At 38.7% G+C, this 64,527-nt stretch overlaps 4 protein-coding genes across 9 annotated transcripts; 1 reads left to right on the plus strand and 3 right to left on the minus strand.

Moving 5' to 3' along the window:
• Positions 1–526: 526 nt before the first annotated feature.
• Positions 527–18,315, minus strand: LOC121237256 (protein TIC236, chloroplastic-like). Of its 2 annotated transcripts, none has more exons than XM_041133922.1 (13): positions 18,188–18,315; positions 16,381–16,521; positions 7,905–7,967; positions 7,434–7,664; positions 7,248–7,331; positions 5,990–6,147; positions 4,284–4,785; positions 3,364–3,534; positions 3,162–3,221; positions 2,626–2,748; positions 1,454–1,728; positions 882–947; positions 527–683 (listed from the first exon to the last, which is right to left on the minus strand). In XM_041133922.1, exons 2-11 carry the CDS (start codon positions 16,387–16,389, stop codon positions 1,699–1,701), a joined length of 1,431 nt encoding a protein of 476 aa, XP_040989856.1. In that variant the 5' UTR covers positions 16,390–16,521; positions 18,188–18,315; the 3' UTR covers positions 527–683; positions 882–947; positions 1,454–1,698. The 2 variants fall into 2 exon arrangements, with proteins under 2 accessions (XP_040989856.1, XP_040989857.1); XM_041133923.1 differs by having other exon boundaries at positions 1,454–1,765.
• A 520-nt stretch (positions 18,316–18,835) lies between these two features.
• On the minus strand, positions 18,836–23,278 carry LOC121237253 (pentatricopeptide repeat-containing protein At1g09900-like). Of its 4 annotated transcripts, XM_041133916.1 has the most exons (5): positions 23,160–23,278; positions 22,376–22,429; positions 19,807–21,955; positions 19,572–19,715; positions 18,836–19,491 (listed from the first exon to the last, which is right to left on the minus strand). In XM_041133916.1, exons 2-3 carry the CDS (start codon positions 22,413–22,415, stop codon positions 19,917–19,919), a joined length of 2,079 nt encoding a protein of 692 aa, XP_040989850.1. In that variant the 5' UTR covers positions 22,416–22,429; positions 23,160–23,278; the 3' UTR covers positions 18,836–19,491; positions 19,572–19,715; positions 19,807–19,916. The 4 variants fall into 4 exon arrangements, with proteins under 4 accessions (XP_040989850.1, XP_040989852.1, XP_040989851.1 ...); XM_041133918.1 differs by lacking the exons at positions 22,376–22,429; positions 23,160–23,278 and having other exon boundaries at positions 19,807–19,975; positions 20,078–22,335; XM_041133917.1 differs by lacking the exons at positions 22,376–22,429; positions 23,160–23,278 and having other exon boundaries at positions 19,807–19,987; positions 20,078–22,335.
• Positions 23,279–24,204: 926 nt separating this feature from the next.
• LOC121237257 (psbP domain-containing protein 5, chloroplastic-like) lies at positions 24,205–55,333 on the plus strand. Its single transcript, XM_041133924.1, has 10 exons — positions 24,205–24,439; positions 24,534–24,700; positions 24,835–24,943; positions 25,061–25,110; positions 25,297–25,364; positions 25,450–25,548; positions 26,313–26,372; positions 26,459–26,513; positions 54,449–54,498; positions 55,131–55,333. Exons 1-10 carry the CDS (start codon positions 24,360–24,362, stop codon positions 55,227–55,229), a joined length of 837 nt encoding a protein of 278 aa, XP_040989858.1. The 5' UTR covers positions 24,205–24,359; the 3' UTR covers positions 55,230–55,333.
• Positions 34,542–36,629, minus strand: LOC121237258 (protein TIC236, chloroplastic-like). 2 transcript variants are annotated; one of them, XM_041133925.1, is made up of 3 exons: positions 36,186–36,629; positions 35,594–35,856; positions 34,542–34,819 (listed from the first exon to the last, which is right to left on the minus strand). In XM_041133925.1, exons 2-3 carry the CDS (start codon positions 35,835–35,837, stop codon positions 34,557–34,559), a joined length of 507 nt encoding a protein of 168 aa, XP_040989859.1. In that variant the 5' UTR covers positions 35,838–35,856; positions 36,186–36,629; the 3' UTR covers positions 34,542–34,556. The 2 variants fall into 2 exon arrangements, with proteins under 2 accessions (XP_040989859.1, XP_040989860.1); XM_041133926.1 differs by lacking the exon at positions 36,186–36,629 and having other exon boundaries at positions 35,594–36,037.
• Positions 55,334–64,527: the final 9,194 nt, after the last annotated feature.

Below are 64,527 nucleotides of genomic sequence, written 5' to 3' on the forward strand. Positions count from 1 at the left end.
GATTCTTCCAACAAACCTCTATCTCCTTAGCAAACCAAACCACCATTCCGCCAGATAGATATAAAGACATAGTATGTTTTCTTCCCTTTTCTGTAATACAGAACACATTACCTCCTTTTCTCCTAATTCAAATACCTTGGATTCTATACGCAAACTCCTATCCATGTCTAAAATAAGAACTGACAAACAACAGAATACAACCAAACTAAAGAAGATGATAAACAACAGGATGATTAGACGTCATTACCAGTGAATACATCAAGGAACACTCTTAATAGCAAGCTGTCGTTGTCTTCCTAAGTTATTACAGCTTTTAGATGTATCTCGAGTAAAAACTATGACTAAAAACTGCTCTGTTTTCAAAAGTAATATTTGCATTGGTTGTAAAATGAGAATGTAAAATGAACCCTCATAATTCCAAACACAGGTTTTTACGCACCCAACATCTTGTGGTCCAGATGGTAATGTAATTTTGGCAGTCTATATTTTTAACCATTTAACTTCATTCAACAAATACATCTATGACATTTGAACAAGCATATAAAGATATCTACCATTGTGTCTCCATTGCCTCCACCACTTGCATCAAGAGACCCATGCCAGCGACCCTTAAGTTCAGCCAAACCTGGAAGACTTACATCTTCAAGAATAACTTCATTGGAAGTGTAATGCCCCCGCATAACCTGAATATTGTACAGACGATATAATGATGAAACCTTGAGTCTTGGGTATCCCTCTACACCATTCATCCTATTTCTAATGAAGGGAGCAATATAAAAGAATTCTACAGGAGAACAATAGAAACAAAGTCTATCTGGTTTTGTGAGAACCAAGCCAGGTCATCAATAATGCAGCTTTGGATAAGAAGTCACATGGAGTACCTCAAGCAGTCCTTGAAGATTTTCAGCATATAATCCCACTGACTGCAAACTCTGAATAAAAAGGTCCTGCATGCAGGGGCCATAAACATGCATAGTCAGAATTCTAATTTTCTTTTTAATACTGAAGAGTTATGATTTATAACAAGCAAAATTACATTTGTAATAGTGAAGGATATTAAAGACTTTAAAAACATAGTAGATCTAGTTACATATTACGAAAAGAATAAGTAAACAATTAGCATCATGCATCCCAATTTGCATCCACAACATCGGGGCAAATCATCTCAAACACAATGCTAAACATTAGTTTTGCTATGTTATGGAAGGGTGACTAATGTTTTGTTCATTTGATACTTCCACTTATGGAGGAAGGGTGTGTTGCAGAACAGAGGACATTGAAATAGATCCAAATGATGGAGAATAACAGTAGTCAGCCATGCTCTGTAAGATAACAACATTTAATGCTTTGTGCCAACATCAAAGCTTAGAAACTTGGAAGTCGATCTCAAACCTATGTGCAGATGATTATTATTATATGTATTCAATTACAACACATTTAAGTAGAATACAACCTTCGATCTGGAACGAACAGCAGGATCCGTGATTCGAGAAAGAAGTCTGGCAAGTGGAAGCACCTCAGCAACCTCAGCAGTAGGGACTTCGAGTCTCATTCTCCATCTTCCCATAGAAGATATGACACTACCCAGATGCCCGGCCATTGCCCTTTTCAGCAAGCCACCCCCTTCCTTGCCAGCAGGGGTACGGTCTCGGGTACCAGGCAAAACATATTCACCTTGAAGCTCGTAACGGCTGTTACTTAGTTCCAGAACAGTTTCTCAACAGTGATCTAATCAACCAGTGCAACATTAGACAGGTCATTCATACTGCCATATATACACGAAGAAATTAATTATATAGGAACTAACGCTCATAACAAATGAACATGATTCGATATAGTTACTTTGCAACCCTCACTTTGTTCCAGAACAATTTTATCATCAGTGTTATAAGAGTAATGTATCATCTTCCAATGTCATTGTTGTAAGACAATACTAATAAGCAATTTTATTTTTGGAAAAACAAGAGTTCCTGAAAATTGTTTATAAATAGAACTATTACTCCTTGAGTTACATAATCTAGGATGATTTTGACACAGCATTAAAGATATCTACTGAACTAAAGACAAAAAAACATAGCATGCATTATTTTTTGAAGGAAATCTCAGAAGAGTTGTCTTTAAACTGAAAATATAACAGCAAGGAAAAACAATCCTTAGCATCAGGGTGTAGAATGCAAAATCTTACTGACCAATGCGATGTAGGCCTACTTTTGAAGCTTAAGATTTGAAATTGGACAGACATCTGATATCAACTACGTGAACAACAGATTACTTCCTTAGCTTGTTTACTTTGTAGGATAGATATTTGAAAACAGGTGGACATCTAAAATTTTGATGTACTGTTTCACCTCTTAAGCAGTTTCTCTTTTGTAATTTTCATCTGTATTATCATATTTGCATTTGGAAGGGGTTAAAGGTGATTAAGGTAAATCCTACAAAATAAGATATCCAAGACTTTTTACATGATAATAGTTGGAGAAGAAGCTAAAGCCATTAGGAAGTGAACCAACAATGTATCCAGCTTACTACAGGACAATGACAATATAGAATTACTATCATCATCTATGGCAATAACAAAAGATCAAGAGGAAGATTCAAGGTAAGAGCTATAGCTCAAGTACTCACAACATCCCCACTCCATCTAGCAGCCACATCTAGGGCTTCTCCTAGCACACCACTGAATTTTGGCCGAAGCACAGATAATACACCATGACCTCTTCTTTTCTGAAGATTAAGCTGAATTTCTGCCTGAAAGTAAAAAACCAGCTACTGGCTGAGTAACAATTTCAATTTCAAATTGCTACTGACAGAGTTAATTAAAATTTTCACCTATAATAGCGTGGAAAGAAGATAAAACACACCACCATTGATAACTACCAGAATCTCAGAACTTAAAAAAAAAAAAAAATACACTTAGGTTATTTATTATCATATTTGCATTTGGAAGGGGTTAGAGATTATAAGTTCATAACCCTTATTAATGCTATATGATCTTGAATTTGGAATATTTTTGACTGGTAAACCCACCTCATTATGATCCAATGCACATTAAAGACGATAAAAGAACAGCAATTGACAGAGAATAATTTTTTTTATAAGTCAAATAAAGCTTCAGACATAAAGAATAAAAATAAAATCAAGAGATAAAGGGGACAACTTACTCTTTGAATTGTTCCCCGTAGTGACACCAACTCCAATTCATCAAGTGGCAGATTCCGTACCTGCAAACAGCTTACACAAAGTCATGAAAAATAAATAACTCATATTCTCATATTATTGTTGCTCTTATATACAAGCAAACCTAATAGCTTGGAAAAGGGAAATAAATTAAATTGCTATAGAAATAACAAAAAGTAGAGGCACCTCCAAGTTAGCAGAATGAAGTGGTTGGAAATAAACATTGGCTCGTAGTTGTCCTTTTTGAAGGGAAAAAGACAGTAATTTTCCATTTTGGGAATTATTTTCACTACCACGCTGCAGTGGCCCTACAACCTCCACTGCAAGGCTTTCATCTGGCCTACCTGAGGCATCCAACTGCATTGCCAGATAGAGTTAAGATTTCAGTATGACTTAGTAAGCAGAGCAGCACAGAAACAAAGAATTTTTTTTTTTCAACGATGCGCGACACACTAACAAATTAGCATATATTTGTGACTGATAATACCTGTCCTCTCACTCTAGCAAATTGCATATAAACAAATTAACAGATGAGTCTACCTAGAACAAATTTCTTAGTGAATCGGTCATGTAGGCACAAAACAGTGGCATATAAGCAGTGTTTCTTCTGCCTTTTTCTCCACAAGGAGATAAAGCTTACCAATACAAAAAAGTAACATTTGCACATCAAGAAGAAAACTATATGGAAAGATGGTTGGATTCTGAAGATGCTCAAGTGTACATGATAATGGTGTGACAATAACAAACCAGTAGCACAAACATGATCAAAACAGTGCTACTAAGGGCTACTTGACATCCCACCATCTGTTAACACAGGCAGTGCCATGTCACCCGCAATAGAACATAACTATTTGATTCCTTGGGGCTGTTGATGTCCCTTGTGACATACCGCAAAACCCACAACTTTCGATGTTAAATAGCTATTAATTTCACACAGAAAGTCAAGAACCTCTTTCAGAAGATAAACTTGTTTATGATACATTACTGGTGTAAGTAACCCAAGGAATATAACATATTTCAACCAATAAAACTAATAGGTGAGGCTCAATTTCTGAAAAGAAAAAACTTGTGTAAAAGTCTCTCTCTCTGTTTTTTTTTTACATTACCTTGATACACCCGCGTGACATGCCCAACTGTCCCGCCAGCTGAGGTGCTAGAATCAGCTGATTCAGCTTGAGACCAGAAATTAAAATGTCACCAACAAGACTATCTGTTTTTCCATTATCTTGCATTTCCACAGGTTGCATATTTGTAATACTACTAGACTTGAAAACCTTTCCCTGAAACTTAATCTTTCCGGTTGCTTTCAAATGCATGGGTCTTGGACAGTCAAAATTATAAGAAGATAGTAAACTAAAAAACTCAAAACCACGCATGCGTAAATCTAACTCAACCCCATCAATACTAAATGGCATGACACTATTTGCATGAAACTCTTTTCTGTTGAGCCAGTATTCATCAAGATAGGATGTCTGAATATTCGTGAACAAGTCAAAAGCAACAGATGAAGAATCAACTTTGATGTAGTTATGTGAAATTATGATATGTCCTCGAGCATCACTGAAGGAACCTTCAGCCGTTGGAGCAACCCATTTAATGTCAAACCTCCTGCATTAAAAAATAACAATGAACAAGCCAACCTGAAGTATTATCAACATCCATAAAATGTAAACATTAGGTAAGCTAAAATTTGGTCCCTCTATGTTTAAATTTGTCATTAATTTAATGACTGCAATTTCAATTTTAAAAACGTCAACCCTGAAGTTCAGCATCATCAATTTGGTTTTCTTGTCAATTCCCACTAGCACAAGGGAAACGAAAAACCAAGATTTGCTTTTCTTTTTTTTTTTTTTTTTTTTTTTTGGGGTGGGGGGGAGAAAGATATATATGCACTCTCTCGATCCTTCCCAATTTGAACTGGGTCAATGAAATAAATGACCAAATACATAGATTAAAGTGAAGAAATAGATGTAGTAATAGCACCTGTAAAAAATGACCCATTACTGCTTCTCTGTAATTATTTTATTTTTCTATTTCAAAACTTGTCTGCTCTATCTCCCCCCCCCCCCCCCCCCCCCCCCCCCCCCCCCAATCCGCTTGTCATCTTACCCCATATCTACTCCTCCCTTCCCTGTGCTCTCCTTTTGTTCTCTTTCTCCTTTTTCTTTGTAATTTCTCCACTGCATTGAAATCAGACTTGAAACACCAAACCTATCCTTTCTCTTAATTTTTCCATCTGCTATTCACTTCTCAAACCCACAAACAACCAAACACAGAAACCCCTCACACTTGCTGACAAACATGGTGGCACAGAAGGCAACAATGTGAACAATTGCAAAGATGGAGATCACCCACATATTGCCTCAGTGGCACCAAGAGCCATACTTGAAGAAGCATATCCTCTAGCCTTGGAGAGTTCAGGAAGATCTGCGAGTATAGGGTGGTGTTGGAGGTGGAGAGGGCATGATTTGGTTATGGGTCAAACTAGTCGGTGAGTGAAAGGGTGGAAGTTGGGCTTACGTGGGGAGAGAAAGCAAAAAGATGGGAATGAAAAACACATCTAAAGGCAGTAAATTAAGGGAAAATGACAAAAGAATCAGACTGACTGATTCCAAACTCTCCGGTTGGCATTGCTAAATTTGAAATTATTACAACCAACTCGACAAAAATCCCAAATTTAGAGGGACCGAGTTACAGTTTGGCTTAAAAACTAGTGCATAGAACTTATAGCCAACAGCACAGGATTTTTTTTAAAGAAAAATGGCATGGGAACAATTTAATCAACAAAAAATTAAAAGCCTAAGAATCTTACGGCCTCAAAGGAGATCCAGACAATTTCGTTTCTCCATTTAAATCCCCGAATTTGAGTGGCATCAGATGAAGATACCCAGGTATATAACGGTGCATGATATTATCGAAAGACATATTTCCAGAGAAATTCACATCTATTGCTGCATCATCCACCTCACCCTGCAAAAACAGAGTATTCTACATAAAAAAGAAATAAACTTGATTAAAGGAAAAAAAAAACTCAAGTGAATAATCACCACAGATTCCAAACAACAATTTCCCAATAACTAGTCAGGTGACTTGACTAAAGTTAAGACATGTTACTTTACACCCATGTCTAGTCGGACTATAGAGAAATGACTTCCATCCAAAATGGGTCTAAAAAGGGTGTAGAAGCCATATAAAACACAGTATGATCGCGTAACAACCCAAGGAAAACCCAAGCAATGTCTAGGTCCATACTCCAAAAGGACTAGTCAATGTTATAATTAAAGCCACTTGAAATTATTATGAAGGGCATGAATTTCTCCTTGCCAAGTAATGTGGGATCCCACTCAACCCCTTATAATCAATTCGAGGCAGTACAATTTCCCCTTGTAATCCTGATGTCCTCATCAGGCTATTCCATCATAGGTGGTGGCTCAAGTCACACACTTCTAGTTGGGATTGACTTTGTACCATTTGTACGACTCAAGGAAGGCTAAAGTCATCTAGACCCATACTCCAATAGAACTAATCAGTATCATAATTGGAGCCACTTAAAATCATTATAAAGGATGAACTCCTTCCCAAGCTACTTGGAGTCCCTTCGCCACCTTTCTTATAATCAATCCGGGACATTACAGATCGGGTCACGATAAAGCCCTAGAGAAGATCCTCTTTTGAAACCCATTAAAGGGAAAAAATGAGTTGCCTTGCCAACCAAATATGACAATCAGAAGTAATGGCAAATAAATAAAATCAATCCATGGATACAGAAAGCGGCGGACTGAGGAGAAACAGTTAAGTCTCTACTCCTCATCAATTGGTGAAACTGACTGCAAATCCATGCATTTGTTAATTCATAAACAAGCACAATAGGCTATTTCTTGATAAGAAATATCCTATTGTACTTTTTGAACAAATACATGGATTTTTAAAAGATCTATTATCAGACTTGTTAATAGACAAGTTACTGCTGATTACTATATTACCGATCAAAAAAATTGACAAGTATTTGTACTTGTTAATTAATAAATGCATGAATTAACAAGTAGGCTATTTCATAAGCAGTCAGATACCTCTGGGCAAATCCATGCATTCCCTGCCCCTCGAATTTCACCTCCATCCATGAGGCTAGCTCTAATTCCATACAAGTCAGCAACCTATCATATGTGAAGAAATTTACAGGATCTATTATCATACTTGCATAGAAAAGAAGTTACCCCTTTTTTGTAAATTTGCTTACCATCCCTGACATTACTTACACAATTATCAGTGTTAAAAGTGAAATTGGCCGATAAATATGAAAATGGAACACGGTCAAAAGCTGCCACTGCACCAGCTTCTTTGCTTTTCAACATTACTTCATAGGCAGAGGATGCAGGAAAATCAGACACTGAATGAGATATCTTCCTAGAAACCATTCCACTTCCCACAAATATAGGAGCATCCAGTGGGCCTTGACAGTTGAATACAGCAGTTACCGAACCGGCCAACTGCAGCACATACAGAAAGAAATGGAGATGAAAACAAAGTTGACTGGTTAGGATGAACTAGTATGCCTGTATTCCTTGCAAGATAAAAAGACAACAAAAACAAAAAACGCAAATCACTTAAGTTTGATTAAGAGAAAGATAAACTAGAGCATATACCATGGATATATAGTACATACACCCTATATTTAAGCATCGGCACTTTTAGATATTAGACCAAATGGAAAATGAAATCACATTTACCAGGAACAATAAAGGCTTCATCTTGAAAGTTTTCATCAGGGCATTTACTTCAACACATGGAACCTGAACATAAAAGTACACAGATTATTAGTTGGATACCATATTCATTAGAAAATGACAGAAAAATGAGCTATTTTAAGCTCAAGCAATGCCTTGATTTGGGAATATGATTCTGTTCAAATCGGCGAGTTCATGGATATGGGCCCTTGACCTAGAGATCCACCATATATCCACTGCTAGACATAAGAATGCATGCACACAAGCAAAAAGTAAACTTATGTGGACCTTCTTATGTTTTTCCACACTCCAATTCCATAAGGACCGCTCGCTTCATTAGAACACCCTCTACCCCATGTACTAACATACTTAACTTCCACCACCAATCACCATAAGTGCCATAGACATTTGCCCAACAAAGCATGATTGAATGCCAGCAAAGTTCTAACTCCCAACCCTCTTGAATAAACCGGAGTACAAATCTTGGGCCAGCTAACTAAATGAAACTTGCATTTCTCACCAACTCCAACCCATTAGAAATCCCTCTGAAAATACTCTATACGGTTGGCCACACCAACAGGAACAGGGAATAGAGGCATAGCAAGTGGGCAAATTAAATAATGTCGTTTCCACCGTACAAATCGACATTCTAAGAATCAAAGTCCTAACAACCTTATTTTTTGTGTTATATAACATAGTAATTATCCTTTTGAGATTGGGGCAGATGGCCAAGTGTGCTAAGAATATTTCTAGTAGAACGTCTTTCAAAATCCCTGGAGAGGTAATTGAACAAACATCGAATAAAATAATACCTGAGGGATCACAAGCAGCTGCATATTTATTCCATAAGGACCTAACCATTATCTTATCTTTACATCAAACAAACCGGTAGATATAAATACTTATTTTCAGAAGAGATCAGACAAAACTAATAATAAAACCAGAACCATGAGCAAGAATTGTAAAGTTCAAGTTACAGCAGCATGTATTGACCACCGAAAAGCCATAACAAGTTTCATGTCAACACAAATTTGCAGCATCTAATTATTCACCTGATAAAATTACTTCACATATATGGAAACTGATTATTTATTAACTGAAGTATTAATATATATGCCAGAGCCTAAAGCAACATTAGATGTGAACAATGAACCAATGAATTTTTCTGGCATGAGTTGAATTTTAGACTAGGTGTTTAGGATGTTGACCTCTAGGCGTTTGAAGGTGGAATCGAAGACCTTCATTTTTTCAAAGGAGGGAGGAAATTATTTTCGAATTTCCGAGAGGAGCAGAAGGATGGTTAAGTTTGTTTCTCTTAGAGTGCCGGTGTTGTCATGGGTGACAAAGGTGTTGGAGGATTGGTCGGCACACCCTTGGCGTGATGGGTTTTTCAGAAAGTTGCAGGAGGGTAATGGAGTTGTGATTATTCAGCGTCATGCTATTTCGAGGGGTATTTTTTGTCATTGGTTGAGTATGGGAATGGGAGCAAAAGGGGCTCTTTGTTTATTCCTTAAGGTTTACATGGTAGAGGTTGGGAAGAATTCGTGTTTTTCATGCGTTCGATGGCTGGTTCTGAAGTCTTTGTTCAAGAAGAAGAAAACAAAGTCCAATACGCTTAGGCTATCGATGTTCAAGAACGGCATGGGAAGGGGCCAAGCGGCATGTCGTTAGCGGGAAGGGTCTTCCTCCCAAACGGTGCATCATTTACGTCGGTCTTGAAGAAACCGGTATGTCCTCCGGCAGGTAATAGTTTTAATGGTACGGAGGGTGATGGTCGGAGGAAGGGGAAGGTGATTGGTGGTGAAGTTCAGAATGAACGGCAGTTCTCTTCACATGCTGACAAATGGCATCATAAGGAGGCTTGTGGGGTTGGCGGTTCGCATTCTGTGTGTATCCCGTCAGTGGGGGAAGTCGAAGGGATGTTGTGGGCAGCTAGAGCTAAGCTGTCGTGTGTTCTGGAAAAGATAATTGACTTGATGAATAAAATTGATTCAGGCTTGGGCTTGGTTATGGGCTTATAGCGTTTTGAAGGGCCCTAGTCACTTAAGTTCCTCCTCTAAAGCATATGGGCCCCAGACTGCAGCTGGTTGGGGCGATGGGCCGTGTTTGAAAGACAATGTTGGAGGCGGGCTTGAAGCATGTTTCTCTATCATGGTGGGTCAAAGCCCACTTTGGGTCCTCTCCCTTGGACTCGATCGCAAATACAACTCAAATGTCGTTAGCAATTGCTCAGGGGACCCCCCCCTCCCCCACCGGTGACCCTCTTCCTTTTCCAACGCTAATGGTCAATGCTCATCCTGGTCCCTCTTCCTTGGGCACGAACGCACATTTGACTCGGACGTCGCCGGTTGTTGCTCATGGGATCCTCCGTCGTCACAGAACTTGTCACCGAAAGCCAGTGACTCTCTTCCTATGCCAACGCTGAAGGTCAATGCTCATCTTGGTGCCTCCTCCTCGAGCACGAACATGTATTAGTCTCAAACATCGCCAGCGATTGCTCAAGGGACCTCTCTGTCGTCACATAATTTGTCTTCGGTGTCCCTCTTCCTATGTCAGAGCCAATGGTTAAAGCTCATCCTGGTGCCTCTTCCTCGGGCACAAACGTGAATAGGTCTCAGTCGTCGCCAGTGGTTGCCCAGGGAACCTCTCCATCGTCACAGAACATGTTGCCAGTCGTCGGCGACCCCCTAGCTCCTTCGCAAGCGTCGATCTCTGTTTTGCATGGCCTCTCATCTCACCCAGATTGTAACCAACTGCACACCTATGTCTCTGGTGTTGTCATGGATGACGATTCTGAGAGGGTGTCTACTCAGATTATCGATGAGGAGGATTTTTCCTTTGTGTACAAATGAGGACGCAGATTTGGTGATTTTGGATGTTGAGTCTAATGATGAGCATGATTTGTAGTTGGTGTGCAGGGGGTCTGGTGTGGAAGATATGGGGGATGAGTCTAGTCCCATCTACTCTCTGCCACCGGCTCACCCTTGGGCTGGTTTACATTCTGATTGGGTTTTACAGAAGGTGGATGAAATCCATGACTGTGTAGGGATTTCTTGTGAGGATTTTGAAAAAAATTTAAAACTCTTCTCATTGCTATTAAGGCGAGACAGCCTCTTTTGGCTAGATCCTTTTCAAAAAAGAAAGAGAGCTTACGAGATTGTCATGCACTATCAATTATGATGTAAGAGAAGGTAGTGCAAACAATGGTAGGCAAAAAGACAGGGCAATTAACAGTGATTTATGAAGCCGAATATCCTTTCTTGGAATGTATGGGGGTTGAACCCCCCGTGCAAACGTCTTCGAGTAAGAAATCTGATTCGGGAAAGTAGACATCATTTGTTTGCAGGAACCAAATTGAAGTTCATTGATAGAAACATTATCAGAAGTTTGTGGGGATGTTCATATGTTGGATGGGTCTAGCTAGCCTCTTAGGGGGCTTCGGGGGGTATTATTTTGATGTGGGACAAGAGAGTTTAACTCTGGTGGATGAGTATGTTGGAGAATTTCTTGTGGCTTGCTCTTTCTTGAATGTAAATGATGGTTTCAAGTGGGCTTTCGCTCGTGTGTATGGGCCCAATGTTGATAAGGACAGGATATTCCTTTGGGATGAGATTACTGGCTTGTGCAATTGGTGGGAGGGCCCGTGGTGTATTGGAGGAGATTTTAACATCACTCGATTTCCGAGTGAAAGGTCGGGGGATTCCAACATTGGCCCAGCCATGGTTGATTTTTCTGATTTAATCTTTGATGTGGGCTTGGTTGATTTACCTTTGGCAGGGGGTGATTTCACTTGGTCGAATGGAAGGGCATGGTCTAGGCTGGAAAGATTTCTTGTTTCTCCCTCTTGGGAGGTGCATTTTCCTGAATTATGTAAAAAACGCTTGCCTAGATTATGCTCTGATCATTTTTCCATCCTTCTTGATTGTGGGGGTATTCATAAGGGGCAGAGATATTTTAAATTCGAGAACATGTGGCTCAAAGTTGATGGTTTTTTAGATAAGGTGAGAGCATGGTGGTCCTCTTATCAGTTGTCGGGTACACCCAGCTTTGTCTTAACTGGAAAACTCAAAGCTTTGAAGAATGACTTGAATAAATGGAAAGAGGAGGTGCTTGGGAACATTGGGGATCAAATAAAGTCTCTTTTCGAGGAGTTGCAAGCATTTGTTGAAAAAGAGGCTGTAGGGGTTCTCTCGATTGATGAGAAGGTAAGTAAACTCAGTATTGCTTCTAATCTGAAAAAAAAAAAAAAAAATTACTCTTATGGAGGAGATTTCATGGCGACAAAAGTCTAGGGCTTTTTTTCTTTTTTTTATAAGTAATCTAGGGCTCTTTGGTTGAAGGAATGAGACAAGTGCACCAAATTCTTTCATAGATACTAATTCTCAAAAAAGAAATAATGCAATTGAGGTGCTCCACTCGGATGTTAGTGTTCTTACAGGTCATTCAACTATTTTTTTTTTATAAGTAAACGGTAGTATAAATAAGAATAGGCCAAGCCCAGGTATACAAGGTGGAATACAAGAGAAAGGACCTATCTAGTTGCTAAAAAAGAAAGAAGAAAATCATGTACAGTTAGGCCATTAAAATCTACAGCACTAGCCCACAGAAGTAAGGAGCGGTAAAATAAAATTCTAAGATCCTCGATTGTCCGCTCCTTATCATCAAATGTCCGCTCATTACGCTCCCGCCATATGCACCACATAATACAAATAGGAACCATCTTCCACACAGCTTTGATTTGTAGAGCACCACCCGGCATTACCCAACAAGCCAATAACTCTACCACTGTAGCAGGCATGACCCAAGTCAACCCTATTCGAATGAACACATCGCTCCACAGTGCTCTAGCTGTCTCACAGTGTAGCATAAGATGATCCACTGTCTCGCCAGCTTTCTTGCACATACAACACCAATCTAGAATAATAACCCGGTGCTTCCGCAGATTGTCAGTGGTCAAAATCTTACCCAAAGCCGCTGTCCAAGTGAAAAATAGTGCTTTTGGAGGTGCCTTATTCCTCCACAAACCTTTCCAAGGAAAATGCGTGTTTGGAAGCTTAGTAAGGGACTTATAGAAGGAGCGAACTGAAAAAACACCCTTACCTGCCGGATTCCACCACAGCTTATCTTCTCTCAAACCAAACATCCTCGTAGAGTACACTCGACTGAAAAAGGCCTCAACACTGTTAAGTTCCCAGTCATGTATTGCTCTACTAAAGATGACATTTCAATGGAGTTGATCCCCTGAACGAACCATGAGATCTGCCACAGAAGCCTCTTGATCACATGCCACACGAAAAACGGAAGGGAATGCATCTGCTAGAGCCTCCTCCCCACACCAAATGTCTCTCCAAAATTTTATATAAGTGCCCTCCCCCACCAAAAATTTAGTATGACGAGAAAACACCCCCCAACCACGTCGTATGTGCTTCCAAACCCCCACCCCATAGGACCCATTCCCCTCTCTAGTACACCACTCCCCTCCCATCTTACCATATTTGCAATCAACCACTAATTTCCATAAAGCTTCTGGTTCCACATTGTATCTCCAAAGCCATTTCCCAAGCAATGCCTGATTAAAAGTTCTCAAATTCTTTATCCCCAATCCACTTGAAGGAATTGATCTGCATACCTTATCCCAACTGACTAGATGAAACTTGAATTCATCTCCCATCCCACTCCATAAGAAATCCCGATAAAGTTTTTCAATTTGCGCCACCACACTAGCTGGAATTGGAAATAAAGATAGAAAGTAAGTTGGTAGGTTAGAGAGAGTACTCTTGATAAGAGTCACCCGGCCTCTTTTCGACAAATACAGTCTCTTCCACCCAACCAATTTTCACTCTATTTTCTCAATAACTGTGTTCCAAATAGACAAAGCCCGTGAAGCAGCCCCCAATGGTAACCCCAAATAAGTCATAGGAAGAGAAGCGACCTTGCATTCAACTATTAAGTATCACATTATCCTTTTTTATGAAAAACTTCTTACGGAGCAATTTCCCAAAGTTGATGAGCTTGTGTTTGATTCAATTGACCAGCCTAGTGCAGTTTGGTTGGAAAGAATGTTTGAAGAGGAGGAGGTGCTTAATACGATAAGAGGTTTGAGCAAAGATAAAGCGGCGGGACCCGACAACTTTTCCATGGCATTTTTCAGGCATGTTGGGACATCGTCAGGGAGGACATCATGAAGGTTTTTCTTGAATTTCACTCTTTTTATGAAATTTGAGAAAAGCCTTAATGCTACGTTCATTGCACTTATCCCTAAAAAAGTTGGGTCCGTAGAGGTGAAGGACTTTTGACCCATCAGTCTTGTTAGTGGTGTGTACAAGATTATCTCGAAGGTGCTTCATAACCGTTTGAGTTTGTTTATGGGGAAGATCATCACAAAATCTCAAAATGCCTTTGTCAAGGGTAGACAAATCCTTGACTCCGTTCTCATTGCTAATGAATGCAAAGAGAGTAGAATTAGAGACGGAGTTCCAGGCATCCTTTGCAAATTGGATATGGAGAAGGCTTTTGACCATGTCAATTAAGATTTTTTTTATATAAATCCTTGGTAGGCATTGGTTTTGGGGAAAAATGGTGCAAGTGGATGAAGTATTGCATTTCTTCAGCTAGATTTTCAGTTTTGGTTAATGGCACTCCAACTGGTTTTTTTTTATAGCTCCTGGGGATTGAGACAAGGGGATCTTTTGTCCCCCATTCTCTTTGTTTTAGTTATGGATGTGTTAAGTAGAATGTTGAAGGCGGCGGTGGATAGGGGTTTTATCTCGGGCTTCTCGGTGGGCAATTCCGTCCATGGCAGCATGCAGATGATACCTTGATCCTGTGTGAGCCAAATTCTAATCAGATCCGTTCTATGAGGGCTCTTATTTTGTTATGTTTTGAAGCTGCATCTGGTTTAAAAGTCAATTTGTCCAAATCTGAAATGGTCCTCGTAGGTTTGGTCAATAATCTAGGGGATTTGGCTGATATCTTGGGATGTAAGGTGTCTTTTTTGCCTATGAAATATCTGGTTCTTCCCTTGGGGGCACCTTTTAAATCTAAGGAATTTGGGATGGGGTTTTAGAGAAAATTGAAAGTAGGTTGGCTGGCTGGAAAAGGATCTACTTGTCCAAAGGTGGTAGAATCACCTTAATCAAGAGTCCTTTATCAAATATCCCAACCTATTTCCTATTTTTATTCCCTTTGCCTACAGGAGTGGCTAATAGAATAGAAAGGATATTCCGTGACTTCTTGTCGGGTGAATTGGAGGATGAGAAGAAATTCCACTTTATCAAGTGGGATAAGATTTGCTCTCCTTTATATTCGGGAGGTTTGGGGATTAGACAGCTGAAAACTTTCAATAAGGCACTTTTAGGGAAATGGTGGTGGAGGTATCACCAAGAAGGAGATGCTCTTTGGAGGATTGTTATTGATGCCAAATATGGGAGTATTTGGGGAGATTGGTGCTCAAATGAGGTTAGGGGGGCTTATGGAGTGGAAGTGTGGAAATTCATTCGCAATGGATGGAGGGAGTTCTTCAGAAATTTCAGATTTGAAGTGGGTAGGGGTAATCGGATCAGCTCCTGACATGATTTATGGTGTGGTGACATGGCCTTGAAGATTGTTTTCCCTTCCCTCTTTAGAATTGCTTTGGATAAAGGCGCCTCTGCAGCTGATTGCATGAGCAACATTGCTGGTCTTATTCAGTGGTCAGGAGATGCCTAAGATTGGGAGGTGGGGGTTATCACTGATTTTTACAGTTTGCTCTATGACTTAAATTTAAAATCTGGAGGGGAGGACAGATTAATTTGGAATCAGCTTGGTAATAAAAAATTTTTGGTTGGATCTTTGTACAAAGTCTTGGTGCCACATTTTTCTAGTGATTTTTTCCCTTGAAAAAATATTTGGAGATGCAAGGTGCCTCTCAAGGTCCGATTCTTCGGGTGGTTGGCTGCTCATGGGAAAATACTTACTATTGATAAACTGAGAAAGCGTGGAATCATTGTAATAGATTGGTGTTTTATGTGTAAAAGGTGTGGAGAATCGGTGGATCACCTTCTTCTTCATTGTGATGTGTCGAGGGCTTTGTGGGATGAGGTCTTTGTCAAGTCTGGAATTTCTTGGGTGATGCCTAAGAGTGTAGGGAATCTTTTGGCCTGTTGGAGAGGGATTCAAGGAAATCATCAAACAGCAGCTGTTTGGAAGATGATTCCTCTGTCTTATGTGGTGTATTTGGAATGAGAAGAATGGATGCTGTTTCGATAATAGAGAACACTCGGTGGATGGGATTAGGGCCTTCTTTTTTCATACTTTGTTGCTTGGGGCTTCGGTTTTGTAATAGATGGATTTAGTTCCATTGACTTTCGTGCTGCTTTTCAGCTTTAGTTTGTAATTAGGTTTTTTCTCTTGTATACTTCTTGTGTACTTGGGCTATGCCTAATTTCGTGGTTTTTAATAAATTTCTTACTTATAAAAAAAAACAAGATGCAAGAATTACCTGGCACATTAGATGGAATTCTCCTTCCTCGGGATGAATGCCAAAATCTCCTGATGCTTCCAAAGGAACACTACCAAACCGACCACTTGCATCATGTACAAATATTCATTGACCGCGGAAACTTAAATTTGCTGCAATGTCCTGCATTAGAGAAATGAAGAATACATCATAATACTTTCCAGCTTGTAAAAGGAATTAGCTTTCAAAGTTCACACTCGGCATAGTAGTATCAAATATATCGGTATAACCATGAAACCCGAGGGGGGAACAATCATAATGACAACCATGAAGCAATTAAACCAGACCAACTCAGATTAAATGAAACAAATATAGGAAATCAATGTACTGTTGAAGCATAGTATGAAGATGGTCTGCAACAACTCAATAAAATAAATTGGGTTAGGTTAGAGGAGTAGTAAGTCCGTTTATTTGTTAACCCAGAGCCATTATGCCTTTAATCCCAGCACCAGTCGAAAATCTTTCTGAGCTTCCTCCACTTTCAGCCAATTTCTTCACATTCTCTTAAATTACTGCACTTATGGCTTCTCCAGAACTGCATAAATGCCTTTCTCTAACCTTCATATAAAAGAGAGACACTAAACTAAAAGAAAATTTGAAAGCCCAACATCTGGTAAATAAGATTTTATTGATCGTGCGAATTGGCAAAAAAAAAGCAAAAAATATATATATTACCTTACAGAAAAGTGCAAAAAATTTCTGCCAACCTGCTGATTTTTAAACAACGAAATCTTTAAAACTCCCATACAAGGCAAATTCCATAATCTAAAACCCAGCTATTAACCAACCAAGGACTCAAAAAGGGAAGTTTAACACTTCAACGGACCGAACTATTTAGTCCATGATTTCCTTGTTTCTTTTTCCAGTTCCTGACATGTAATAGCAGTTTTTGTACACTGCCTGTGTACTTGGCTTTGCCTTGTTACTTGTCTCAATAAAAATTTTCTCAAAAAAGGGACCGAACAATTTAATCAGAGAAGCAAAAGACGTCAAATTTTTTTTCTCTATGGACTGCATATATCTTATCTTCCAGCCCAAAATAAAGCACAATCTCTTTTGGCAGCTCAACCTTCATAGCAATAATTATGCCAATTCTGCTAAAAAAATCTGTTCAGCTGATCACAATTCCCCCTTTTATCAGTAGATGTGTTTAGGATGAAAGTATGGCATCTCAGTGAATCATCCTTAATAGATTTTTTCTGAACTTAAATCAACAAATATGAATGATTATGCAAGACAAAATGACCCTTAGGAGTTCCCTGCTGAGTACAAATCAACGGGCACTCGTGAAAAGCCCATCTATCAAAGTCAAAAGTTACAAACACGACCACAAAATACAAGCAGCATCATAAAAGATGTGAAGTGACACCACATCTAAACTTCTCTACCTACTAAAAGGTTACACTTGATCCCAATCGTTGCTGATATAAAGAGCATCAATATATGCTTATGAAGTTCTAATGTTGTTCCGGAAGAGATGTTGCTTCATGCTACAACCTCTAACCTGAATGTCACCTCCAGGCACCCATGAAAGTCCTCACACCAACACTTCACTCAAAAAGCAGATTATCAATAGCATAAATTCTGTAGTTCACCTTGACAAAAGCCATAGGACAAGATATCCATAAAAAAAAGGTATCAACATCAAGAGCCTGCCACATATCAAATATAGTTGTATGGCTAACAAGCAACAATGAGATGCTAAACATATGATACAGCGGTATTTTGCAAAAGTACTTCCAATGAGTTCCAACAAGAAGAGATTACAACAAATTAAACTAGGACATACAGAAAATGATGATGGAGCATCAAATATATGAAAGGCCAATCCCGTCACGTCAAGTTGCCCGTAAAGATTTGGAAACGTTTCTCCTCTTGACATGCACAAGTGAACCTGAAAACAGAGATGTGATCCACATTGTAACTTAAATTGGACTAGCAAATGGGATAAGATGCAATCAAAGATTAACTCAAAGAACTAACTACATCAATTTATATTGAGAAAGAGAAAAGGATAACCAAACAAAATCCTCGTGCAAGTAAATATCAATATTCTTTTTTTTATATACATAAAATAAAAATAAATAAAAAAACAAACACCTTAATCTTAGGCACAGCCCAAGTACATGGACATATACAAGAGAGAACACCTAGTTAAGAAATAGAAGTAAGAACAAATACCAGTATTTTCAGTATAAGTTGAGGGCCAAATGGCAATCTCATGTCATGTAAGTTCTTAGTACCGCCCAAGCAGAATGGACAAGTTTATTGAACAATTTGTTGACTTGGTCTTACCAAAACCTGAACTACTAAACTGAAATGAGGCTTAAGCTTGTGATGTAGGGCAAAAATTTCCAAATCCTGAAACCGTCAAGTTACCGAAGCATTTCCAAGAATAATGTGGAACATTGGATGTTAGTGAACAGGGGGCTCCCATTGTGTATGCTGCATGCTTTATTCACATAGAATGTTTATGTTCTGTCGATACAAACTGTACAACTCTTGTTTTTTTTTTTTTTTTTTTCTTGTTAACGCGACAAAGACTGACAAAAAAAGGGGAAGGGGGGGGGGGGGATACAAAGAACCGCAGCGGAACCAAGTGATAAAAATGAGTAAAATACAGAAGAGGAGAGCTATTCAATTAGGCAGCTGATCAGTCATTCCTCGGTATGCCAGCATCTCTCCGAGTGTTCAAACGCCATTGTTGATATCTTGGGCAGAATGCTCAAGTGCGGCTCTTTGCTCAGGTGCCAACTCGTGGGAAGTATAGCTAGCTTAAATTTTATCCTCGAATCACCCCTGTTAGCAGGCTCTTTTACTAGTCACATTCCCTATCTGTCAACGACAAGCTCATAACCAGCGCTTACAATGCCAGTTCACTGGAAGTGATCAATTAGGGCCATCAGTGTGGTTAGATTACCCTTGTTCCCTCCCAGTCCCCCAGCCTAACGACACTTTGGCTCACAATTAGGTCGTTGACATCTCTTTTGTATACATCATGGAGTTTCTCATCACTCACAAACACCAGGTCTGCTGGGAGCTGTTTTTTTCCATCCAGGCTCTAGCACTAGTCGTTGGTAATTATAGCATACCCTGTGATGTCAGACCGAGCTCCATCAGTTGAATATGGAAAAAAGACATGGATGGAAAAAGATTTAGAAGAAAACACATACCCATTATTGGCATCAACCACTCCTTGAAATCTTCATTTTCCTTGTTGATCCAGAGTACAGCTCGGCAAGCTCTCCACAGGTGGCGGTTTCTTTGGCATGTGAATGTGAACTTTATAAACCGGTCCATTGGTTTTATTCTCAAAACTATAAAAACATAATGATTAAACATTTTAAAAAGTAACACGATGAAAACCCCTACATCATAAAACACATATGGATGAAGTGTCCTGCATACCTGATTAAACGTTTGATCTTCTTGGCAATTCAGATAATGTGAGAGTAGTGAGCTCCAAGAGTATGATTAATGAAATTCTTATCATGCCATGCCGAGTTTCTTCCTTTAAATTATCTCATAATCACAATCCCTAGAAGCTTCCTGACTTCAGGATATTTCTTCATCCAACCTTTTGACATTGCTTGGTTCAGAATTCCAAGCGTTACCTCATTAGGTTGACACCCTTCCATTACCATAGTTTTCAATAACGAGATGAAGCCACAAACCTTACCGCTTTGGAGCATTGCATTCAATAGGATACTGTAAATTGCAATACTTGGAGTAAGCCCATTCTCTCGCATCTGATCCATCATCTGGAGAGCAATTGATATCTTCCCATCCCTACAAAGGCCATAAATGATGGACCCATAGGTATAGGCATCTGGCTTTAGCCCTTGGGTATACATTTCCTTGAACAATTGGTCCACCAGCATGTTAAGATCCTCCCTTATGGAAGCACGCATAAGAATATTATATGAAATCGTATCAGGAACATACCCGGAGTTCTTAAGATATTTAAAAATCCGGAGGGCAGTTCCAAGTAACCCACTCTTGCAGAGTTTGTCCATTAGCATATTAAAAGTGATTATAGTTGGAGTTTGGCCATTACAGATCATGTACTCCATTAAATTCAACCATTCTGAAAATCTTCCCACTGTACAGAAATACTGAATCAAGCAAGTTAAACTAACAACATTAAGCTCAACCCCTTCATACTCCATACGAAACAATATCCTCTTAATCACCGAAGAGTTTTCCTGTTTGCATGCTGCAGACAAAATAGTATTGAAGGAAACTACATCTGGTCCATTTCTTTCATTTCTTTCCCACTCAAAACGATCCAAGAGCTCCAAAGCTTCTTCAGTGCTATTCTCTCTACAAAAACCTTTCAGAATTGTGTTATAAGACACATTACTTGGAATAAAACCACCTTCTGCCATACCCTTCAACAGAGATAATGCCTCTCTTGACCTATTCTCACAACATAAATAATGGAAGTATATATTATATACAGCAACATCCAGTGTATGGCTCCTTGAAATCACATCAAGCAATATTTTGTGAGCAACCCCTCTTTTGCCTGCTTTTAACATGCCTCCAGCCAAGGCAGCATATGTGTGTGGATTGGGTGAAAATCCCTTTCTGTCAATCACCTGAATGAGCTCACAAATCTCTCCAACTCTATCTTGATGGCAAAGTTCACGGAGAATTACATTATATGCAATCATATCTGGATCACATCCTTCCCTTTCCATCCTACCCAAGTAGGCAAATGCCTCCTCAATCCTCCCAGCCTCACAAAGAAACTTAATTATGATAGTGTATGTCCTGATATTTGCCTTAAAACCATCAATATGCATCACATTTAAACAATGAAAAAGATCTTCTCCTAAACCTTCTCTACCAAATCCATACATTAAAGCAGTATAAGAGCATACATTCTGTACATTACCCTTCTTATTCATCAAACAAAATAATCCCAATGCTCTATTGCTCTGACCAGACTTACACAAAGCCCATAGAATAAGATTATAACTATATACACTACAAAAATAACCCTTACCCAGGAGAACAGATAACACTGAACATGCCTCACCAATCATCCCAGCTTTGGTGAGCAGAGAAACCAACAAGTTCAAAGCGGGTTCGGTTGGCAAAAATTCCAACTTCACCATTAACTGAAACACGCCAAGTGAACAATCCAAACTCCCCAACATAAGTGATTTTTTCAAAATTTTTGACAATGATGTAAATGACGGTTTAAACCCACTTCCACACATCTCTTTGGCAATAAACAATGCGTCTTTCAACTTACAAAGAGATAACATCCTATTAAGAAGCATATTGAAGGTTAAGGCATTAGGGGGTGGCCCAAATCTTTTCATCCCAATATAGACCTCAAGCAACTCTTCCAACAATTCGTTTCGTGATTTCAAATAGCAGTACATCAAAGCATTGCAATCAGACACGGTAGGTTTCCCAGGTACATTTCCCATGGAAATCAAAATTTCCAGAGCTTTTCTAAAGTAGCCTGACGTGGCATAATTCTGCATTCTACGATGTAACTCAATGTAATCACTGTCACTGGCCTTGCTGTCTTCAATAAAATCTACAGTTCTAAGAGCACAGGACGAAGAAAAATTCACGAAGAAACGAACAAATCTGCAAATTCTGTGCGGATAACTAACAGCAGGAATTATACAAAGCAGCATTGCAATGCAAAGAAGAAGTACAGCTTTGGAACCGAAATAGCAGAAAGAAAGCTATATGGATAAACGGATTGCAGTGGAACTGCATGGAGTGAAATTTATGGATTTCGTTTGGTCGCAGAGAAAAGCACTGAAAAGAAAAGAAACGAAAGTTCCAAAAAGCCTTCAATTTATTGCATCGATTTCTTAAACGAAAATCTGAACGAAAAAATATCCTAACCTAATCCTGAGAGTTGGATTAGGCACACTTATGTGCGTAGAGGTTTTGAATTTTCATTCAGCCAAGTGTAAAAAATGAAACTTTTCTCTCTTTTCGTTTCCTTTTCTCGGCAACCAAGAGGAGCCACGAAAATTTTCCATGGGAGAATGGAAATGTTACAAGCCGGCCAGCTGAGAGGATCACACGGTGGGGAAGGGCACGGCGGCGTGAAGATTGGAAGTGAACCCTAAGCTAGTGAAGTTACCGACAAGAAGAAGAAGTGTGTGTGTTCTGTGTTTGTTTGAGTCAGAGTGCATGAACTCAACTAGTTGTCTTCGGCGATGGGCTGGGTTGTGTATTACTCGGGGTGTGTTAGGCTTCGTTTGAATCATCATTCTATCTCAATTCATCTCAACTTATCATTATAATTTTTTCAAATTTCAATACAAATATAATAAAAAATTTAACTTTTTTAAATTTCAAAATAAAAATAATTTTAAAAAATAATATTTTAACAATATTTTATCATTTCAACTCATTTCAACATCTAAACACAACCTTAGTATTAGTTGAGTCGTGGGCTGCAGTTAGCCAGCGTGGGCTTGAGTGTTATTAGGCCCTTTATGTTATTGCTCGTGTGTCTTTAATGATTCTGAATCTGTGTAAAAGGCCCGTGTGCATGGGTCTGTTTGTTTCAGCTTTAGTCCGTATGTAAGGCCCTCGTGACCCATTAGAGAGTCCTTTTATGTCTGAAAACTGAACCTGATAGAGCATGAAAACTTTAATAAAAAATCATATTTCTTATCTCTAAGTGTGGAGGCGCTTTCTCTCGAAGAAAGCACTATAATTTTTCCTCATCTATTCTACTATTCTCTACATCCATTATCAGCATTGGTACAAGAAATTATAACTTCGGACATGTAGGGTAGATAAGCCCTAGGATGCCGCCATTGAAGAACAAGAGCCTTCAAGGTGAGGGTTTTAGATGAAAGAACGGTGTCGTTAAGAATAGCAGGTCAGGTGATAGTTCAGGTCTTCGACACCTTGTATTCGAGTCGCCCTGAAAAGGTAACGTTAATCGGGTAGGGCCGACCTACGCCTTGTCTACGATCACGCAAGATTGGGCCGACGGCTTGGACATTGAATTATTTAGAGCTAGCCATTGTAAGTCTAAATTTAGTCAAAATTTAAAGTTTTGCTAAATTCAAAATTTTTAAAGAGATTAATTTATATTGGATATATTATTTTAAAGTTAAAATAACAATATAATATTTTTTTTTATTTTTTTTATATTTTACAAATACACTTCATATATTAATTAATAATTTAATTTTTACTATTCAAACAAATTATTTAACATGAAGAATAACGGAAGAGAAAAGAAGAGAAAGGGAATACTTTTTAATAAAATATTTTTTTGGTTGGTGAATAGTAACTCACCAAATATGACTTGTTTTCCATTTACTGTAGTTCATAACTTAATTTGAAGTGATTTGACTAGTCTAATGCAGTTGATTTTGAAAAACTTTAGGTGGGATTTAGATAGTGAGATAAGATGAGATGAGATGGTTTTAGATGAAAGTTGAAAGTTGAATAAAATATTGTTAGGATATTATTTTTTAATATTATTGTTTTGGTATTTGAAAAAGTTGAATTATTTATTATATTTTATGTGGGAATTTAGAAAAGTTGTAATGATAAAATGAGATAAAATGATTCTTGAATCCAATTCGAGAAGTCAAAATTTTGACTTGACTTGCATTTGACTAATCTAATACCAATGCTCTTAGATAGCTTGTGTAAATGTCATAAAATTAATTTAAAAAATTAATTTTTTTATGTAAATTTCTATTTCTTCATTTATATTGAAATATCATTTATCTTTGTTAAGTTTTATTTTTTTTTTTATTTTTTTTATACTCAAACAAACGAACTGCAGAGAACTAAACAGACGAACTGTAGAGAAAACCAAAGCCATCTACCAAATATCTCCACGGTCTGAGCAAGTGCAAAAACTAGGATGGGTGCTCTTGCTCTTGCTCCTCCCCTGCGCAATCCTAGTGGATGAGTTGACAAAGTTACCAGAAAGAAAAAATAGAGGATCCATGAAAATGGTTCTTCTCTCTCCTTCTCCTTTTCTCTTCACAACCAACCACCCTTTTCTTCTACACCACCTCTGTTTCAGGTACTTTCTTTCCCCGAGTTACTGGTGTGGATGCATGTATGTAGTAAAGTATGCATGTTTTGTGTGTATTAAATGTTTCTATGTTGGCAATCAGAAACCAGACCAGAACTACGCTCGACCACAAGAAATGTAGAATACGCGAGAAACTACAGATTTGTGCGTGTGATACTTTTGAATCCATTACGGAAAATGGGTTCTCCAGACGAGATTTGGTGCTCTTCGGCCTCTCTTATTCATTATCTTTAGTTTTCCCGTCTTTAGGTACACTTTGTTTGCACTTAATGGGCTCTTTATTTCTTATTTTATTCAAGACTGGTTCTGTTTGTTTTTGGACGTTTTATATATACATCGAGAAATACTGCTAAATCCTCGAAATTTGCTCTGTTCTCTTGCAGGTTCTCATGCAGACAAGGAGTTGAAAATGGTTTCACTGGTCGATGATATAAATGTTTATTCTTATTTGTACCCAGTTGAGTTGCCATCTAAAAAGTTCCTCTTCAAATGGTAGGTCTTCTGCATAAAAAGATTATAATTTTATACGTTGTTCATTCAAAAAACAATTATGCATGTCATTCATTATTTGATTTACAGGAACCTGACTCTTTTAAATGTATGTTAAAGGGTGGAATCTAGGAAGCTAGAACGCTATTCATCAGCTGCACCACTATCTCGTAAGTTTGGCTATCTTACTCTGCAGTAGGATTGATGATAATCATTCTGCAGCAGCTCTAGTGTTCAAGTTTTACCTAGCGCAATTCGATTTTTCCGATCACTCGAGAACTGTTATACAGAATAACATGAAGCAATGAAGATCACCCATGTGGTACTAACCATATATTGTTTTGATTGTGAAACAGCTGATGCCCGCCTACGCATTGTGTCAGAGCGTTTTGACATTATTGATAACCTCATCATATCTGTCTCGGTAACTTTTGATATAAGAATGTACTTTCTAAGTCGAATCCCTTTCAATTTTGTCTCAAGGTTTATGTTTTTATCCTTTGGTTCAGATAGGTCCCCCAAATTCACAGTTTATAAAAACAAAGGACAAGAGGACATGGACTGTAAAAGACGTTGCTGACTCTGTTTTGTCAGACAAGTCTACCTTGGTAATTGGCTCTGCCAGTCTCATATGGTCTCATATGCACTAGATCTTCAGTTTTAGGAAGAGTATTTGGTGGGTTTACTACTTTGTTGAGAACCATTATAAAACCTTGAAGTTTTATGGGGCAACTTCAGTTCTTTTGGACGCATTTACTAGGCTAGATTTTGTCCCAAATATCAAATAGGATTCAAAACCTAAGAGATGAGAGATTACCGACCTGCCAATTTGAAAAGGAATTACATACTAATTGACTATGGGCTTGACGGTATGTGCGTGCATAACAAGGTGTTTCAAGATATCAAAGGTAAAAAGCTGTAAAAATCACGAGGGAAACACACACACACTGCTTACAAGTTTTATTGGCTGGATGAAAAGAACAACAAGGGAGATCATTCATTGCATTGGTGCTTCTGCTGTAGTATTCCCTTCTAAAAGCATGACTCCTTGGAAGTCAATTCTAATTTGAAGAAACTTGCTACTATACTTTGCAGTGAGTCACCTCAAGTCAGCACATAGCTGAGAGCTCAGTTCTTGATGCAAATTCTAGTGAAGTGATCTCTCAAACTTTACTTCTTTTATTCATCGATTATTGACCTCAACATAAGTAAAAACTCTAGTACTTAGATGGCCAAACGCATCATTGTATCTATTTTATGTACTTGTATACATATAGGATACATCCATGCGCCCAATCAAACATGCACATGTGTGCATGTTTTTGCGACTTAATTTATATATGTAGAACTTGATCACAGTTGCTTGTTCCAGATTGATGGGGAGCCATACTGGTACTATGAGTACCTTGTTCGCAAATCGCCTACCAAAATTGTAAGTGATTATAGCTTCAGTAGGAATTTCAATGCAAAAATAGATACATGATGTCAGGTTTTTCAATGCTTCTATCAAATTTGCAGGCTCAAGAACCAAATCTTTATCGACGTTATGTTGCATCAACAGCTGAACGAGATGGTATGACCCTATTACTTCTCAGTCTTTTCTACTAAGTAGCATGCATGTTGCAATTTTTTTAGCTGTCTTTGCTGATCCTGCTCTTGAAGCTTTCTTGAAGTACATATATCAAGCACTTGAAAGCATTGTAGTGATTAAATTCATTAAAGAGAAAAAAAAAACTCAATCATTTATGAACTTGCTCATATCCCATTTCAAATTGGAGGGAAAAATAAGTTTGTGCATGGATGTCTTTTGTATGGCTATTTTTTGTTAGATTCGATGGGTAGGTTGATTTATTCAACATGGCAGATGTACTTACTGTACTCGAGGATCTTGGTCTTATTCTTGTGATTTTAATTCTTGCACTTGAAAATTTTTTCACTGGACTTTTTCACCCTTAGCAAGCAGTGGAATAAGGTGACTCTTTCTCTCTCTCTCTAACACACACACATACATGTAGGCATATATGTATTCACCTCAGAAATTAAGATAGATTGATATTGCAGTATATTACTTTTGATGACAATTGAAACCTTTCTGTTGTTCTGCACAAAGCAACATTCCTAACTAATATGAACAAGTTCTTTGAGCCAAGAACAATATTTATAATTTGAAGAGATACAGAGAGAGAGAGAGAATGAGATGGGAGAACATGACCAGGCTGTTAATCTTGTGATGTGGTAGAATATTCAAAAAAAAGGCGTTTGGATGGAGCGGATTATAGGAGCACTCACAATCGGCTTGTAAGCTGGTAGATCAAGGTCCACTACACTGCCATCTCTGAGTCTTTCATCTGCCTAACAATGGAGGCCTAGAAAGAAAATGGAGAAAGAAAGATAAGACAATATAATGGATGGTTTAAAAGGCGGTATACATATTCAACGAAAATAATAACAAATACCATATAAAACACCTTAGGACCTCAAAACATTTCATTCTTGAGCTGTTCCTAACCAAACCAAGTTTCTTTTTTTTTCTTTGTCTCATTAAAGGTGTTTTTTTGGACAAATACCCGAAAGCAAGATTCAAAATGCAACTATACAATGCTTGAATGGAAAAGAGGGCTTGCTTCTTCAACTAGATGATAATCTAATATTTTTATTCAGTTCCCTTAATTACGAATAATCCAACTCCACTGATTTACGTTTTTCACAAGAAAGCTACTTAAAAACATCATTCATAAGTTGTGCAAATTGAAAGAGTTTCAAGATAACCTGAAGGCGTTTCCCTAGCTAGACTTCAACCTCAGTACCAAATGAAATATTATTGGCTAGAGATTTGAGAGGATCAACTGTCGGATCGAAAGAGAGCAAACTAGGGATCTATGGCGCATATACTAATCTCCACCTAGCCTGGCCAAATTCTCCTTTTCCTTCAATTCTGGGCATTAATGTTTCAAGTGTTGCAGTCGCAAGCTTTTCAAGTGCCAGCTGGCCATCACCTTCCAAGATGGACTCCGCTAATTGGCTCTCAAAGACTCTAGCAGCCTGTGAGGATTGATAAGATTTATGAGATCAAATCATGTAGATATGGTACATGAAAAAAATAAAATAAACCAGAAGGTGAATGGATTCTCCAATTGCAAAGAGAAAAATTCGAGCGTGCGTGCACACACACAGAGGCACACCCCACCAAATTTAAGTACGTTTTTGCATCCCCAAAGAAAACTTCCAAAACATGAGAAATTTTGATAATCTAGCCTGATGATATGTTGGTGGTAGTGTATGACTTGATCTTTCATTTTTCCTCTATTGTTCATCGTTGGCCATAACATTTAAGATATTGTGCTTGTCGATTGGTGCTGTATGTGCATGAGGAATGGGGAACGATGGATTATCTACTACTTCACTCTAAGATAGCTAGTTCTATGTGGAACACAATTTTTGGCTTATTTGGGCTCGAATGAATTATGCCATATATAGTGGTGGATCTTTTGTCAAGTCGGAAAAGGAAGTTTTCTAGTTCTGAGAGGGATACTTTTTTTATGGAAGCTGATCCTGTCGTGCATAATGCGGTGCTAGCGGAAAGAAAGGAAAGATCGAAACTTTGAGAATTGTGCAAAGACTGGCTAAGCTCAATTCTGCTAGCTTTTTTTAATCTTGTATATTCCCTGTGTACATGAATGACAACTCTTCAATTATCAATAAATTTCTTATCTTGTTTACAAAAAAATATCCCATATGTTTTTCTTTTGTTTTGGTTTTTTCTATTGGTATGTTTTTCTTTTGTTTTTAACATCTGATGTATCATCTACGCCATATTTTGAACACTTTACAAGTGCATGTGTAATGTGTCATGAAAGAATCTGTGGGAGAAAGGGTTTTAAAGCCAGAAAAGGCTGATTGTTTAACATAAATGGAAAGAAACTGCAAATTCATAACCAACCAAAGTATCAGATGCTACCTCAGTAGGTGAAAGGACATCCTGTTCCACGGATCGTGTTGAGGTCACTACCAGTTTGTCTTGCCAATTGCTAGCCCAACTTTGAATTCTGAATTGCCACTCGGATCCAACCAAAACTAAATCAAGAATCTTACCCACACCTTGTGGGCAAGGTTCTTTAAGTGGGCGGGTTTGTAATGAAGCCCAAGTAGTTGGGCCAGGTTGAAAGTAGAAAGTGAAGTTTAAAACAAATGGGACCAGGGGCCCATACGAGAAACGGAGCGTATTGGAGCTTTTGAAGGCAGAAATCGTGGATTCTAGCTTTTATTCTAGAAGATCATTTCGTTATTTCTATAAGTTTAGTTTACCATTTTATTCTTTGTATTTTGTTTTGAATTCTAGGTGTAAGCATTCCAGTGGGTGAGTTTGTTACTTGTCTGTAAGGGAATATAGTGGGCGAGTGGGTGGAAATGTGGTATTACGTCTTTGCTAAATATTGTCTGGAGCTTTTCTCTGAGCTATGGAGGTTGGGTATACCTCGAATATACCTGTTATCAATATATCCTTCTTCTAAACACTTTCCCTATTCTATCATTCTTCATTTACTATTACAGTCCATTTTATCAGTACATTACAATTGGTATCAGCAGCACCGATCCTCTCTAGTTATACAAATGGCTGACAATACTCGATCTAAGCATCAAGAAGTCCTGCAGAGGCAGGAGGCATAGGAAGAACGTCTGCTACAGCAGGAAAAGAGAATGCATTCCATGCGTACTGACATTGCTCAACTCACCGAAATGGTGAAGACTTTGGTGACCAACCAAACAGCACAGGTGGTCCACCATGACCTCAATGCACAGCAGGATAGGGACTTCCAGGAGTTTAGGCGTGAAGGCCACCGTGGGATGAAGTTGGACTTTCCCTACTGTGACGGCACTAATCCAGCAGGTTGGATTTTCAAAGCCTCTTGTTATTTTGACTATCATCAGACACCACCTGCACTGAAAATGTTAATGGCATCATATTACATGGAGGGGGAGGCCCTCGTATGGTACCAAGATGCAGTTGAAATCGGTCAGTTTAATACATGGGATACTTTTACTAGAGCCTTGTTACTATGATTTGGCCCTACGGCTTACGATGACCCCATGGAAGCCCTCACTTGACTCAAACAAGTGTCCACAGTAGTACAATATAAGGCCCAATTTGAGTCCCTCTCTAATAGATTGAAAGGACTTCCTGAAGGCTATAAGCTAAGTTGTTTTTTTAGTGGCTTGAAGGATGAAATCTGCCTTCCCTTGCGGATGTTCAATCCCTTGACTCTCAATGTAGCATTTGGCCTCGCTAAGATCCAAGAGGAGTACCAGACCAGCTCCAAGAAATCAGTGAAAGGTTGGCTGGACAGGCAACCACCCTCATATAACTCGGGTTCTGGGGTTGGGACTCATTTTACCCAATTTCAAGGGCCTGGACAGAAGTTGTTTAAGGCAGGAAGGCATATTCCTTCATCGCAGATGGATGAGAAGAGAAAGAAAGGACTGTGTTACCACTGTGAAGAGAAATGAAACCCTAATCATGTGTACAAATCCCCTAAAATGTATGTGCTCCAAGGTTGTGAGGAGGAGCTGGATGATAAGGGAGAAGAACTTTATTTCGATTCTCAAGGGGTGCAGGAAAGTGAACCAGTAGCAAAAAAGTTGGAAATCTCACTCAATGCCATCACAGGAACTCCTAACCCAAACACCATGCGAATCAGTGGTTCCATTGGTGGAGAAATGGTGTTGATCTTGGTGGATTCAGGGAGCACTCACAATTTCCTGGATCCTTCCATAGCACACAAGGCGAAGTTACATGTGGACCATACTCAAAGGCTGAAAGTGCAAGTGGCAAATGGTGACGTCTTGACTAGTGCAGGAGCATGTTCAAAAACAGCACTCAAATTACAAGGTAATCAGTTTCTTGTTCCATTTTATTTGTTGGCTTTGGGTGGGTGTGATGCAGTGTTGGGGATAAGGTGGCTGGAAAATCTGGGACCTATCAATTGGAATTTTTCCAAGTTACTCATGCAATTCCAATGGCAAGGCAGATTGGTGGAGTTAAAAGGCCTTCAGTTAGGGAGGCCTTCATTTGAGGAAGGCAGGTGGGTGTTGTTAAACAGTATGAATGGGCCAAAAGGGGTCTTTATCCAGCTATGTGCAGTGAGCTCAAACCTAAACACCAACCATAGCCCAAACACTACCCTAAACAGCAACCTTAACCTATTATTACAACAATTTGGGAAGGTTTTTGAGGAACCAGTGGGATTGCCACCCAAGAGAACCCATGATCATAAAATTCCCCTCAAGGAGGGAACCCAACCTATTTCCATAAGACCATACCGATACCCATACTACCAGAAAACTGAAATAGAACGAATCGTCATTGAATTACTCAGTTCAGGGATGATTAGACCTAGTTCAAGCCATTTTTCCTCTCCTGTTTTACTAGTCAGAAAGGCGGACTGTAGCTAGCGCATTTGTGTAGACTATAGGGCCTTAAATCAAGAGACGGTGAAAGACAAGTTCCCTATTCCCGTCATTGATGAGCTGTTGGATGAGCTCTTCGGCTCAGTAGTATTTTCTAAAATGGATTTAAGGTCTGGGTACCATCAAATTAGGGTGGTTCCCGAGGATATTCACAAAACTACCTTCCGTACTCATGAAGGTCACTATGAATTTTTGGTGATGCCTTTTGGGCTCACCAATGCACCCTCCACTTTTCAAGGCTTTATGAATGAACTTTTTAAGCCTTTTCTAAGAAGGTTTGTTCTGGTTTTTTTCGATGATATCCTTTTCTATAGCCGAAGCATGGAGGATCATGTGGGCCATTTGAAGCAAGTGTTAGAAGTCTTAACTCTCAACCAACTTTATGCTAAACTGTCCAAGTGCGGTTTTGCAGTTTCTGAAGTGGAGTATTTGGGACACATTGTGTCTAGCGAGGGTGTTAAGGCTGATCCAAACAAGGTCGCCTCCACGGTAGAGTGGCTCATTCCTACCAATATAAAGGCTTTAAGGGGTTTTTTAGGGTTGATGGGTTACTATCACAAGTTCATCAGAAACTATGGACTTATAGCTGCCCCCTTGACTGCCCTTTTGAAGAAAAATGCTTTCACTTGGAATGCAGCAGCCCAAGAGGCTTTTCAACACCTCAAAGGGGCTGTTTCTAAGCCCCCTGTTTTAAGACTCCCAGAGTTTACTAAACCATTCATCATAGAATGTGATGCTAGTGGGAGTGGTATAGGGATAGTGCTCATGCAAGAGGGGCAGCCCATTTCATATTTCAATAAGACCCTAAAAGGCAAGGCTTTGGCCTTATCCACCTATGAAAGGGAATTCTTAGCCCTAGTGACGGTTGTGCAACGATGGAGGCCTTACTTATTAGGCCGAGCATTCACTGTTAAAACAGACCAGCAGGCTCTTAAGTTCTTGTTAGAGCAGAAGGTGGGGACTACAGTGCAACAGAAATGGATAACGAAGCTAATGGGGTATGATTTCAGAATTGAGTTCAAGAAAGGTAGAGAAAATAAAGTGGCAGATGGCCTTTCTAGAAGGCATGAAACACTTGAAGAAGAAGGGCTGCTAGCAGTCATTTCATTTCCAACGGCTGACTGGATCGAAGAACTAAGGCAGAGCTATTCTTCTGCTACCGAATTAACAAACTTATTAAGTTCAAAAGTCACCAGGAGGTTCCAAAGGGGTATACCTTGCAGCAGAGGCTGCTTCTTAAGAAGGGGAGGTTTGCGATAGCCCCTAATTCTGCATTTAAGGAGAAATTCTTATAGTTCATTCATAGCAGCCCACAAGCAGGACACTCAGGGTTTCTTAAAACCTACCAAAGAGCTAAACGAGATTTTTTTGGGTTGGCATGAAAAAAGATATCAAGAACTTGGTAAGGTGCTGTGATGTGTGCCAAGCTAACAAACATGAGACCCTTTATCCAGCAGGTTTTTTACAGCCTTTACCCATACCAGAGCAAGCATGGGAAGAAATTTCTATTGACTTTGTGGAGGGTCTTCAATTAGCAAAAGGAGCAAATGTAATTTTGGTAGTCATTGACAGACTCACAAAATATGGCCATTTCATGAGTCTGTCACACCCTTACACTACCAGTGATGTAGCTCAAATCTTCGTAAGGGAGGTATTCAAGCTCCATGGGTTTCCAAAAGCCATTGTCTCAGATCGTGATCCTACATTTCTGAGCTCATTTTGGAAAACCCTATTTTCACTATAGGGAACCTCTTTGAACTACAGCTTAGCTTACCATCCCCAAAGTGATGGTCAAACTGAAGCCTTGAACAAGGCTATGGAAGGGTATCTCAAATGCTACGTGGGGGCTAAACCAAAACAGTGGGTTCAATGGCTTCCTCTGGCTGAGTGGTGGTACAATACTTCCTACCACACCTCTGCCAAGATGTAGCCTTTTGAGGCGTTATATGGTTATCAACCCCCAAAGTTAACTACATATGTGCCTGGTACAGCTTCTAACGAGGCAGGGGACAAGATACTTCGATCCAGAGAACAAACCAAGCAGATCTTAAAAGAAAATCTAACATTTGCTCAACAAAGGAACAAGAAATACGCTGATCAATGCATAACGGAGAGGAAATTCGAGGTGGGGCAGTGGGTGTACCTTAGGTTACAACCTTACTGTCAAAGGACAGTGGCTACACGACACAATCTCAAGTTATCCCCCAGGTTTTATGGACCTTTCAAGGTGGCGCAGCGGGTGGGAACCGTGGCTTACAGTTTGGAGCTGCCGTCGGGGTCAAGGATCCACCCCGTATTCCACGTGTCTTACCTCAAACAAAAGTTGGGATCACAGGTACAGCCTCTTCCGTCGCTTCCGCCTGTCAACGACGCCGGAGAAGTATAGCCTGAACCAGAAACGGTGATCGATCGCCGCATCGTTCACCATGGTCATCAAGCTCGCACGGAGGTGCTCATCAGGTGGATCGAGGCTTATGTCGAGAACAATACATGGGAGAGTCTGAAGGCACTTCAAGAATCTTACCCACACCTTGTGGGCAAGGTTCTTTAAGTGGGCGGGTTTGTAATGAAGCCCAAGTAGTTGGGCCAGGCTGAAGGTAGAAAGTGGAGTTTGAAACAAAGGGGACCAGGGGCCCATACGAGAAACGGAGCGTTTTGGAGCATTTGAAGGCAGAAATCGTGGATTCTGGCTTTTATTCTAGAAGATCATTTCATTATTTCTATAAGTTTAGTTTACCATTTTATCCTTTGAATTCCAGGTGTAAGCATTCCAGTGGGTGAGTTTGTTACTTGTCTGTAAGGGAATATAGTGGGCGAGTGGGTGGAAATGTGGTATTACGTCTTTGCTGAATATTGTCAGGAGCTTTTCTTTGAGCTATGGAGGTTGGGTATACCTCGAATATACCTGTTATCAATATATCCTTCTTCTAAACACTTTCCCTATTCTATCATTATTCATATACTATTATAGTCCATTTTAGCAGTACATTACACTAGCCCATACTCGGGCTCAAATTTTGCGACATTCAGATGCTCTCGTTTAAGCCTCACCTGAATTTGTATAGGCCAACATCACATTTTCAACAAAAAAACAAAACCCAAACTATAGAAACACTAATAAGATAACAAGCAGTGCACAAGAAAATCTACACTACAAAATTAACATGGGGCTTACCTGAGTTGCCACAAGATTCACGTCACCACTTTCAAATGTTAGAATACCTTTAGGTTTTATCAATTTGGGATGAGCCAGGCCATTTAGCTCAAGCTCTCCACTGACAGCAAAATTAAGAATCAAAGGGTAAATTATCCTCAATTCTAGTCCTAGAACAAGCTTTAAATCACTGAGGCAGATATCTAAATTTGGTTTGGCGTTCACTTGCTCCATTTCCTTTTCAGTTCCAGCTGATTTAACTGCCAGGGTGCGGAAACAATGTAAGCAAAACAGCTTTTGCTAAATAACGACATAGAATGTTGATTACTTTTTTGATAGGTAGATAATTATGCCTATATTATTATATATGCCACGGCATGGATAGTCTTTCCTCATACAAGGAAAAAACCAAAACACACAGTGGCATAAGTAAAGAATGGTGATTACTTATATGTATTAATTCAAAACCCTAAGAAATAAAAAAAAATAAACTTCTCACAAAAACAACATTTCAAACCCTACTGCTATTTTTATTTCATATCTATAGATTAAGCACAAATGTGAAAGAAAGAACACATAAGAACTGAAATATATATAGGTTTAACTTGGGTACCTTTTAAATATAAACTTATCACATTTCAATTTACTTTGGTAAAATTACAATCAAAAGCCCAATTTCATACAAAGCAGCAGACAGATATCATTTTAACCCAATCACTAGTGTAGATAGAGAAAAGGTGGTGAGCTGGGTCAGGGAACAAACATTTTTCCTTTTGACAAGTAAAATAAAATTTTATTGATCAAGTAAATAGGCACAGCCCAAGTACACAAGCATACAAGCGAGAACACCTAGTTACAAGTTAGGACAGTGAACAAACAGAATGGACAAGTATAGCGCAGGACTATTTGCAAAAACTTGAGGCACGATTAAGCAGCCCATGGAAGAAAGCATTAAACTCACGAGTTCAGTGCAAGATCATTGATGTAAAAGTTCTACATATCACATTGAAACTTATGAAATACGAGTGTGCCACCTGGGGATTGGGTGAATTTGGCCCATGAAGTAGCAGGTTCTGAACTGGAAAACCGTGAAACATATCTTGAAGCAACTGCATGATTGAATTTAACGCCACTGCTAGGAAGCTGGGACTGGTTCGATGCCAATCTATTAAATTGAGCAGCTCCACTACCCTTATCATGTGGCAAATATGCTTCTCCACGGCTCAATTTTAGAATTCCAGAAATATTTGGTTCCAATATAGAGCCAGTTTTTTGCATCTGAGTGTCAAGCTGACCACTGTAGTTTTAGTCAGAAGTGAGTTTAGCATGTGCAAGGTGAACCCGGGGAAAGAAGTTAATAAAATTTATTTTAAAAAATATATATCTATGGATTATAAGCTCAAAGAAAAATGAACAAATAAACAACACTATAGACAACATATACTTTGTTTATATTTTTGGATGGTGATCACAAAACAAAAACCAATATATAGAAAGGAGCAACATTATCAAATGTGAAACATGAACAGAGGGACATGCACATGTACGCCCACAATTAAGTTGCCATCAATGAGGTGGAACATATGCTTAGTGAATATCTTAATGTGAGAAATTGCAATTACAAACCTAAGTATATTCTTTGCCCGTACTTCCAGGACTTCACATTTCAGGTCAATTTTATCACCAAGGGAAACTTCACTAGTTCTGAGGGGCAGATTCCCTTTCAGAAAAATCTTTCCCCTTCTGCCCACCCTACTATCCAATGAAGTGATGCATAGTCTATTTGATTTCACATTGACAGTGCCACCAAAGTTTGTGAGCGGTTTTCGGAGTACTGGTGATGATATAGATGCCCTGTGGAATGAAGCAGATCCATCGAGCAATGGCTGTTCAACCGTACCTCTGACCTATTTAATGGAACACATCACAGACCTTAGGAAAGCAAGGCACGGACTAATTACTTTAAGGTGAAATTTTACCGTTTTTTGCAGGTGTAAGTTTAAAGTTAAAGATAAGCGCTTGCAGAATGCATGACTTTGCTCACCTGGAGCAATTTCAGCATTGCCATGAAGCCAGTTAGCATAAGGAGACAAAGCTGTTAACAACATCATACCCCCATCTTTAATATATGCATCAACTCTAACTTCTCCAACATCTAAAATGTTCCAGTTTAGACCTTTCAGGCTTTCTGCTAATTGAGTATCCCAACCTTCTTCATTTCTGTCTCTAGAAACTTTATTGTCAATGGCTTCATCAGCAGAACCCGTACCCCTTTCTTTCAGCCAATCAGGGAACCAAGTTGCTGCTCCTTTATCTGTTTCAATATCTTCTTCCAGTAGAATATTATTTGGAACGAAAGTGACAGGGACACTTCCTTGAATGTGTACGTGGCCATTTTGAATGGTAGGTTCAAAGTTTGCATTGAATAGAAAACAACTAGTTGAGGTTAAGGAAGCAGCAATTTCAGCTCGTCCAAGATCAATGCCCCCAATGGCACCATCAAGGAGCCTTACTTGTAGGGACTCTCCTCTCTTTTCTCTTTAGGGAAGAGGTGGAGCAAAATCGTGCTAGGCACGTGAGGTAGTTATAACAGAATTTTGGAGTGTTTGGGTGGTGGTCCTAAGGGTGGAAAGGAATCTAACAAGGTGGACATTGGTGAGGGGAAACGTAGCAAGGTGGTATACAAAGTGGTGCTGACGGGGAAACTGGTGCTGCTGCCCTAACAAGGGGAGGGGCAAGGGTGGTCTGCAACCAGAAAGGTTGCTGAGGGAAGTTTCTTACATCGTAGTGCCCAGCACTACGACGGGGTTGGTTCCCTGTTTATAGTTTGGAAAATTTTCATGAAAGTAACCTGATAATGGAAAAGATGGCGGGGAAGTGGGAGAAGCTGCGGCTTACTGAGGAAGAGGACCATGTTTTTGTTGTAGATGAATGCATCTCGAATGAGGTTGAAGATAAAGGTGAGAGGAGCCTTGTGGGGAAGGTGCTGACTGAAAGGTCCATAGGAAAAGGAGTTCTGGAGGCTACCATGGCTAAGGTGTGGAGAATCTCCAGGCCTATATCATTCCGAGAGGTAAGAATGAATGTTTTTGTTATTACCTTTGCAACAAGGGCTGATAAACAGAAGGTTTGGGATGGAAAACCATGGTTATTTGACAATTTTCTAATTGTCATTAATCTGTTTGATGGGTTTATTCAACCAGCTGAACTGGCTTTTACAGTAGAGAGATTTTGGGTACAACTTCATGACCTCCCATTTGCTTGTATGAACAAGGAATGTGAGAGACAGATAGGAAGTGTGGTTGGGAAGGTTCTTGATGTGGTAACTGGTGAGGATGGGTGTGGATGGGGCCAATACTTGCGTATTAGAGTGGAATTAGATATAAAGAAGGTATTGGTAAAGGGGAGGATGATTTCTGTTAAGGGGAAGAATGTGTGGATTCCTTTTAAATATGAAAAACTGCCTAAAATATGTTTTGATTGTGGGAGTTTTTCTCATGAAGGTAAGGAGTGTAGTAAGAGGGAGGATACTTTAATGCAGAAACAAGAGCAATATGGTTCATGGCTTAGAGCAGATCCTTATGTTAGGAAAAATGTGAGGACTGGCTTTACGGGAAAAAAGGGGGAAACATATAGAGATGAACCTGTGCAAGTTCCAAGTGGTTTTATGGGTGGAATTGATAGAAACCTTGGTGGAACAGATATCTCGATGGCTCCAAATGAGGTGGATAAAGGTAGTAAAGATAAACCTGTGCAAGGGTTAAAGGAGGTAGAAGGGGGTGGCGTGGGGAAGAATGTAGAGGAAGCAATGGTTGGACCAGGAATGACTAATGGGGAGGGAGATATTGATAACAATGGGTATTATAACTTAGAAGAATTACAGAATTTACAATATCGTCAAAAGGTGGATGGGGAAGGAGTTTGTGGTAGGAAGGGTTTCGTTCCCCAGAGTACAAAAGGAGGGAGGTGGAAGAGGAAGGCAAGGGGAAAATGTGGTTTTTATGAGGTTGCTATAACTCAGGAAAAGCCAAAAAGAGGAAGGAAGGGTAAGGAGATTGCTGTGGCAGAAGGACCAAGAAAGAGGAGTAAAAATAAAGGGAGATTTGAAAGTAATGCAATTGTATTGGTGGAGGCTGTTGAACAGCCCCACCAATCACAATGAAACTCTTAAGTTGGAACTGCCGAGGGCTTGGGAACCCTTGGACAGTTTAGGACCTTTGCTTTTTAGTAAAGGATAAGAAGCCCAATCTTGTCTTCTTAATGGAGACAAAGATGAACAGAGGAAAAACTGATTGGTTAATGAAAAAAGTAGGGATGACTAATTGTTTTGAAGTGGATGCAATAGGTAAAAGTGGAGGCTTAATGCTATTTTGGAGTAGTGAGATGATGGTAGATATTTACAATTTTTCCCAAAGACATGTTAACTGCTGCATTCATGATATTATAACTAAGGAAAGGTGGCTATTCACTGGGTTTTATGGCCATCCAGAGGTGCAGAAAAGGAAAGAGGTGTGGAGGATACTTGCCTCTTTCAAACCTGCTGGTGGGGTAGGATGGTGTGTTGCAGGAGATTTCAATGAAATAACTACAAATGATGAAAAAGTAGGGGGCAGACAGAGGGGGGAGAATCAAATGGCACTCTTTAGAGAAGTTTTGGAAGTGAGTGAGTTGTATGACTTGGGCTGGTGTGGGGATAAATATACATGGAGCAATAGGCATACTGATGATACTTTTACTAAGGAACGTTTGGATAGGGCTGTGGTTAATTCTAAATGGTTGGATATCTATTCTGAAAACAAGTTAGAGGTCTTGCCTGCAAGATGTTCTGACCATAGACCTCTATTGCTATTTTTTGATAGATTAAGGGGAGGACAGGAAAAAAAGAAAAAATGGTTCAAGTATGAAGCTGCTTGGGCTTTGGAAGAGGAGTGTAGTAAAGTGATTGAAGCTGAATGGGGACAAGGCAATTATGAGGGATCCTCATCTTCTGTGGTTCAGAACTTGCTTACTAATTGTACTTCTACTTTGAGCAGGTGGAGTTACAAGGTAGATACAAACAGAGGCAAGGAGACAAAGAGTAAGACTGAGTTTTTGAAAAGATTGCAAGCTGAGGAGGATAGATAGACTCTAGCAGAGATTAAAAGAGTTCAGGAAGAGGTGGGCTTATTACTAGACCAAGAAGATCTTAAGTGGAAACAAAGGGCCAAAAAGAATTGGTATAAGCTGGGAGACAGAAATACCAAATTCTTCCATGCTTGTGCTAATCAAAGAAGGAGAAAAAACATGATTTCACAGATCAAAGATAGTCATAACAGGCTGGTTAATGAACCTACAACTATTGAAATGGCTTTCAATAGTTATTTCAAGAACCTCTTCACAACCTCCATTCCATCTGAGGATGATATTGAGGTCTGTGTCTAGAACATGACAACAAAAGTCTCGGAGGAGATGAATGAGCATTTGTGCAGACCTTATACCAGAATTGAAGTAGAAGAGGCATTAAAAATGATGGGGCCTCTAAAGTCCCCTGGACCTGATGGCTATGGTGCTTGCTTCTTTCAACAACATTAGAGTATCGTGGGTGACAAGGTGGTTGCAGCAGTATTGGAGTGCTTAAATGGTGGTAATATCCCTCATTCCTTAAACTATACCTACATTGCTTTAATTCCTAAGGTTAATAGGCCTATGGTGGTTAGTGAATTTAGACCAATAAGTCTTTGTAATGTGGTGTATAAGCTATGTTCTAAGGCTATTGCTAATAGGTTGAAATCTGTACTGCCTTTTATAATTTCTCCTAACCAGAGTACTTTCCTTCCGGGAAGACTTATTTCTGACAATGTAATGATAGCTTATGAAGTGCTTCATACTATGAAAACAAGGCTGAAAGGTAAGCAAGGGAGCATGGCACTGAAGTTGGATATGTCGAAGGCTTATGACAGGATTGAATGGAAGTTCCTTGAAGCTGTTTTAAGGAGATTGGGCTTTAATCAGCAGTGGATTAAGCTTGTGATGAGCTGTGTGAATTCAGTGAACTATTCTGTGCTTTTGAATGGGAAACCAGGGAGGAAGGTGATACCTACTAGGGGATTAAGGCAGGGAGACCCAATCTCTCCCTACCTTTTCATTCTTTGTGCTGAATGTCTCAGCTCCTTATTGAATTCAGCTGACCATAGAGGTGTTATCAGAGGGGTGGCAGTGGCTAGAGGTGGATTAAGAGTCAATCATCTACTCTTTGTAGATGATTGTGCTTTGTTTGGTAGAGCTAATGAGGAGGAATGGAGACAGTGGTGCTTTCTTTTAAAAATGTATGAGGTAGCTTCAGGCCAGTTTCTTAATAAGGAAAAATCATTCTTATTCTTTAGCACAAACACTACTGCATCAGAAAAAAGAAACATCATTCTTGCAGCAGGAGGGGTGGTTTGTGGATCCTATGAAAAATACTTGGGCTTACCTACTATGGTGGGAAAGTCCAAATATAACACATTCAGAGGGGTTAAGGAGAAGGTGTGGAAGAAAATTGATAGTTGGAAAAATAGTTTTTTGTCTCAAGGTGGAAAAGAGATCCTTATCAAAGCTGTGCTGCAAGCTATCCCTTCTTACACTTTGGGGGTCTTCAGATTACCTGTTTCTTTGTGTAAGGAACTTAATTCCTTGTATGCTAGATTCTGGTGGGGTCACAAAGAAAATGGTAAGAAAGTGCATTGGTGGAATTGGGAAAGAATGGGGAGGCAGAAAGTAAAAGGGGGCATGGGCTTTCGAGATATTGAAACTTTTAATGTTGCTATGCTTGCTAAACAAGGATGGCGCTTCTTGACTAATCCTTTATCTCTAGTTGCCAAAATTTATAGAAAGAAATATTTCAGAAATTCAGATTTCTTAAGTAATAAAATTGGGATCAATCCTTCATTTATTTGGAGAAGTGTTTTGTCAGCAAGATCTCTTCTAAAGGAGGGGTTACATTGGAGAGTGGGTAATGGGAACAAAGTAAAAATTTGATGGGAGAAATGGTTACCAACTCCTATGACTAATTGTGTACAATCCCCAATGATGAGTCAATGGAAGGAAGAGAAGGTAAGCAAACTGATTGATCCAGTTTCTAAGACATGGAATGAGGGGGTGATCAAAAACTTATTTTCACATGAGGAGGCTACTGTCATTCTTCAGATACCATTGAGTAGGCTGGGAACGTGTGATAAACAGATTTGGGGCTTTACTAAGGATGGTGTTTTTACAGCGAGAAGTTCATATCATCTTGGTATGGAGAGAAAAAGAAGACCCTGAGGGGATGTTTCAAAGGCTGAAAAAAGTGATGTTGTGTGGAAACAATTGTGGGAATTGGAAGTGCCTGCAGTGGTTAAAATGTTCCTTTAGAAAGCTCTAAACAATATTCTTCCTACTAAAAGTAACATATTCAAGAAAAAGATAGGTGATTGTCCCCTTTGCCCAATATGTGGATCAAGTGAGGAATCAGTGATTCATATATTATGGAGTTGCCTTTCAGCTACTGATGTATGGGCAGAAAATAACAGCCCAGTGAAGAAATGGGCAAATGAGGAAGTAGATTTCATGTCTCTCTGGATTAAAATGATTAATGATTTGAAGAAAGAAGAACTTGAGTGGATGGCAGTGGTTATGCGCAGGATATGGCTAAGGAGGAATAGGTTTATTTTCAAGAACAAGTTTTACAGTCCTAAACAAGTCATCTCGATGGCTGGTGAGGGTCTGGAGGACTACAAAACAACACAAATGAGCATAATTGGATGTTGAGGTGGTGGTGGTTCACATGGAGTGCAAAAGAAATGGAAAAAACCTGGTACCAACATGGTAAAGGCTAATTGGGATGCGGCTATGGACTTTGAAAACAAGAGAATGGGAATGGAAATTGTGTTTAGAGATGAAGAGGGGGAGGTTCTGGCGTCTGTGTGTGATGTGAAACAGAATGTGCATGACCCTAATTTGGCTGAGAGTCTAGCATTGTGGAGAGCACTTGAGATAAGTATTGACCTTTCTTTCTCTTTCTCTTTCACTGAACTAATATTTGAAGGAGATGCAGCTACTATTATTCAAAGGATTAACAAGGTAGGTGAAGATCAGTCGTGGATGGGGCATATTATCAATGATATAAAACAAGTTCTTCTTCAAAAGGAAGGATGGACAGTTTGCTATGTTCCTAGAGAAGGAAATTCTGTTGCTCATTTATTGGCAAAACATGCTTTATTACTTGGGGAAGAAAGGGTTTGGATCGAAGGGGGTCCTTTTGTAATATGCAATGCTTTAGTGCAAGATAAGATGTGTAATTCTGACTCTGTTGAAGATTTATAAAATCTATTCTTGTTTCAAAAAAAAAAAAAAGGACCCTTACCTGTACGTCACATTCAGGTTTTGCAAGACTGCCTCTGAGATCTCCTTCCATGTGTAATATACCCCTAATCGGTGCTAATAATTGCTGCAATGAGTGGACAGCATCAGTAGCTGAAGATTCAATGACCTGAACCAGCATAGGGACTAGACTCACGGGAAAATTTGGCACAGCAAAATGAAGATTGGTTTTCGGCCCTGACAAAGTCCCATCCGCATGGATTGTGGCATTATCCTTCTGGATAAAAAGTCTGTCAAGGCACAAACCATCATCATTGCTGTATGCACCAACTACCAAAACATGTTGAGTTTTGTAGGTTCCCCATTCCCAGTCCTCCCCATGAAAGTCAAATTCAGCCTGACAATAAAAATAATAATAAATAAATTATCAGATGACAAAATTGGAAGTGAAGAAGTCCCAAGAACATTAATGGGAGTGATGAAATGACAATTATCTTCTCCAGAAAGTATAAATCATCACAACTTCCAAAAAGTCAAGTAAAAAAATAAAAGACTTAATCTTTCCTCCAAGTTAGATAAGTATAACTTTTTTTTATAAGTAATAAGAGATTTTATTCCCAATAATAGGCATAAGCCCAAGTACACAGGACATACCTACTACTTTCTAATACCAAAAGGAAATCTAAAACAAATTCTGAAAATTATCAACCATTACAAAAGTTTTAGCCGGAATCATCTTCCACATATCAACAGCATTCTTACTACCCTTCAATCCATTCCACCCTACTGATAAATCCACCACTTCTTTAGGCATTACCCAAAGAAGACCAAACCGATTCAAAACCTCATTCCACAAGAACCTGGCCACTTCACAATGAAGAAAGAGATGATTAACAGATTCCCCATCCTTCTTGCACATGAGACACCAATCAACAATGTACATACCTCTCCTTCTAAGATTTTTAATTGTCAACACTTTGCCCAAGGATACCACCCAACAGAAAAAAGCGACCTTGGAAGGAACTTTCACTTTCCATATGTTTTTCCAGCGGAATTCACAGCTCTTGTGACGGGTTAATTGCTGTAAAAAGAGGAAACTGAGAACTTAGAATTTCTTGCAGGAACCCACAGCCTGTTGTCCTCCCCACCTAGCATCAACTTTGAACTGTAAAGCCTTTCTAGAAAAGCCTTAACATCATCCACTTTCCAGTCATTAACATCCCTAAAAAAGTTAACATTCCACTGAATATTATTGTTAATGCAAAAGAAAGAATATCCCTCAGCTACATTATGATCCCTTGCAATTCTAAAAAGAAAGGGAAAATCCAATTTAAGTGTAGACTCCCCACACCACAAGTCATGCCACAAAAGTATCATCTTCCCATCTTCTACCTTTAATCTAATATGATTAGAAAATTCCCCCCATCCTTTCCTAATGAACTTCCACAAACTCACCCCACCCATTGAGCACCAACCTCCCCATAAACTACCATATTTTACATCAATAATATTTCTCCATAAGGCATTTCTTTCCAAGTGGTATCTCCAAATCAATTTCCCAAGTAATGCTCTATTAAAAAATTTGAAGTTTTATTTATCCCCAACCCACCACAATCAATCGGTTGACATACCTTCTTCCAACTAACCTTCTTCTCCTTTACCACCCCAAAAAAAATTCTAAAATAAACTCTCAATTTTTCTTTCTACCCTTGTCGGCAACGGAAAAAGAGATAAGAAATAGGTAGGAAGATTTAGACAAGTTGATCATCTTCCAACCAGCTAACCTCCTTTCAATTTTCTCAATCACCCCATCCCAAATATTAACAGATTTATAAGAAGCCCCCAAAGGAAGCCCGAGGTACCTCAAAGGGAGTGAAGAAATTCTGCACCCCAGAATATTTGCCAAGACTGAAATATTTTGAACAGAACCCACAGGAACGACTTCAGATTTTGATAAATTAACTCTTAACCTCAATATGGCTTCAAAACACAGCAAAAGTGCTCTTAAAGCATGAAGACTGTCAGAATTGGACTCACTCAAATCAATGTATCATCAGCAAATAATAAGTGTGAAACGCTTAAACTACTCTGGTCCTCATCACCCACCACAAAGCTGGACAGAAAATTACCCTCCACTGCCTTCTCAATCATTCTACTCAAGGCATCCATGATCATAACAAAAAGAAAGGGAGAGATGGAATCACCTTGCCTCAAACCACGTGAGCGACTAAAGAATCCTACCGGTTCTTCATTCACCAAAATTGAAAATCTCAAAGTTGACACACAATTCTTTATCCACGAACACCATTTATCTCCAAAAGCATATCTCCTCAGCATATAAACAAGGAAATCCCAGCACACATGGTCATAAGTCTTTTCCATGTCCAATTTGATTATAATACCAGCTTTCTCTATTTTAATTCTACTCTCCAAGCATTCATTAGTAATTAAAACAGAGTCTGAAATCTGTCTTCCTCTCACAAAGGCATTATGCGATTTTAAAATAATCCTCTCCATCACCATGCTCAAACGATTGGCCAGCACCTTAGATATGATTTTATACACTCCATTCACCAAACTAATAAGCCGAAAATCTCTCATCTCCACAAACCCTACCTTTTTCAGAATAAGTGCAATGAAAGTCGCATTAAAACTCTTCTCAAACCTCATGTACGAATGAAATTCAGCGAACACCTTCATAATATCTTCTCCAACAACGTCCCAACATGCTTGATAAAATGCCAAAAAGAACCCATCCGGACCCGGAGCCTTGTCCCTATCCATACCCTTAACCACATCAAGTACTTCATCTCCTTCAAACTCTCTCTCTCTAGCCAGTCAGCTTCAACCAAATCCATAGAGTCGAAACAAAGTCTGTCCAGTTTTGGTCTCCGAGAAAAATCTTCTGAAAACAACTACTCATAAAAATTCACTATGTGAGCCTTAATATCTTCTTGATCCGTAATAAGTCTGTCTCCATCTCAAGGAACCTCAATCACATTATTTCTTCTATGAGAGTTCGCCATTTGATGAAAGAATTTAGTGCACCTATCTCCTTCTAGATTTTTGCCTCCACTAAATTTCCTCCATTATCGCTATATTTTGTCTCACTTGTATAGTTAAGTGTCATTCCCCATTTACAAGTTCTGTGCAATTCTGTAAGCTCGTGTAATACAGGGTGGTTAGCTTTTGAGTTTATGGAGCAAGCCGTCAACCGATTTTGCCATGCAATAGAAAAGGGCGCATCAAGATGGTAGTTAGGGAATGGGTTAGCTTAAGCTTGTGATGTAGGGCAAAAATTTCCAAATCCTGAAACCGTCAAGTTAACAAAGCATTTCCAAGAATAATGTGGAACATTGAATGTTAGTGAACGGGGGGCTCCCATTGTGTATGTTGCATGCTTTATTCACATAGAATGTTTATGCTCTGTCAATACAAACTGTACAACTCTTGTCTTTTTTTTTTTTTTTTTTTTTTTTGTTAACGCGACAAAGGCTGACGAAAAGAAGGGGGGATAAATAGAACCGCAGCGGAACCGAGGGATAAAAATTAGTAAAATACAGAAGAGGAGAGCTATTTAATTAGGCAGCTGATCAGTCATTCCTCGGTATGCCAGCATCTCTCCGTGTGTTCAAACGCCATTGTTGATATCTTGGGCAGAACGCTCAAGTGCGGCTCTTTGCTCGGGTGCCAACTCGTGGGAAGTATAGCTAGCTTAAATTTTATCCTTGAATCACCCCTGTTAGCAGGCTCTTTTACTAGTCACATTCCCTATCTGTGAACGACAAGCTCATAACCAGCGCTTACAATGCCAGTTCACTGGAAGTGATCGATTAGGGCCATCAGTGTGGTTAGATTACCCGTGTTCCCTCCCAGTCCCCCAGCCTAACGACACTCTTTGGCTCACAATTAGGTCGTTGACATCTCTTTTGTATACATCATGGAGTTTCTCATCACTCACAAACACCAGGCCTGCTGGGATCTGTTTTTTTCCATCCAGGCTTTGTATCTATGGTCAGTATCTCCGTTTCTGGCACCAGTCGTTTGTAATTATAGCATACCCTGTGATGTCAGACCAAGCTCCATCAGTTGAATACGGAAAAAAGACATGGATGGAAAAAGATTTAGAAGAAAACACATACCCATTATTGGCATCAACCACTCCTTGAAATCTTCATTTTCCTTGTTGATCCAGAGTACAGCTCAGCAAGGCTACACAGCAGCTTGCTCTCCACAGGTGGCGGTTTCTTTGGCATGTGAATGTGAACTTTATAAACCGGTCCATTGGTTTTATTCTCAAAACTATAAAAACATAACGATTAAACATTTTAAAAAGTAACACGATGAAAACCCCTACATCATAAAACACATATGGATGAAGTATCCTGCATACCTGATTAAACGTTTGATCTTCTTGGCAATTCAGATGATGTGAGAGTAGTGAGCTCCAAGAGTTTGATTAATGAAATTCTTATCATGCCATGCCGAGTTTCTTCCTTTAAATTATCTCATAATCACAATCCCTAGAAGCTTCCTGACTTCAGGATATTTCTTCATCCAACCTTTTGACATTGCTTGGTTCAGAATTCCAAGCGTTACCTCATTAGGTTGACACCCTTCCATTACCATAGTTTTCAATAACGAGATGAAGCCACAAACCTTACCGCTTTGGAGCATTGCTTTCAATAGGGTATTGTAAATTGCAATACTTGGACTAAGCCCATTCTCTCGCATCTGATCCATCATCTGCAGAGCAATTGATATCTTCCCCTCCCTACAAAGGCCATAAATGATGGACCCATAGGTATAGGCATCTAGCTTTAGCCCTTGGGTATACATTTCCTTGAACAATTGGTCCACCAGCATGTTAAGATCCTTCCTTATGGAAGCACGCATAAGAATATTATATGAAATCCCATCAGGAACATACCCGGAGTTCTTAAGATATTTAAAAATCCAGAGGGCAGTTCCTAGTAACCCACTCTTGCAGAATTTGTCCATTAGCATATTAAAAGTGATTATAGTTGGAGTTTGGCCATTACAGATCATGTACTCCATTACATTCAACCATTCTGAAAATCTTCCCACTGTACAGAAATACAGAATCAAGCAAGTTAAACTAATAACATTAAGCTCAACCCCTTCATACTCCATATGAAACAATATCCTCTTAATCACCAAAGAGTTTTCCTGTTTACATGCTGCAGACAAAATAGTATTGAAGGAAACTACATCTGGTCCATTTCTTTCCCACTCAAAACGATCCAAGAGCTCCAAAGCTTCTTCAGTGCTATTCTCTCTACAAAAACTTTTCAGAATTGTGTTATAAGATACATTACTTGGAATAAAACCACCTTCTGTCATACTCTTCAACAGAGATAACGCCTCTCTTGACCTATTCTCACAACATAAATAATGGAAGTATATATTATATACAGCAACATCCAGTGTATGGCTCCTTGAAATCACATCAAGCAATATTTTGTGAGCAACCCCTATTTTGCCTGCTTTTAACATGCCTCCAGCCAAGGCAGCATATGTGTGTGGATTGGGTGAAAATCCCTTTCTGTCAATCACCTGAATGAGCTCACAAATCTCTCCAACTCTATCTTGATGGCAAAGTTCACGGAGAATTACATTATATGTAATCATATCTGGATCACATCCTTCACTTTCCATCCTACCCAAGTAGGCAAATGCCTCCTCAATCCTCCCAGCATCACAAAAAAACTTAATTATGACAGTGTATGTCCTGATATTTGCCTTAAAACCATCAATTTGCATCACATTTAAACAATGAAAAAGATATTCTCCTAAACCTTCTCTACCAAATCCATACATTAAAGCAGTATAAGAGCATACATTCTGTACATTACCCATCTTATTCATCAAACAAAATAATTCCAAAGCTCTATTGCTCTGACCAGACTTACACAAAGCCCATAGAATAAGATTATAACTATATACGCTACAAAAATAACCCTTACCCAGGAGAACAGATAACACTGAACATGCCTCACCAATCATCCCAGCTTTGGTGAGCAGAGAAACCAACAAGTTCAAAGTGGGTTCGGTTGGCAAAAATTCCAACTTCACCATTAACTGAAACACGCCAAGTGAACAATCCAAACTCCCCAACATAAGTGATTTTTTCAAAATTTTTGACAATGATGTAAATGACGGTTTAAACGCACTTCCACACAATCTCTTTGGCAATAAACAATGCGTCTTTCAACTTACAAAGAGATAACATCCTATTAAGAAGCATATTGAAGGTTAAGGCATTAGGGGGTGGCCCAAATCTTTTCATCCCAATATAGACCTCAAGCAACTCTTCCAACAATTCGTTTCGTGATTTCAAATAGCAGTACATCAAAGCATTGCAATCATACACGGTAGGTTTCCCAGGTACATTTCCCATGGAAATCAAAATTTCCAGAGCTTTTCTAAAGTAGCCTGACGTGGCATAATTCTGCATTCTACGATGTAACTCGATGTAATCACTGTCACGGGTCTTGCTATCTTCGAGCACAGGACGAAGAAAAATTCACGAAGAAACGAACAAATCTGCAAATTCTGTGCGGATAACTAACAGTAGGAATTATACAAAGTAGCATTGCAATGCAAAGAAGAAGTACAGCTTTGGAACCCAAATAGCAGAAAGAAAGCTATATGGATAGACGGATTGCAGTGGAACTGCATGTAGTGAAATTTATGGATTTCGTTTGGTCGCAGAGAAAAGCACTGAAAAGAAAGAAACGAAAGTTCCAAAAAGCGTTCAATTTATTGCATCGATTTCTTAAACGAAAATATGAACGAGAAAATATCCTAACCTAACCCTGAGAGTTGGATTAGGCACAGTTGTGTGTGTAGAGGTTTTGAATTTTCATTCAGCTAAGTGTAAAAAATGAAAACTTATCTCTCTTTTCGTTACCTTTTCTCGGCAACCAAGAAGAGCCACGAAAATTTTCCATGGGAGAATGGAAATTATATCTTCGGACATGTCCCTTAGATAAGCCCTAGGATGCCGCCATTGAAGAACAAGAGCCTTCAAGGTGAGGGTTTTAGATGAAAGAACGGCGTCGTTGAGATTAGCAGGTCAAGCGGTAGTTCGAGTCTTCGACACCTTGTATTCGGGCCGCCCCGAAAATGTGACGTTAATCAGGTAGGGCCGACCTACGCCTTGTCTACGATCACGCAAGATTGGGCCGACGGCTTGGACATGAATTATTTAGAGCCAGCCATTACTAAAAACTTGAAATTTTGGCTAAACTCAAAATTTTTGAAAAAGTTAATTTATATTGGATATGTTATTTTAAAATTAAAATAATAATATAATATTCTATATTCTAATTTTTTTTTATATTTTACAAAATATATTAATTAATAATTTAATTTTTATCGTCCAAACAAATTATTTAACATAAAGAAGAACGGAAGAGAAAGTGAATACTTTTTTAAAAAAATTCTTTTGGTTGGTAAATAGTAACTCACCAAATATGACTTTTGTTTTTCATTTACTGTAACTAATAATTTGATTTGAAGTGATTTGACTAGTCCAATGCAATTGATTTTGAAAAAATTTAGATAAGATTTGGATAGTGAGATGAGATGATTTTAGATGAAAGTTGAATAAAATATTGTTGGGATATTATTTTTTAATATTATTATTGTTTTGGTATTTGAAAAAGAATTATTTATTATATTTTATATGAGAATTTAGAAAATTTATAATGATGAAATGAGATGATATGAGATAGAGTAATTCTTGTTGGTACAAAGGGGTTGCAAAATAATAAATAGTGAGAGAAAGTTTGCTTCAAGGCGCGTTACAATGTCACTTTCCTTAGGACAATATTCGCCCCCACCAATAACGGTATGCACACAGGTTACAAGCGAATTTTCCTCCAAAATATAATGAAGCCCAGAACAAGTCTGTTTGTCTAACTGCGTTATGCACATACGAAATTAGACCCCGAATACCCTTAAATTTTGCTATTCAACTAAGAAATTTGTTCTCTCGAGAACAAACAGATTTTAATAAGTTCTAACAATATGAAAAAGTGAAAAACTTGGGAGAGAGAGAGAATTCGAAATTCTATATTCTGTGTTCTACAAATGGCGGGCCAATGGGTCTATTTATAGATGACTACTTTTCGTAATTCTGAAAACTGTTTGGAATAGGTACATATATTATGTTTGTTGCCAATTGACACAACAATTGGACTTAGTCCAATGGTTGCCTTGCTTCCATTTTAACTGGATGGCACCAGTTCGAGTCATAAGGCGCACACTTTTGGAATTTTATTTTCCATTTTCCCAAGCATTTCAACGCCGCACTGCATGTGCCTTGCGCGCGCGTTCTTGGGGGTGTGATTCGAACCCAATCTCATGGATTAAATGGGAAGCCTCAATACCACTAAGCCAATTAAAGGCTTATGGTATAGAAATAAACACAAAATACTATATAACCATCATAAACTTTCCATATCATCTCTCTTTCCAAAATAATTCACAACTTCCAAAATCAAACCAAAATATTATTAATAAATATAATATATAATTAATTATTTTGAAAATATTTCCAACAATTCTTGAATCCAATCTAGGCAATCAAAATTTCGACTTGGCTGACATTTAGCTAATCTAATGTCAGTGATCTTTGATAGTTTGTATAAACATCAAAAAATTAATTTTATAATTAAAAAATTAATTTTTTTTATAAATTTTTATTTATTCATTTATACTGAAATATCACATATCTTTGTTAAGTTTTATTTTTTATTTTTATTTTTTTTATACTGAAACAGACAAACTGCAGAGAACTAAACAGGACGAACTGCAGAGAAAACCAAAGCTCTACATCTACAATACCAAATATCTCCACGGTCTGAGCAAGTGCGAAAACTAGGAGGGGTGCTCTTGCTCTTGCTCTTGCTCCTCCTCTGCGCAATCCTAGTGGGCTCCTCCTCTGCGCAATCCTAGTGGATGAGCTGACAAAGTTACCAGAAAGAAAAAAGAGAGAATCCATGACAATGATTCTTCTCTCTCATTCTCCTTCTCTCTTTACAACCTACCACCCTTTTGTTCCACACCACATCTGTTCCAGGTACTTTCTTTCCCCTAGTTATTGGTGTGGATGCATGTATGTAGTAAGTATGCATGTTTTGAATGTATTAAATGTTTCCTTGTTGGCAATCAGAAACCAGACCAGAACTATGCTCGACCAAAAGAAATGTAGAATACGCGAGAAACTAAGATTTGTGCGTGTGATACTTCAGAATCCACTACGAAAAATGGGTTTTCCAGACGGGATTTGGTGCTCTTCGGCCTCTCTTATTCATTATCTTTAGTTTTCTCGTCTTTAGGTACACTTAGTTTGCACTTAACGAGCTCTTTTTTTCTTATTTTATTCAAGACTGGTTCTGTTTGTTTTTGGACGTTTTGTATACATCGAGAAATACTGCTAAATCCTCAAAATTTGCTCTGTTCTCTTGCAGGTTCTCATGCAAAGGAGGAGTTGAAAATGGTTTCACTGGTCGATGATATAAATGCTTATTCTTATTTGTACCCAGTTGAATTGCTATCTAAAAAGTCCTCTTCAAATGGTAGGTCTTCTGCAAAAAAGATTATAATTTTATACGTTGTTCATTCAAAAAACAATCATGCATGTCATTCATTATTTGATTTACAGGAACCTGACTCTTTTAAATGTATGTTAAAGGGTGGAATCTAGGAAGCCAAAACGCTATTCGTCAGCTGCACCACTATCACGTAAGTTTGGCTATCTTACTCTGCAGTAGGATTGATGATAATCATTCTGCAGCAGCTCCAATGTCCAAGTTTTACCTGGCGCAATTGGATTTTTTGGATCACTTGGGAACTATTATACAGAATGACATGAAGCAATGAAGATCATCCATGTGGTACTAAACGAATATTGTTTTGATTGTGAAACAGCTGATGCCCGCCTACCCATTGTGTCAGAGCGTGTTGACATTATTGATAACCTCATCATATCTGTCTCGGTAACTTTTGATATAAGAATGTACTTTCAAAGTCGAATCCCTTTCAATTTTTTCTCAAGGTTTATGTTTTTATCCTTTGGTTCAGATAGGTCCCCCAAATTCACAGTTTATAAAAACAACGGACAAGAGGACATGGACTACAAAAGACGTTGCTGACTATGTTTTGTCAGACAAGTCTGCCTTGGTAATTACTCTGCCAGTCTCATATGGTCTCATACATACTAGATCTTCAGTTTTAGGAAGAGTATTTAGTGGGTTTACTACTTTGTTGAGAACCATTATAAAACCTTGAAGTTTTATGGGGCAACTTCAGTTCTTTGGGACGCATTTACTAGGCCAGATTTTGTCCCAAATATCAAATAGGATTCAAAACCTAAGAGATGAGAGATTACCGACCTACCAAGTTGAAAAGGAATTACATGTTAATTGACTATGGGCTTGACGGTATGTGCATGCATAACAAGGTGTTTCAAGATATCAAAGGTAAAAAGCTGTACAAATCACGAGGGAAACACACACACACTGCTTACAAGTTTTATTGGCTGGAAGAAAAGAACAACAAGGGAGATTATTCATTGCATTGGTGCTTCTGCTATAGCATTCCCTTCTAAAAGCATGACCCCCTGGATGTCAATTCTAATTTGAAGAAACTTGCTACTATACTTTGCAGCAAGTCACCTCAAGTCAGCGCATGGCTGAGAGCTCAGTTCTTGATGCACATTCTAGTGAAGTAACCTCTCAAACTTTACTTCTTTTATTCATCCATTATTGACCTCAACATAAGTAAAAACTCCAGTATTTACATGGCCAAAAGCATCATTGTATCTATTTTATGTACTTGTACTTGTATACGTATAGGATACATCCATGCACCCAATCAAACATGCACATGTGTGCATGTTTTTGCAACTTAATTTATATATGTAGAACTTGATCATAGTTGCTTGTTCCAGATCGATGGGGAGCCATAGTGGTACTATGAGTACCTTGTTCGCAAATCGCCTACCAAAATTGTAAGTGATTATAGCTTCAATAGCAATTTCAATGCAAAAATAGATACATGATGTCAGGTTTTTCAATGCTTCTATCAAATTTGCAGGCTCAAGAACCAAATCTTTATCGACGTTATGTTACGTCAACAGCTGAACGAGATGGTATGACCCTATTACTTCTCAGTCTTTTCTACGAAGTAATGGGCATGTTGCAATTTTTTTAGCTATCTTGCTGATCCTGCTCTTGAAGCTTTCTTGAAGTACATATATCAAGCACTTGAAAGCATTGTAGTGATTAAATTCATTAAAGACAAAAAAAACTCAATCATTTATGAGCTTGCTCATATCCAATTTCAAATTGGAGGGAAAAATAAATTTGTGCATGGATGTCTTCTGTATGGCTATTTTTTGTCAGATTCAATGGGTAGACTGATTTATTCAACATGGCAGATGTACTTGCTGTACCCCAGGATCTTGGTCTTATTCTTGTGATTTTAATTCTTGCACTTGATAATTTTTTCACTGATCTTTTTCAAAAACTGAATTGCAGGTTATTTGTATTCTCTAAATGCTTCAACCCTTAGCAAGCAGTGGAATAAGGTGACTCTTTCTCCCTCTCAGACACACACACATATATGTAGGCATATATGTATAAATGTCACACATACATTGTTAGCAATATAATTGCAATCCATTGTACTTATGCAATGAGGCCATAATATAACTTGTTAAGACATCATTCAACCCAAATTTTAAGTCTATAGGCTTGGATATAATTGTGTTTGTGTTATATTGACCGCTTGTGACATCTTTCTAATGTAAGACTTGACCTTCTTCACACTCACACATGTATACCAACCACCCTTACCTCATATCTCTCGGCGCGCGCGCACACACACAAACAATCACGTGCGGGCATGTAGGTATACACATCACACACATTATGTTGATGGAGACATTAACACTTAGGGGGAGTCCTTCAATGAGACTACATTATTCCACAAGTTTACCCTAGGGAATATATATGATACCATGTACAGGGTATTCTCAATTTTTGGAGTGTTTAGTCAGAAATTAAGATAGATTGATATTGCAGTATATTAATTTTGATGACAAGTGAAACCTTTCTGTTGTTCTGCACGCTTGAAGATAATGTTGTACATATATATACACCCAAATCTCTGGGATCTATCTTGAATAATTAAAAGAAAATTGACTTTAACGTAATGCAGATGGGGCCTTTCTTGGAGAAAACAATGGCATCTTTTCGCCTTAATCCTCCCACAGAAAACTATGTACCTCCTTACAAGGATCCGTGGAGATTTTGGTGAACTATTTTATAATTTGGATTGATATAAACTTTTGATCATTGATATTTGGTTGATGTTCATTTTTTTGTCACTTTAATTTATGGTCTCCAAATTTTGTTTCTAAACAACGTTGTCTTGTCGATGGGGCTGTGTATGGCATGTGAGATGACAATCGTGTTACAACAGCCTTTTGCTAGTCCTCCCCGTTCATGACTGTAGATGGAAGGACGACATTGTTAAGTCTTAAAAAAATGTTAGTGTTAAAAGAGTCCTGCTACTCTGGACGTAACCCAATGCATATCGCAGCCCCGTAAAAAATACTTACAGTCGAGATGTAACACCCGAGATCAGCACCAAGCTGCTTTCTAAAATTTCTGAAGTTATGCATATGGAAGGCTAGTTGATTTGTCGATTATTTATATGGGCTGATAAATATTTTTTTTTTTTCAAGAGACAACTTGGAATATTGTAGAGTTTTGGTTTAAGGCTCAAAACTTAGAAAAGAGTCATTTCATTTATTTATTTTTTTAATTTTTTTATTTACTACCATACTTGGACCCAAATGTTTTTGAAATGGGCCTGAAGCCCAAGCCCGTGGGAACTTAGGATTCCACTCCAAGCACACGCACGTCTCCCTCACTTCACTAGGGTTTGTGTTGTTTTTTTTGTTGGCTTATATTTAACCCTTCGTGCATGAAGAAAACTGAAGAAAAGCGTTGCCGTCTCCTTCCCCATCTATCTCGTGCGCTGAGGCCGCCACCCTCCCCAACCTCCCGCTGCCGCTTAGCACTCCCCAAGCCCTCGTATCACAGTCCTCAGCCCCCCACCGTGCACTTATGCAGTGCACCACCCACAGCCAGCAGAGGAAGAGCATCACCATGGGTAGCACCACGTGAGACGCCGAGTCCACGGATCGCACGGCAAGAGACTCACCCACGCACGGCCAAAAACCAGTCTGCAGTTTCATAGTTTTACTCAACCATCACAAGGGAACTGCAGCTTCCCGGAGGTCAGGCCGCTGCATGCTCCTCCACAACGCTACCATAAGCCACCACCGTGACCCAGACGTGAAACCGTAGCTTCCCCTTGCTCAGCCACTGCACAGCTCCTTAAACCATCGTGCATGACCCGTGCCACTACAAACATCCACCGGAAGCAACGCTGCAGTAGGAAACTGCCCACAACCACAACAAACATGAAAACCACCGTGATTGTCGCTGCTCTGCCCTGCACCTCCGTACCAAGCTGCTGATACGCTTTGGGACGTGAAGGACTCTGTTTTTACACGCCGAAATAGGGGAAGCATCCCCACCGTGAGCCACGTCGTCAGCCCCCTCAACTCCGACGCCACTACCATCAAAAGACGTCGGAGGACAAGCCTCCACCTTCAGACACTGCCCTGGTCGACGCCCAGCCCCCAGATCGTCGTAAGCCTCGCTGCCCCACGGTGAGTTTCCGTTCTCTCTCACGCCGAGCTCTCTCTCCGTCCCTCTCTCTTTCTACGTGAGGTCTCTCGTTCATCTCTTTCCCTCTCTTTTAGTGTTGCGCCGTCGTGTCTCCACCACCTCCCACTGGCCTGACCCACCACGACCTCCTTCAGTCACGGTGAACCTCCATGTCGTGTACGTAGCCTCTGTTTCCTTCAAATAATTTTGGTTTACGTAAGTATACTACATGGTTCTAAGTTATATTTTACATTAATATTATTAATTACTTTTTTACCCTTTGAACTGCAAGTTATACTAAGGTGTTTTAAAAATTTTATTATGTGTTAATAAACTCTTATTTAATTATAATTACAGAAAATTATTTTTAACATGTTATTAAGTCAAGATTTATTTTTAAAAGTAAACAATATTGGTGTAATGTTATTTTTACATTTTTCATATGATTTAGTCTATTAAAAAATAGTTATGATTTATTTTAAAATATTTTGGGATAAGTATATTATCTCGTACTAAACTTTATAAGTTGTTTTCTACAAGAAATAGGTCAGACTTATAAATGTTTAGGTCAAAGTTATTAAATCAATATTGATAATTTTAGAAAATGATGATTTGTAAATTTTAGGTTTTGTAGAAGTAAATAGGTTATTTTAAAAGTTTAGGATTAAATATCGAAATACGTAATTAATTAGAAATTTACGAGAACTATGTGATTATTTTATAGGTGACGCTTAAGTATTGTTCGACATTTTTGAGAAAAATTTTGAAAAAGCTAAGAAGTCCAAGTAAGCAGGGTTCCTATGCTAGACTTTGCATTAAAATAAAATGAGCTGAGGTTATTTTTGGAAAATATACATATTTGATTTTGAAAAGGAATTTGAATTACCTCAGTTATTTGTTCTGCATTACTCATGAGATTTTGTTTAAGAAGAAATCATTTTTTATCATGACTGGTGTAGACATGAGCTTATTTTTTACTTTCTTTTTCTGAATTTTGAAAAGAGAGCTAATATGAAATTTTGTGCATAAATTATGTTGTGATATGAATTTGTTCTGTTCTGAAGATTTTCTGTACTCTGATATGATCTGATATGATTTCTGAAAGCCTCTGGCATAAGATTCTGTTTCTATTTCTGTTCCGTTCGGACCTTACCACGGGTGTAAAACTGTGGCCTCTGTTCGGGTTGGTACCAACTTTTCTGTTTCTGGTGCACCCACTTTGAAAACAAAATGGTTTTCTGCGTGGTCTTTCCTATGTGCACACTCGAGGCTCCGAGAATGAATAAGAGGAAGATTCACATTCTGTTTCTGCTCGGTTAGCTACTAGAGTTTGCACAACCCTACCACGGGGGTTAAACATGGTATTTGCTCTGATAGGATAAGATAAGATGTGATGTTTCAGTTTATACTACGTCAAATGGATTTTGAATATGAATGTTTTCAAACTTTCGCTTTGATATTTTTGATAACATGTTCTGACGCTGCATTATGAAAAAGTTATTCTGACTCTGCATTCTGAATTTTGTAAATGTTCATATTTACACACTAGTATATGTCCTTTGCTTACTGAGTTGTTGATAACTCACTCCTTATCTCTAATTATTTTTTAGATAATTTTGATGGTTCAGCTGGAGATCAAGAGTAGGAAGTGTTAGCAAGGTGTGATGTCCGTAATGGAATAAGTGCCGAGAGTACATGTGCTTACTTGAGAGTCGTAGTTAGAAAACTATTTTATTTTTTGTAATTATGATTTGATGAGTTAAGGATATTTTCAAGTTTTGGAGGGTTTTAATTTATGTCATTGAGGATTTCATGGTTGTTCCCATGAATGAACATAAATTTTTGGGTTGATTAAATGGATTAACATTTTATGAAGTTTTCTGGATCTTATAGTTGTATTATTGATGTTTGATGTTAAGTATTAAGAACTAACTCTCCGGACCTCCGAGAACGGGGCGTTACACGACATGACTCTCTCACTTGTTCAAAATATTATGAATCGCATTTTTCCCAGGGCCAGGATAAAATTATAATTTTATATCTCTTAGGAATGAAATTCAAGCCTAAGTCGATTTTCAAATGCCAAAGTCATATATTAATGAAATATCAAGGTACTAATGTAACATTGTCTACGTCGACCTTATTACTTCTTTTTGGAAGAATTTGAGTTCTAATATGTCCTGTCAATGTAAGTTGAGTAGTGTGGTGTGTGACGAGTAGCAAAGCTCTCAGCAAAAAGGTCATAATTTAAAAAAAAATATATTTTATTTTTTATCAATTATCAAGGAAATCGTTTTAAGAGAGATGATCACGACTATTAAATGTAAAACACTTTTTCGAAAGCTCAAATGTGATAACCTAAACATTGTTCACAGATTGAGTTACTGTAGAAAAGACTTGCAAACAGGCGATTTAACTTGAAGAAGAGGACGACTGATTTGTAATTTACCTGTAACTGCAGGAAGAAATATTTTATTTTCCCAAAAGTTCAATCAAATCAGTATTACTTTGCTGTCGAATTCTATACAAAGCAGCATTCCTAACTAATATGAACAAGTTCTTTGAGCCAAGAACAATATCTATAATTTGAAGAGAGAGAGAGAGAGAGAGAGAATGAGATTGGAGAACATGACCGGGGTGTTAATCTTGTGATGTGGTAGAATATTAAAAAAGAAGGCATTTGGATGGAGCGGATTGTAGGAGCACTTGCAATCGGCTTGTAAGCTGGTAGATCAAGGTCCACTGCATTGCCATTTATGAGTCTTTCATCTACCTAACAATGGAGGCCTAGAAAGAAAATGGGGAAAGAAAGATAAGACAATATAATGGATGGTTTAAAAGGCGGTATACACATTCAACGAAAATAATAACAAATACCATATAAAACACCTTAGGACCTCAAAACATTTCATTCTTGAGCTGTTCCTAACCAAACCGAGTTTTTTTTTTTTTTTTTTTTGTCCCATTAAAGGTGTTTTGTTGGACAAATACCCGAAAGCAAGATTCAAAATGCAACTATACAATGCTTGAATGGAAAAGAGGGCTTGCTTCTTTAACTTGATGATAATCTAATATTTTTATTCGGTTCCCCTTAATTACGAATAATCCAACTCCACTGATTTACGTTTTTCACAAGAAAGCTACTTAAAAACATCATTCATAAGTTGTGCAAATTGAAAGAGTTTCAAGATAACCTGAAGGCGTTTCCCTAGCTGGACTTCAACCTCAGTACCAAATGAAATATTATCCAGAGATTTGAGAGGATCAACTGTCGGATCGAAAGAGAACAAACTAGGGATTTGTGGCACATATACTAATCTCCACCTAGCCTGGCCAAATTCTCCTTTTCCTTCAATTCTTGGCATTAATGTTTCAAGTGTTGCAGTCGCAAGCTTTTCAAGTGCCAGCTGGCCATCACCTTTCAAGATGGATTCCGCCAATTGGCTCTCAAAGACTCTAGCAGCCTGTGAGAATTGATAAGATTTATGAGATCAAATCATATAGATATGGAACATGAAAAAAATAAAATAAACCTGAAAGTGAATGGATTCTCCAATTGCAAAGAGAAAAATTCGCGCGTGCATGCACACACACACAGAGGCACACCCCACCAATTAAGTACCTTTTTGCATCCCCAAAGAAAACTTCCAAAACATGAGAAATTTTGAAAATTTAGCCTGATGATATGTTGGTGTCAGTGTATGACTTGATCTTTCACTTTTCCTCTATTGTTCATCGTTGGCCATAACATTTTAGATATTATGCTTGTGGATTGGTCCTGTATGTGCACGAAGAATAGGGAACGATGGATTATCTACTACTTCACTCTAAGATAGCTAGTGTTCTGTGGAACACAATTTTTGGCTTATTTTGACTCGAATGAATTTTGCCATATATATTTTTCAAGATTTGCTGGTAATGATCCTGTGGGATGGACCTTTAAAGCCAACCAGTACTTTGATTTTTATCAAGTATCATTCCATCAGAAATTGATGGTGGCTTCACACCATATGGAGGGGGGAAGCATTGGTTTGGTACCAAGATGCTTTAGACTCGGGGCTATTCAATTCTTGGGAATCTTTAGTCGTAGCACTGCAAGTAAGATTTGGGTCATCTACTTATGATGATCCAATGGAGGCATTAACCAGACTAAAACAGACTACTTCTGTTAGTTTGTATAAATCTCAGTTTGAAGCCTTGTCAAATAGGTTGAAAGGCTTGTCTGAAAAACATAAGCTTAGTTGCTTTGTCAGTGGATTGAAAGATGAGATAAGGCTGCTTGTGAATATGTTTAACCCACTGAATCTTGGGGCTGCTTTTGGTTTAGCCAAGATGCAAGAGGAGTATGTGTTATCCTCGAGAAAATCTGGAAGACAAATTGGGCATTATAGTGATAAGTGGCCTGTTGACCATGGGGGTGATCTAACTACTAAAGGGCAAAAAAGCATGGCTCTTGTAAGGAAGATTACTTCTACTCAAATGGATATAAAAAAAGAAAAAAATGAATTTGTTATCATTGTGATGAGAAATGGAATCCAAATCATATTTGCAAAGCCTCGAGAGTGTATTTTTTGCATGGGGAAAGTAGTGCTGAGCAAGAGGTGGTTGACAGTATTGAAGAGGAATTGTTGCCAGAATCTGAAGAAGGAGAGAAGAAGGGCATTGAAAAGCTTGAGGTCTCGTTACATGTTATTTCAGGATGCAGTAATAGTAATGCTATGAAGTTGCTGGGAAAGATTGGCTCAATGTCTGTTGAAATTCTTGTGGACTCAAGATCCACTCACAACTTCCTAGATCCATTGGTGGTGGATCTGCAAAATTAAAGGTGATAGAAGATGGTGGTTTGCAAGTTAAGATAGCAAATGGAACCAAACTATTCAACCAGGGTAAATGTGAAAAGCTTATAAGTATTCAGGACTAAATTTAGGGTTCCTTTTCATGTCCATACTCATGGGGGCTGTGACATTATGTTAGGAGTTCAGTGGCTGAAAACATTGGGTCCCATCCAATGGGATTTTACTAGGTATTAATTCTGATGTGACAGAATGGGAAGCTAAGGCTAATTTGTTGAAGTCCTCTTTTGCTAGAAAGCAAGGGTGGTTACTGCAATTGGTGGCAATTGAAACAAGGTTGGAAAAAGTCGAGTTGCAAGTTGAAGTAGAGGAAGTGTTGCAGCAATTTGGGTCAATATTTGAGGAACCAGTGGGGTTGCCACCAGTTAAAGCCTTTGATCACCATATTGTATTAAAGGAAGGCACTGCACCAATTTCAGTGAAGCCTTATAGATACCCTCACTACCAGAAATCAGAGATAGAAAAGATTGTGCAAGACTTGTTGAAGAATGGAGTTATAAAACCTAGTCAAAGTCCATTTTCATCTCCTGTTCTGCTTGTTAAAAAAGCTGATGGAACTTGGAGGATGTGTATGGATTATCGAGCACTCAATCAAGCAACTATCAAAGACAAGTTTCCAATTCATGTCATTGATGAGCTGCTTGATGAACTTTATATTGCAAAAAAATTTTCCACGCTTGATCTCAGATCAGACTATCATCAAATAAGGGTGAAGGAGGATGACATACCTAAAACAACATTTGGAACTCATGAAGGCCACTATGAGTTATTGGTAATGCCATTTGGGCTTAGCAATGCTCCTACCACTTTTCAAGGTTTGATGAATCATGTTTTCAAGCCTTGTCTTCGAAAATTTGTGTTAGTTTTTTTTCAATGATATCCTGGTTTATAGCTGAAATTTGGAGGAACACCTTAAACATTTGAAAATAGTCTTATATGTTTTACAACAACAATCCTTATTTGCAAAAAGATCAAAATGCAAGTTTGTAGTTACTGAAGTTGATTATCTTAGGCATATTATTTTTGGAAGTGGAGTGATGGCAGACCGAACCAAAATTTCTTCCATGCTAGATTGGCCTATACCAAAAACAATGAAGGCACTAAAAGGGTTTTTAGGACTTACTGGTTACAACAGAAATTTTATTAAAAAGTATGGGACCATTGCTGCCCCATTAACAATGTTATTGAAGAATAATTCCTTTGTTTGGTCTGTAAAAGCTGAAGAAGCCTTTAATCATTTGAAGGCTGCTATTGCAAAGCCTCCTGTCTTGAGGTTGCCAGACTTTTCTAAAGAATTTACAATTGAGTGTGATGCCTCGGGGGTGGGGCCGGGAGCTGTGTTAATGTAGGATAGCAAGCCAATAGCTTTTTTCAACAAGACTTTAAAGGGCAAGACATTGTCCTTGTTAACTTATGAAAAAGAATTCTTAGCACTGGTGTGTGCAGTGGGCAAGTGGAGGCCATATCTGTTGGGTCAGACATTCAAGATTAAAACTGACCAAAAAGCACTGAAACATTTATTGGAGCAAAGGGTGGCTACTGAGGCTCAACATAAGTGGATCTCAAAGCTCATGGGGTATGATTTTAATGTCGAGTACAAGAGAGGTAGAGACAACAAAGTGGCTGATGCACTTTCAAGAAAAGAGGAGGAAGAGTCAGCTATATTGGCCCTTATTTCATTTCCCACTCATGTGTGGTTAGAAGAGCTTAAGCAAAGTTATACATTTTTTGTTGATGTTTCTAATCTTTTGGTTGCCTTACAAGGGAAGCAAGTCTCTAAGGAATTTTCTCTTCAGCAAGGCCTCATTTTCAGGAAATGAGAGTTGCTGCTAGTTCCTTCATCACCCTTTCATCAAAAGGTATTGCAGCATATTCATCATAATCCTGAAGCAGGCCATCTTGGGTATCACAAAACTCTACAGAAGGCTAGAATGGACTTTTATTGGCAAGGGATGAGGAAAGACATCAGGAAGTTGGTGAGGGAATGCCAAATTTGCTAAATGAATAAGCATGAAACTATGCTGCCAGCAGGGTTACTCTAACCCTTACCTATTCCCCAAAGTCCAGGGCTTGACATTGCCATGGATTTTATTGAGGGCCTTCCAAGCTTAAGTGGTATGACAGTAATTCTAACTGTCGTGGATAGATTAACTAAACTTGGCCATTTCTTTCCATTGGCTCACCCTTATATAGCCAATAGAGTGGCTGAGGTTTTCTTTAATGGTGTATTTAGACTCTATGGGTTACCTAAAACAATCGTGTCTGACAGGGATGTGGTTTTTACCAGTTTATTCTGGAGAGAGTTGTTCAAGATGCAAGGGACTACTTTGGCTTATAGCTCAGCTTACCATCCTCAATCTGATGGTCAAGCTGAGGCAGTGAATAAGTATGTGGAATGATACTTGAGATCTTATGTGGAATCTATGCCAAAGAGTTGGTGCACGTGGCTGCCTATGGCAGAATGGTGTTATAACACCATGGTGCATTCATCTACTGGTTTTTCACTATTTCAGGCTTTATATGGGTTCCCTCCTCCCAAATTGTTGACATATATACCAGGCACTACTGCTAATGTATCAGTGGATCAGCAATTGAAGTCTAGAGATGAGATATTGTCACTTTTAAAGGAGAATTTGAAAAAGGCTCGGGAAAGAATGAAATTGTTTGCTGATAGAAGAAGGTCTAAGAGGGTTTTTGCAGTGGGTGATTGGGTCTTTCTCAAGTTGCAGCCTTATAGAAAAAAATCTGTAGCCATGAGACACAATATGAAGTTGGCTCCTAGATATTATGGCCCATTTCAAATCCTTGAGAGGATAGGTGTGGTAGCTTATAAGTTGAATCTGCCTTCCTCCTAAAAAATCCATCATGTTTTTCATGTCTCCTGTTTAGAGAAAAAACTCGGTAATAAGATTTTTCCATTATCTACTTTGCCTCCAGTTGACAAAAAGGGTAGTGTGTAGCCTAAACCTAAAACAATCTTGGAAAGAAGGGTGAGGAAAGTAGGGAACCATGCCTCTACTG

Source organism: Juglans microcarpa x Juglans regia, chromosome 6S (genome assembly GCF_004785595.1).
Source record: "Juglans microcarpa x Juglans regia isolate MS1-56 chromosome 6S, Jm3101_v1.0, whole genome shotgun sequence".
Taxonomy (NCBI): domain Eukaryota; kingdom Viridiplantae; phylum Streptophyta; class Magnoliopsida; order Fagales; family Juglandaceae; genus Juglans; species Juglans microcarpa x Juglans regia.

What these genes read in the sequence shown, in the direction of transcription:
- LOC121237256 (XM_041133922.1), bottom strand. An exon ending in TACGGGGAACAATTCAAAGA is followed by an intron (nt 2,749 to 3,161) that starts GTAAGTTGTCCC and finishes TTTTACTTTCAG; the next exon opens with GCAGAAATTCAGCTTAATCT. An exon ending in CTAGATGGAGTGGGGATGTT is followed by an intron (nt 1,729 to 2,625) that starts GTGAGTACTTGA and finishes CTGGTTGATTAG; the next exon opens with ATCACTGTTGAGAAACTGTT.
- LOC121237258 (XM_041133925.1), bottom strand. Translation starts at nt 35,837, where the DNA reads ATGCAAAAAACTGGCTCTATATTGGAACCAAATATTTCTGGAATTCTA. An exon ending in CAAATTCACCCAATCCCCAG is followed by an intron (nt 34,820 to 35,593) that starts GTGGCACACTCG and finishes GCACCCTGGCAG; the next exon opens with TTAAATCAGCTGGAACTGAA.
- LOC121237253 (XM_041133915.1), bottom strand. Translation starts at nt 22,058, where the DNA reads ATGCTGCTTTGTATAATTCCTGCTGTTAGTTATCCGCACAGAATTTGC.
- LOC121237257 (XM_041133924.1), top strand. Translation starts at nt 24,360, where the DNA reads ATGAAAATGGTTCTTCTCTCTCCTTCTCCTTTTCTCTTCACAACCAAC. An exon ending in TTTAGTTTTCCCGTCTTTAG is followed by an intron (nt 24,701 to 24,834) that starts GTACACTTTGTT and finishes GTTCTCTTGCAG; the next exon opens with GTTCTCATGCAGACAAGGAG. An exon ending in GCAAATCGCCTACCAAAATT is followed by an intron (nt 26,373 to 26,458) that starts GTAAGTGATTAT and finishes TCAAATTTGCAG; the next exon opens with GCTCAAGAACCAAATCTTTA.